The sequence below is a fragment of the Cavia porcellus genome, unplaced genomic scaffold (genome assembly GCF_034190915.1).
Source record: "Cavia porcellus strain 051 isolate PalLab524CR breed Dunkin Hartley unplaced genomic scaffold, mCavPor4.1 scaffold_30, whole genome shotgun sequence".
In the NCBI taxonomy this organism is placed as follows: Eukaryota; Metazoa; Chordata; class Mammalia; order Rodentia; family Caviidae; genus Cavia; species Cavia porcellus.
The window spans coordinates 42278316-42350404 of NW_026947513.1; the positions used below are offsets into that span (position 1 = coordinate 42278316).

General features: G+C 37.3%; 1 pseudogene; it reads left to right on the forward strand.

Annotated features, from left to right (window-relative positions):
* Positions 1 to 19010: 19010 nt before the first annotated feature.
* Positions 19011 to 32810, forward strand: LOC100719192 (polycomb complex protein BMI-1-like; annotated as a pseudogene).
* The last annotated feature ends 39279 nt before the right edge of the window (positions 32811 to 72089 follow it).

The window sequence follows — 72089 nt, forward strand, 5'->3', positions numbered from 1 at the left end:
ATTATCTTAATATAATAAAAACTGTTTATGAAAAACCTACTGGCAACATCATGTTACATACAGAAAAGCAGAAAGTGTTTCCTCTTTAGAGTACAAGGATGTCCACTATCTTTACACTAATTCAATTTAGTACTTGAAAATTTAGCCAGAGACCCAAGCCTGTCTCTCTGAACACCATTTGCAGACGCGGAGAGAAAGAACCACAACCTACAGGGAGGAGAACCACCCCCCAAAAAAATCGTAACATTTTCATTGTTTTTTCTTTTGAGTTGGGGTTTATTCTCTTTGTTTTGTTTATGTTAGCTCTGATGGCATGAGCAGCTATTTGAAAGATAGCAAGATATGTTATGGAAGCCATTATGTATTTACTACTGCTTTGTTTTGAGGTTCTTTACTGCATTTATTGTTATTTTTATTGTTTGTATTCTATCCTGTTCTGTTTGATTTTTAATATGTCCAAAGGTATCGCAGCTATTTTGAAGATAACAAAGGCATTGTGGTAACTGTTGCTGATTTCAAAAGGTTTGGAAGTCCTATATCACTTATTCTGGTTTATTTTGATTGATTTTACTCTGTTTTATTTTCCTTGGCTTTTTCACTCTTTAAAATTAAAAAAAAAGAAAAAAAATTGAGCCAGTGCAATTTAAAAAAGAAATAAAAACAAAAATAAATATAAGCAAGGTAAAATTATTATAATTGCAGATGACATGATCCTTTACATAGAAGACTCAAAAACGTTCCACCGAAAGACACCTAGAATTAATATCCAAATTCAGCAATGTAACAGGATACAAAGTCAAGAAAAAAAATAAAGTGTTTTTGTACACCAATAATGAGCCTACTAACAAATAAATTAGGAAAACAATACCATTCACAATAGTATCAAAAAATTAAATACTTAAGAATTAACCTAACTAAGGTAGTAGAAGGTCTCTAAAATAAGAATATGGAATTCTGAAAAAGGAGAACAAACATAACATTCGAAAATGGAAAGACATTTACTGTTCTGGACAGATAGAATCAACACTGCCAAAATGGCTACACTCCCAAAACTGATATTCAAATCTAATGTAATTCCAATCAAAATACCAACACTATTTCTCATAGAACTAGAAAAAACAATCCTAACCTTCATCTAAACCCAGAAGAGACAAAATTTACAAAAGCAGTATTAGGTAATAACAGCACAGCAGGAACCATCACAACCTCAGATTTCAACTCATATTACAAATCTAGTGATAAAAACAACACGGTACAGGCACAAAAACAGACATGTGGATCAATGGAACCGAATAGAGAAAAGAGAAAGAACCCAGACACACTTTACCACCTGATCACCAACAAAGGGTTGAAAAATACATGCTGGAAAAAAATAAACTCTTTAATAAATGGCGCTGGTGAAACTGGCTACAGTCTGAAGACCAAAGAAAACCACGTTCTCTCACCAAGTACTAAACTAAAATCAAAATCATTCAAAGAGCTAAAATTAAAACAGAAACCTGCTGAAGATAAAATAGGTAAAACTCCTGAAGACCTTGCCACAAGGAAGGAAAAAAAACTCAGTTGCACAAGAAATAACATGAGGAAACGGCAAATGGAATTATAACAATTAAAAAGCTTCTGGATGGGAACCAGCACCCTGTGGGGGCCACCAGCAGACTGGAACAGACAGACCCCAGCCTCTCCCTGTGAGTCAGGGACATTTGGGGACCAGGAGCAAAGAGAACAAACCCACACCAGCAAGCAAACCCCATCTGGGAACCAGTGCCATGTGCAGGCAGCCACTGGCTTGGAACAAACAGACCCCAGCCCCTTCTAGAATGCAGGCTGGCAAACAAGAAGTACCAAGCCCAGCCTCCAACCTCTCCCACACGGTAAGCGACAGGTTTATCCACAGAAACACAGGCTGTGATGATGGCTATGGAGGTGGAATGCAATTGGATGCCTGTGCTGCTTTGGTGTTTCACTAATATTGCAGGTCTATGTCCAGGGGTCTAATCATAGGTTCAGAGGATAGCAGTATGCAATGTGACATCTAGGGGGATCTCCTTCTGAGGGTTGCAGCCATTGTTCACTCCCTATGGTCTTGTTTTGAAGTCCTATATCATTTCCATTGTTTTGTTACATTGAGTTTTATTCCCTTTGGTTTTGTTTGATTATGTCAAATCCAATGGCAGGAGCAGCTATTTCAAAGATAGCCACATATATTATGGAAGCAGTTTTTATATTTACTGTAGGCTTGCTTTGAAGTCCTTTCTTGCATTCATTGTTTTGTTTTTATCATTTCTATTTTATTCTGTCCTGTTTGATTTTTACTATGTGTGAAGTTATCTGCAGCTATTTTGCAGACATCAAAAGGCATTATGGTAGCTATTGTTGATTTCATTTATGGTATTGGTAGCTATTGTTTCATTTATGGTATGGTAGCTATTGTTGATTTATGGTAGCTAATGTTTTGAAGTCCTGTATCCTTTACACTGGTTTTGATTGGTTTTATGCTGTTTTATCCTCTTTAAAAGAAAAATTTTTGTCAGATACACTTTGGACAGAACATTAATATATGGACTATATAGAGAACTCCAAAAAATTAGATGCCCTAAAACAAAAGACCACCCCTCAAAAAATGGCCAACTGAAATAAGCAAACACTTCTCAGAAGAAATACCAATGACCAATGCATACATACATGGAAAAGTTTTCGACATTGGCTATTGGAGAAATGCAAATTTAAAACATTACTGAGATTCAACTTTAGTCCATAAAGAATGAAAATTATCAAGAGATCAAATAATAACAATTGCTGATGAGACAGCAGGAAATTAGCTCTTCTACCCTGTTGGTAGAATTGTAAACAAGTACAACCACTATGGAAATCATATGAATATTCCTTGAATAATTAAAAATCACTATCCTCAGCTATTACCTTCTTAGATAGCTTCTGCAAGACTTAAAGAAGTCATATTACAGGGATTTATGCACATCTATACTCACAGCAGCACAATCCCTAAGAGTTAAATCTTGTAATCAGCCTATATGCTCATCAACAAATGAATGGATAACAAAATTGTGATACTTACACACTACACAATGGAAGGCTACTATGTTATAGAGAAAGACAAATGAGTCATTTGTAGGAAAATGGATGCATATTGAAACTATAATATTAAGCAGAAAAAATAAGACATACTACCATTAATATTGTATGAGAAACTCAAAGTGTAAATCAATTAAAGAGCAAACTAAAAGATGGATAAAATGAAATAAGATTTTTTCACCTAGGAAGAGGACCAAGAGATGGAAAGAGAGGGAGGAGGAGAAAGGGATCAAAAAAAGAATAGGATGTGTCATGTACATGTACATGTTCCCCTAATTATGTGACCATTATGTTCCACAAAGGTGAGCCAGGGGAGAAGTGGGTCTAGAGACAGAGGGAGAGAGGAGCGAAGGGAGAGGAAAAGGAATAAAAGGAATCAGGACGTGTTAAGTACATGCATCTCCTCCTTAAAATGAAATGGTATCTCCAAACATGTAGTAAAAATTGCTTAAAGTAAAGGCGTACAAAACAACAGATGTTGGAATAAGAAAGAAGACCTCAGAATGTGAATGATAAACATTTATGTTTTGTTTTGTTTTGAGCTACCATCATTAGGCAACTCTTTTAGAAATAATATTTTAAAAATAAAAGCAAAAATGCTTGAGAAGCAAACGATTTAATTTACATATCTAAGCTCAGCAGAGAATGTTCGAGGTTTGGTATGCATATTTATTTTATGAATATACTATATGTAAACAATTTCAAATGCAAACTTCAAAACATTTTACCTTTCATTAATGAAATACTTCTAAAATGTGCACTTTGCATTCACAATTTGGAAGATCACTAAAATGTAGATTTTAATCAGAGACTTGATGATCTACTTTTACGTAGCTGTAGAACCACATAAATATTGGCAGTACAAATCACACAGAAATGGTGACAGTTGAATATATTCTATTTTCAATAAGTTTATTTTCCAGTATCACTGCACTGTCTTGCTTCTTTTTCTATAAAATCTAGAATAAGCATGACAGGCTATTAGGTGTCTTAAAATGTCTCTACAAATTAATTATGTAACCCCAAAGTGATATTAAGTCTCCACAGCAGAACCTTGGTGTCCACAAGTGGATCCTTCAGGAACAAAAGGCTCAAGTTTTCATCGACACCTGAATCCTGACAATCAACCGGAAACAAATATCAAACTAAACCATTAGAAATTTACTTCATGGAACTTTGATAGAGATCACAGTCCGATGAATTTTTAAAACATTATCTGAGTAAGGTATTTGCTGAAAAAAAATGTATGACTATTCAATTTACTTAACTTCTTTGTGAAAGACAATTCCTTGAAGAAGCAAATAAGAATATGAGAGAAAATTCCTTGAGCAGGCAAGAGCTGGTGGAATTCTGTGTCTCAGCAAAGAGCTTGACCTCAGGCAACAGCAGAAAGATTTCACTGAACCCAGTAAGAGGAAATCCATGCTGGGATTCACATACAGGCAGGTTGTATGAATGTGTTGGGGGGAAGGTAGAGCTCTTCTCTTCTGAGTGAAAAGGAAGAAATGGACTTGAGGCTGGAGGAGAATGCAAGTATCAAGTAAGTACCACAATGAATGACAAAGTAAAAATATATCCTTTTATCTTATGATATAATAAGGGGATAGTTATCATGGAATTAGTTTCCATTTACAATATTGTTTATATATATAATTATCTCAAATAGTGTCATGTACTATAAAGCCCACATTTCTAGGAAATATACCCTTAGTGTTAAATAAATGAGTATATTCCTTTCTCAGAAAGTTAACACTCTTCTAATGATATTTTATTAACAAAGTCCACCAAGTCACCTATTACCTTCTATTTGGGTAAACAGTATTATATATAAAAGTCTTTTTTTATTAAAGAAATAGTAAATCTAAAAATTATAATTATCATATGTTTTGGAACAAGTCTGAATTTTTGCAAACAAGGAGTGCCCTTTCATGAGAAATAAGGTGACAATGAAAAATAACTATTTTCACTGTATTTTATAGAGCACACACTCAGCATGAATGTTAGGAAACAAAATATTCTGGGCAGATTTCTGTGAAGGTTTTAAGAAAATGATTTAGAGATACACATGAAGCATCCACTTTGTTTTTTGGGTTGCTGCTTCTTTTCCATTATTGTTGTTATACAACTTCATCAATAAATGTTCAACAAAACAAATTAAACACTGAATGTTTTGAAAGCACAGAGATCTTCTGTGATGAACATGTATCAGAATTTCATTTATATAGAATCTGTCTTACCCGTGGCTCTAATTGCTGTAAGTCATTTGCTCTATATTCTTTGTCCCCGTCTTACAATGACTATGGAATTATTTGATCTGGAAAATGGATAACAGGAGTTGCAACATTCTACGGCTGTTCATGTAGAAAATTAGATGTCTTTCTTAATTATATTACTTTTTGGAACAAAACAGTTAACATTCATAGGAGTGGATCAATTTTGCATGTTTATATCTGGTAATCTGAGTAACTTTTGAAGATAACTGTGCAAACTTAAATCAATATGAGTAACTTTTGAAGATAACTATGCAAAATAACCTTAGTTTTGTTCCTACTTCCTTGCTTTGAGGGCCTATATAATTGTTTGGGGCCCATTTGTTGTTGTTGTCTCTTTTGTTTCTAGTTTTTCTTATAATTTGTTTTGTTTGGGTTTTGGTTTTCCCTCTAATGAAAAAAGGATAGATGTACATATATGGGCTTATACATGCCTAGAACTTGTCCTGAAGAGGTTATAAGAATTGATTTTATTATGTATGATGGTATGAGCAGCTACTTTGAAGAAAACGAGACATTGCTGATTCCTTTTATCTTGTTATGAAGTCCAGTAATGCTTTTATTCTTTGTTTTGATGGGTTTCAGTCTGTTTTGTATTGTTTAATTTCAATATATGTGAAGGTAACGGACAGCTATTTTGAAGAGGATAAGAGATATTATGGTAGCTGTTGTTGATTTTCCTATTGTCTGGTTTTGAAAGCCTGTAATGCTTTCATTCTTTTGTTTTGATAAGTTTTATACTATTTTGTGTTGTTTGAATTCATTATGTGTCAAGCTATGGACAACTATTTTGAAGAAAACAAGAGACATTATGGTAGCCACTGTGGATTTTCTGTTGTCTTGTTTTGAAATCCTGTGTTCCTTGGGTTGTTTTGTTTTGCTTTGTTCTGTTTTCTTTAAAATAAAAAAAAAAGATTTAAAAAAAGAAAATTAAACATCCTTTATAAAAGCAAGAAAAAAAGATGGAAAATAGCATGTTGGTGTGGCAGAGACTTCTAAAGCTTTTCTGACAGAAATTCAGAACCATTTGTGGGATTGAGGTACTTCTGAATCATCTAGGGGCAGTTGATTCTTCCAAATGTGACAAATAAGTTGAAATAAAGTGGCAACAGGTGATCTGGGGGCTACAGCATATGCACCATAGCAGCTTTTGGTCAAAGAATGATGGGGAGCCTGGAATGTGACAGAAATCAGCAAGGACAGGTGGAAAGAGGCACAACTGACGGGCAGAACGGCAGGACCAGGCTGCCAAGGAAATGCAGGAGATGCTGAAAAGAAGGACTCAAAGCCTGGATTGCTGGGAGGAAATGTGACCACCGAGAGTAATGGGGACAGAGGAAGCCGTCCCTTTTCCTCCCCTTCTAAGTTTTGGTAAAATATATTGAGGAATTTTTTATAAAACTAATATTTAATAAATACATTATAAGCAGAAGGAAAAAATAGGTCCCAAACCTAGATTATTTGAGTAGTTATGTGTAAAATCTAAGTTAATTTGTAAACTCAATTGAGATTCTTAAAAGTAAACAGTTGCCACTACTCAGTTTCCTGGAATATCTAATACTACAGGTATTAACACCAGGAGGGTAAAGGAAGGAAGAAGATTGGTTACAGAGAGAAGCTGTGGTAACAATAAACTCCCACAAAGTCTTAGTCTGAAACCACAGAAAGTCAGTAAAGAAGATTACTTTTCATAGTTTGCCTTAGTTGGGGAGAGAGAATTAGGCTTTTGTGTCTGAACAAACACCAGATATTGGACATAAATTTCCCCTGGGAATGAGACAGAATTTTTACAAGGTAACTCTCCAGCTGAAGTCCATTCTCAGCTGCAAGCCAGAAGCAGCATTCACAGCAGCGGGAAGAAAAGTCCTTCAGCCCTGAAAGGAGAGCATGGTGCTCACCTCTAAGAGCCACATTGTAAAACCGACAAACTCTATGTACAAATGATTATCCTCAGGTTACCTTGGAAAACACAGAGTCAAAACTGTTACATCTATAGGTGCCACACACTTTGTAGGAAAAGGTGTGAGCAAATGATTTCTTCAGCCTAAATACGGCGGGTAGAGCTCGGAGGGTCCTTTAGGGTCCTGATCAACTGTTCTGAGCCAGGAACTCTAACACGTCTAGGGAAAGGGAGTCAGGCAATAGTGAGAGGGAACCTAGAGGAGATGCTAGGACTCCAGACCCCCTTCTGTTTCTCTCTCTTTCCCACCTGTCATGAGTTGTAGATCTTCATATGCCATACATTCCTGCCATATTATGTTGATTCACCACAAACCCAAAAGCAGTGGTGTCACCCAGCATGGACTGACACCTTGGAAATGGTGAGCCAAAATAAAACTTTTTAAGGGCTAAGGCTTTAGTTCAGTGGAGTAAGCACCTGCCTGACAAGCACAAGGTCATGAGTTCAATCCCTGATACCAATAAAATAAAGTAAAATAATTTTAAAATTCATTAACATAATTTGTCTCAGTGGCAGAAATCTGCCAAACATGCTACTCAATTCCTGTGAAATGTTACCATTCAGAATGTGAGATCTATGTTGCCAAATACATCAATATTTCAAGAGAAGTAAAAACTTGGAGTATTACATAAATTTGCCCATCTTTATCACTGACTTGAGGTTTTAAAATAAATAATCGATACTCTGGGAGCTATAACATGTCTAGAACAAAATTCAGTTATTTCTGAATTATAAAGACATTACCTTTGGTATAAATCTTTTCTTTATTGATTACTAGAATTACAAACATAAAGCAAGAATTCTGCAAATCTACCTCAATACACCAATGAAATGAAGGCAAAGGAAGAAAACAAAGAGGTTCGATGTTAAGTCTGGAATACATGCAGCATCACTGACAGGACCGCAGCAGATGGCTAACATTAGTCGCCAAGTAGCAGCATCATAGCTTGGGTAAAATGGACTGTCCTCCTTCAACACGGTCAGACTGGGGCAGAACGGACACTGGAGGCAGTGATCTGGAGGAGGCTGGAAGACTTTTCACCTGTCTCATTAAAGATTATTTTCCACAGAAGGAAAAAAAACTTCAAGAGTAAGCGACCCAGACACCTGAGAATTTGGCAACACTGAACACGGTCCTGGAAGTTGATAGTAAAAGTTGGAATCTGGCTTGTTGGCAATGGAGTAAAAACAATCAGACGGAGAAGATCCGGGAGAAGCTGCCACCTGGAAACTTCCCTGAGCAACCTGACGTGGGAGGAAATGCTGGGCTTTGAACTCAGATGAATACCAACAGATCGGGCTAACTTGAAAGAGAAAAGTGATTGTGTTTGAAGCTCCATAAAAGGAGTGAACACAGACTGGCACCTGACCAGAAATCAGTAAGTGATAAGAGAAGAAGTAGATGAAGGGAAGAAACATTACTCTAGCCAAGAGCAGGAGGATAAAAATGTTTCTATGATTTCATACCTTACAGCCTGAGATGGTACAGTCCTGATCATTAACACTGAAGTACTCTAAACATTGCTATGAAGGAAAACAACAAATTAACTGGCTAAAATAATAGAGTTTTTATAAAGTGGTTGCCATCTTCTACTATACAAACTGTTGGTTACTTCCAGAAAGAATGAGACAAGGTATATACGTATGTGTGTGTGTGTACACATATATATGCATATATACATATGCAAGATGTGTAAGAGGTAAGGCTTTTGTTCTAGAATTAGGAAGTGCTATACATAATCATGTCATCTATGAGGAGGACCCTAGGTATTTCAGTTTGGAAAGAGGTTAAAGAGAAAAACTAAAAGAAGTGCTACTATCACTGGCAATTTTGAATATTCCAAATCAAATGATACGTTAAATGATATACCAGGTAGATCAAAGAGTACATGAATGACCCAGAAACATTTCTTCACTTTTAAGATCCTCTACCTCTAAAGGATAAACTGAAATACAATGACATCAACCCTAAGTTTAATACGAGGACATTTGGGAATTTCCACTAGTCATTTGCTTTGAATAGGTATCATACCCACTGGATCCTCAGTGTCTGTTCTATAAAGTGGAGATAATAAGACCTTCTTGTCTTTCTCAGTTATTAATAATGGTTTAGTAAAATAATAAACTCAAATGTGCCACACAGCTATACAACGGCACCTATACAGTGTCACTTTGGTGGATTTGTTCCTACAAAATCAGCCTGTGTGAAACTTTGCTCTGAAAGCATCACTCATTCTCCATGCTTTTTAAGGACTTTCCATTGTCAAGAGAAAGTAAGTGCCTTGGACAGATGTGCACAGATTTTTGTTTCCAATTACACCCTTCAGAATTCTCCACTCCAGGGAATAGATCTTATGTGATTCTGACCTCGTGCTTTTAGTCAGTCTGTTACATTGATGCCACGGGACAGTCGACTCAGTTTCCCTGCTTGTCTGCAGGAGTTCAGCCCCTAACAGTCTCCCTTAATATTGGTGACTAACTTGGTAGTTAATAGTATTGATACATGTTTTACTATTTCCCTAAGTTATTGTACCGTTTTATTTCAGCCATAATGCGAATCTTACGCATTCCAGCCCTATTTCCTCTTCCTGGCTCTCCTGTGTCATGGACCTCTACCCATGTTAGACTGTGGCCACGCTTACATTACCAGCGTCCTGATTCCTTGGCAAGAGCCACTGGAGCCGGAAGTCTGACCTGTGTGACACACAGTGGCTAGAGTTCAAATTTTCTTGCCAGTAACTGGTTATCACAGAAGATTACTCACTACCCCCCTCTGCCGCATGAGTAGGAGAGGGCAGAACCAAGTAAGCAACTGAGATTTTTAATGTAATCTAACTGATAGAGACAAACAGTTCACAGGCAATGGGAACTTTCTTCTTCATGTCACATCTTTCTAGCTCTGCAGTATCCAACACTACAACCATGTACGAGTGACATTTGGCCTTGAAGTACACAAAGTACAGCTCGTGTGTTAAAAATCTAAACTCTTAATCTTACTCTATTTTAATCTATTTAAATTTGAATTTATAAACTGAAGTAGAGTAAAATTTAGGTAAAATTTTTGAAAAAATACAGTTTTTTAAATCAGAAGTACTATTTACTTTATTCATTTAAATTATTAACATTCACATTAAGGTATGCAGTAAATATGAAATGCATACTGAATTTTGAAGATTTAGGATGCAAAAAAAAAAAAATGACAGTGAGAACTCTACCCAGAAATAAGAAAATAGAACAAAAACTCTTTTTCTAACTCTTCCTCTTTCATGTGGACTGAAATCAGTGTTTTCCTGGAATCTAGAATGCATAGTACCAACCAAGTATCTGGTTTGCATCCCCTTCCGAGTGCATGTACTTTTAACTAGTTGTCAATTAAAATGTAAGTCACATATACAATTAGCATGCATTTTCTCACAAAAGTTATTTATATTTTGATAAGATATCCTTGTACTCTCAATAGGTCAGGACAGGTGGAAATTAATACGCTACACTATAAATTTTAGACAGACAGGTGTCAGAGGCAAAATATGAACATACAACTATTTTCTCCTCAAATGGGGCCATTTTGACTCCTCAACACTCACAGTAATAATTTTGCTTCTAAGGTATTTTTGCCCTCCTCTTCATTACAAATATTTATGGCAAAGGCAATAAGGAATGTGACATAAGGAACAGAGCAGACAAACACTTGGCTCTTTGAAGATGATGGCAGATCCAGCGAAAGCATTCTCCTCATCTCTCCACTGAGATGTTCTAACTATCACTAAAATGATGCCGGAAAATTTTGGCTCTCGTGGAAGCTACTGCTGCCTGTTTCACTCCTGCAGCTTTCTCCAGCTGCTGTCCCCTGTCTGAGATCACAGCAAGCTTGGCTGCTTTAATACCTCGGTGTCTGTTATGTTGACTGCTGCTGGAAACTGGCCCCTCCGCTCTTCTGTCAGCCCGCACCACTGTCATTACCATGCAGGCTGACCTCCGTCCCCTCCTGTCTCCTGCGGACTCCCTGCCACAGGCACACCTCAGGCAATGGACTCAGAAACTCTTCCCGACAGCTGTGGAAAGAGGTTAGACAATGCTAAGCTCAGTCATTTTATCAAAGCCTTTCATCTCAGGTTTAATCTTTGCCAAGATCCCTGACACAAACAGGTCTCTGCACATGGCAGCTGGCGCTTACCAACTTCACTCCCCTTTTTCCTTTGAGCACCCTGCTGCCCACGTTAATGCTCTCTAACACGAAAGGAAAGGGCAATGTAAAAATAGGTATTTTGTTACAGAGGACAATTTTCCTTTCACCTTATTTGCTTATCCAGACCCCATTCTTTTACAAGTTATTTCTTTGTAACCTGCCAAAGGGCATCATTAGATTATTTTCTACAGTTTCCATTCTGGCTTGTAGTAGATATGTTTTAAATGAACCACAAGATAAAATTAGTATGCGTGCTACCTATTAACTTCTTTTGATGAGCGTGCAGTATTTCAAACATATATCATGAGCAAATCAGCCATACCTCAAAAAGAAATGATCTCTAAATATCACATTTTCCTTAGGTGTCGAGTGGTTCTTGAAAAGAGCAGCACTGCTTAGGGGAATAATTGAAACAACTGTGAAGAAGAAAATTCTGAAAACCTAAAAGAAGTACAAAAACAGTCAGACACACTGGGCTAGCTGAGGAAAACAGAATCATTCAAAACCCGAGCAGACACGGGCAAGGCTTGTGAAGTGGGCTGTTGAGAAGGGAAGCCCGTGTGGAATTTAAGAGTAAGAGTGAAAATGCCAGAAGCACGGAAGGAATCATTTGAACAGGGGCGGGAGGCAGCAGTGGAGCAGATGGCTGCTTACAGGCAAAGTGTTCCAGTGATGAGAATGTTCAGGTAAAGACCAGGGTGACGGGAGAAAAAGAAAGAGCTGTGAATTTAAAGGGAAGGAAGGAGATCCAGAAATCGATGGAATGCGTAAAGAATTTGCTCTGAGTGTGAGTCTGAATGTCAAAGAAAAAGTCTTAGGAAGCTATCACACTCTGTGAGCTACTATTGAGACATTCACAGGACATGTACAAAAATAATAATAGTAACACTTTAGCCTGACTTTCCATATCAGCCAGCACATCAAAACAAAACAAACAAAAGACCAAAAGGCATTCTGGATTCAAGAACTCTGTAGTTTCAAATACATAAGAGACTATGATCAAATTATGTTCAAGACAAAATCAAACAAGCATGATCATGTTATGAGGCAAAAGATAGCAGATTAGGACATGGATCAGCCCTGCTTTTCACTTTTTATTTTGCAACAATAAATAAGCTATATAAAAGAACTACAAAGAGCTGCCTGCGCCACTGGCTAACCTGGGGTTTAACGTCAGCTCAGAAAGTTAATGACTTCCTGGGTTACTTAACATCGCCTCACCTGGTCATTAGTCTACAGCAGTGGCTACTGCTTCTCAGCCTTAATTCCTAGCCACATACTCTGCTCAAAAATCTTAATTTTGGAAGATCTTAAGCCTTAGTCCTCAGCCTTCTTCTCTGTCTACTCTCCTTCCTTAAGAAAGCCAATCTGGTTCTGTACCTTCAAACACCATGAGTAGGTAGAAAGCTCCTCAGTTTCTGTCTCTAAACTTGTCCTCCCCATTCAGTTCTAGGTTCACAAAACAGTGGCCTAATGGACATCACAACGAAGAGCCATTCGAAAAAGTCACTTAAAAATATCACTGCTCCCTATGCTTATGAGTTTACTGAAGAAAGCTGGATATGGGTTGCTGTAATATTAAGTACTCCTTAGTCTTTAAAAAGTTTAAATTATCTTGCTTCATAATGAACTATTTTTGTGATCTGCTCAAGTCTTCTGGAAAGATATTGAAAATAAAGAAAAATTTAAACAAAAAGCTTGAGCAATACTTATGCTCAGCATTTAAGTACAGCACTGAGCCAGCTTTACAATTATTTTAAAGCATGAGAGCAATTTGTCTTCATTTTATTGCAATAATTTAACTACTAATTAGCATCCACTGGTCACTTTCCACCTTTATAAAATCTCATCACAAGTGAAGATTCGGCTCCACAGTTCTCCTTAAATATCGAATTCTATAAAATAGAATAAAATGGATTTTAAAAATACAGAAACTTGCACTTTTAAATGAAGCTTAAAGTTCTCATATTCTACTTATATTCAGATCCTTAAAAACATTAAAATATTTTAAACGCATTTTATAAAACAAAGTTTCCTCTTTACTGTTTGTCACCTTGAGTAAACAATAAGCATCCTATGTCTGTGTCATATTACATATGGTAGATTATGAGATTTTTTTGTGTGTGAAAACTGGTGCTTTATGCTTTCATAGGGTCTATGTTGCCCAGTAAATTACATGACAGGCACTGAAATTGAATGAATGTATTCCCTAATACTCTTTTTGCTTATAAAAAATTAATGAGGCTACTTTAATTAACTTTATTTTATTTCATTTTCATATATGACTTTCCAGAGGCATTGATCAAACAAATCCTCTTCCTAATGTGAATTTATATTCATATTTCTAGAACTGTTGCTGTCATAAGCAAAAATGACTTCAGAAATGTCAAAAATAAACTATAAAGCAAGGCCAAACACTCAACAGTTTGTTCTAAAAAAACTTTGTCTACTTAAAATATCTAGCCTGTCAAGGAGTCCCAAAATTGATCAATTTCCCCTGTATCACTGTATCTTAGGTTAGCATCACACAAACTTCTCACATGCTCTTCAGACAAGTCCCGGCTCCTTACCAATGGACTTCTCTCTCAGAAAGTGAGCAGAGGCCACCGAATGCCCTCCTTTAGTAGTGTCAAGTGAATAAGCTAAGATACATATTAACTGGGATATATAATATGAATGCAGTTTGTAAAATAAAACATTTATTTATATGTATACAGGACAGGCTAAAGAGATAGACATATGTTAATAATAATGACCTGTATGATGGAAAGGATACCCTATTTTTTATGTTTTTCTATATTTTCCAGAAAGATGTTGATAATATGTATATTTATGTTATTTGTCAACAAACATATATGCCCCTTGTTAAATATAAAATACATGTGTAAATCATCTATAATGTGACACTTGGTTTAAGAATGAATACATATGTTTATATGTCTATAGGGAGTATATGTTTAAAGAAAATCTTCTAAAACTACTAGATTATGTTTAGACCCCTTTCTAAGCACTTTAGCATAAATATTAGCCCACATAATAGTACACATTTATCTAGGCTACCTTAGAAATTTATTGGGTCATTAATCCATTTTATAGTAGAGAACCTTGATGATCTGATCCACATATTTATGGCAAAGTCTAGCTGGCTCTTTCTCCAAATCTTTCCCTGATTTTTTCCTGCTATCTCTATTCCTTGTGTTTTAGGATGCCCACTTTGATTATGAAATAAATATCTAAAGTTAATTTCAGAAAGAAGTGTCACCTGGCACTTTTCCTCCTTCTTGTTCTAACATTTCACTCGGCTTTTCCTTTGGAGGTGATACTTCAAGGATTATGGCATTTAGGCTTTATCCCTACAGGAAAGTTGAACTATGATATGATTCACACAAAAACTAGTTATAGTGTATGAAGTCATGTAATAAGTTTAAATGCAATCTATTTTTAATTACTAATGAATTGTTTATGATCTCACTGTATGATAAAGTTTCAAAACATCCCATTTCTGGTTGTCCCTCTTCTCCTGTTTACAGCTCTAGTAAACCATTTAGTAAATATTTCTTGGTATCCATCAGACAAAGATTCTTTTTCTTACTCTGAGCTACAAGTTTATACTTCATTTTGATGTCAATAAACTACTCTTCACTGTCTTTCAAGCCCTAACTCATTAAATATCCCAGAATTTTCCTAGTAAATAACTGTATTTTGAATCTACTAGAGTCAGTAAAATACTAGAAAAATCTCAACAAATTATATCGCAGATATTGAGGAACTGATTCTAAATTTTATATAGAAGAGCAAAGGACAGACTGAAACGGAAGAAGAAATTTGGAGGAATGACAATATGTAAATTCAAGACTCATGAAAATAGTATAATATAAGATAGTGTGACCTTGGTGAAAGAATAAAGAAAAATATAAATAGGACAAAGAATACAACCCAGAAAGAACAATAGACCACAAAGAACATTAAGGCAATGAAAATACTATATGATATTCTTTGTATATACATGTCATTATGCATTTATCCAAACACATGTAGTGTACATTACCAAGAGTAAATTTTAAATTCTGGATTGGTGGTGATGACAGTTCAGTATAGGTTTATCAGTAGTAATAAATGTATGGTCTGGTACAGGATGTAGGCACTAGGAGAGGCTGTGTATTTGTAGCAGAGGGAGCTATTTGAGAAGCTGTGTAACTTCTCGTTTTTGCTCTAAACCGAAAATTACTCTGAAAAGAGTTAGTTTTTAAAACATGTATGCAATGAAAAGTCTTAAAATGTTTTATGACAATTTTACATGAATTTACAATGTAAATCTATCTATCTATATATCTACATCTGTACATACACAATAGATTAAAAATTAGTAACAGATGGAAGTATCATTTTCAGAGTGAATTCTAAAAGCTCATTTGCTGTAATTAGGGAAATGCAAAATTAAAACTACAGTGAAATACCTCTACACACCTCTGAATTGCTAAAATTCCATACCACAAGCTGTCAAGGATGTGGAGAACTACAACTCTCATACATTGCTGAGAATAATGTAAAATAGGACAGACACTACTTGGAAAAGGTTGACACTTTCTTATTAAATTACCAGAAAACTCAGTAACCCACTCTTAGATACTAAAAATGTATGTTCACTCAATGACATGGATATGAATTTTCACAGCAGCTTCATTCATAATATCTGCACCATTTTTTCCACCTGGTTATAGTAAAATCTCTGCAACTAGATACCCAAATTGACACCAAATGTCATGAGTTTAAGAGTTTGGGCTTCCACAAGATTGCCTCCTTTTAAATGCAAGCTACAAGTCCCAGGATCCACTCTCACAACGACAAGCCACGAATTAGAAGTTTTCCTCCCTGTGTATTAGTGTATGAGGATGGCTCTGCTGAGGAATACAGTTGATTAATTAGGACACAACTCAGTAGCAGCCAAACAAGAAACGCATAAGGGAAGCATGGACAAGGCCACGCCCTCTTTCCAGCATCAGCTCCTATCAGCTTCCTAATAGTAGGGGTGTGTGCAAACTAGAAAGCTATGACAAAACTTAGTGTTGATAGTTTAACTGGGGTTTCATTATGCAGACAAAGTTTGATTAAACAGTACTTGCTCTGAATGTCCAGCCCCTACCATGCTGACAGATATACTCAGACTGCTAGAAGTTTCAACCCTTGGTCTTTCTGGTGACCAGCTGACCCTGACACAATCTAGATCCCCTCACCTCCATTCCATGAGTCACAGCCTTAGTGCTAACAAAGGCGTTTAAGCATCTAGAAACTGTATCAGGAACCAAGAACCAAACCATTTATATTTTCCATCAAAACACAATACCTAAATCACAGAAACAACCAAATAATCATTCAAGGAATGGATAAATAGATTTTGTTACATCCACACAGTAAAGAACAATAAAAAAGGAACAAACTAGGAGAAATGTCAAACTCATTGTGGCAAATGGAGGTAGTAAAACATAAGACCAGGTATTCTGTGATTCCACTTACCTAGATCCACAGCTATAGCAACAGGCAGTGTGGAAGTAGGGTGGGAGAGTTCAGAATTGATTAAAGGAGGAAAAAGGACTTTTCTGGAGAAACAGCAATGTTCTTTGTCTTGATTGCAGTGGGAGTTACATGGCTGTATCACATCTGTCAAGACTCATCAACTCTATGCATGAGATGAGTGAATGTATTGGGTATAAAGTATGTCTAAAGGAAGCTGATAAAAAAGATTGAAAGTCAATTAGTTTACGTAGTGATACCTAGAATCACAAACTAGAAATGGAAGTTTTGATGCACATTTCAAAAAAGAAATATAATCCTAAATTTTAGTAACCTAAATCATTTCAATAAAGATGAGCATTAAATTGATTTTTAAATATGAATAGATTAGAAAAAGAAATAACACAGTGCTGATGGTGCACAAAATGTGCCTCTTACAATATAAATAAACATCAGATGATAACTGAGTCTTTAAACACAGCAAAGTAGCAAAGCAGAATGAGAGTTCATTTGAATGCATTTAAAACTATATTATGATAAGGCTTATCTAAAATTGAAATAGGAAGTAAATATCAGTAAAAATAAAATGCATGCCTCCCAAGATAATGAAATTTTCTATACTAGTTTTATCATTACTTCCAAATATAAAATCTGCTGGGGACAAGTGAGGAGGTGACTTTATTATCCTTGACCATTACGTCTACCAATTAAATAGGTATCTCTGAGGAACATAAAATGAAAGCTTTGGTCTACTGACATTCAAGTGTTATTAGGGTGATAATCATGGGAGATGCTAATTGGGTACAAGAAGAGCCCTGGAACACTCTCTCTCTGTTCAGTTTCTGGAACACCATTACTAGAAATCTGCAAACTCCTATGAAAAGCAGTCAGAAAGCCTGAGGGCTAAAGTGATTCATTCATATGAAAAGGTCTAAAGAACATCAAAGATGGCACATAATTAATCCTCTTTAATCCATCTGTCCTCAAGTTGCTCAAAATCTGGGCTCTGTGGAAACTGGGCATACCTGGAGGGTACAGCCTAGGCATGAATGAGTCATGTTCAGGAATTGATGGTATAATTTTTAAAGGGGGGATGGATGGTCATGTGTGTCTCGGTGGTTCATTACTCAATTTCTGCCAGTGCACTAAACCCTATATTTTTTATGCAAAAGTGATGATTAAATGACTATGAGCAAGGCAAAGCAATGGAATTGTACTTCTTTTGCAGACTGAGAACAATGAAATGTTTAAAAACAATTTCCCATACAAACATGAAACAATAGTCATACTCAATAAACACCCCCACAAATAACATGGTTCAATCAAAGCCAAACACACACTGAAAATCACTGGGGTCACTCATAAAAAGTTAACATACTTGCTCTTTTTTAAAAATTCCTGTAGAAGCTCATGATGCATTGCTTCTATTTCTGGATATTACAAAGAAGATATTCTCCATTAACTGTTGCTTTGTTTGTTTTGTTTTTGTTTTACTGTTTTCAGACAAGGTCTTGCTATGGACTTTAGGCTGGCCTTGAACTCACTATATAGCCCAGTGGCTTCGAACCCCTGGCAATGTTTCTGCCTCAGCCTTCCGAGTGCTAGAATTACAGGTCTGTGCTACCAGGCCTGGCTCGGTTAACTGTTAAAACAACCCTTCACTGTGAAATTATTATACCATGTATTAAAATAACTTTAGACAAAATGCCTTTTTCCAGCAATTAGCTGGTTCACTTAAAAATTTTAGAATTATAGTGAGAAATAGGCATTTAAAAACATATTAATTCCATCATAACAAATGAAAAATTAAGACGTTATTTCCATATTCATTATAGTTTTTCTTTACTACAACAATTAATTTTAAAAGTAAATATGTATTACTAGAGAAAAGTCAGTAGGACAGTTATTTGTCAATTGCTTGCAATGGAGCAGAATTTGGAATTAGATTATTTGTAATAAAAATATTCTATGCTGGTAAGCCACCCCCAGTATGGATATCTGCAAAGGTCAAATCAGCTGGGAGGATTTTAATACACAATGCATAGCAGCATTGACTGTTACGCACTTAAAAGAGCCTCTCAGCAGTAACACAGACACCCCTCCTACTCTCCAAAGGGATGTCATACATGAAGAGGAACCTTTAAAGGATTACCACTGAACATTGCCTACATTGATACCTGAAGGTGGAATGGTCCTCTTCATCTGAAACACAGAGTTCTACATACTTGTAAGAAAATGATCAGTCACCAGAGGGCTAGGCTGGCAAATCCTGGAGCACTGGAGAGTGACTCCCAGAGTGACAAGGCCAGCAGTGCAGCAGGAGGCATCCCTCCCACCTGTTCTGGTCTGCCCAGCCCCATTCTCCAGTGTAGTCTCCTCACCCACAGAGTCTTCACATTTCCAGCACCATGAATGGAACCAGCAACAGCCCCACTGGCAACCACTAGTCTTCCTTTGCCAATAGACCTCGAAAATCATCAATAAATGGGTTGGCAGCAGTGTCAGCTGGTCGATTCCTGAGATTGTTAAGGAAAAAATTTAAACTCCTGATTTATATAGATATCTCCCTGCCATTACAGCTTTATAGATGCTAATATACGTGACTATCACCCAATTGGCTTTCTTTTGTAGTGATATTAAACTTGGCTATAAGGGAGAGACTAGATGTGATAGTCATATAGACATTAATTGAAAAGAAAGAGCATTCCTGTAAAGAATTGGACTCTGGGAAGATAGGCAACATTTTTTACTGCATTGGCAAAGTCCTGTATGTCAGTCATTTCAGTCAGGGATGATCTGATGCCTAGAAAACCAGTTAATGTTGAGCACATTCAAAATGGATAATGTATAAAACATAATGCTAAGATCTGTGCATACAATAAGAACAACTTCCAAAGAATTAAAAGTGTTTTCTCTCTCCAGGAACATTTTCCCTAAATTAAAAGTAGTTACAGGAAAGCTAGTTGTAGAATCAAACAACTGGTTGGTAAAAATAGAGTTAAACCAAAGGAAAGACTTTGTTTCATAAAAGTAAGGATAATAACATGAACTGTAAAGACAATTGTGTTACAATTAGTTCCATCCATTAGGCATTGATTGTTGCTAGCTTCAGTGAAGGTCACTTTGTCACCTTGGCCCAAGATATTGAGATACAGAGTGTACTCACGGTTCATCTCATCACCTATTCAAGTACTATGCAGAGCAGTAATATTCCTCAAGCTGTAAAATTACTCTTATTAAAGTATAATCGCCAATGAGTTGATGGTGCATCATATTGCTTACTTCTAGGTAGTTACTTATACAGTTGAATGAGGCTTTAAAGTAGTGATTCCTCAATTTTAGAGAAAAATAACTGTCATCATGATTTAGATTTTTTTGAAATATTTCTTTTGCTTCTGCATTATGGATTAATTTATTCTTTTTTTTTTTTTTTTTTTTTTTTACTTCTAACATATATCAGCCACCATCTTGAGCCCTGGATTTTATGGTAAACCTGTAAATGCGGCCTTTGCCTTCGTAAAGGAACTTGCACCTAAGAGTGGAAAGATCTAATCTGCATTTAGTGAAACAATGCCTGGAGGAGGTTCTTCTACTTAGTGAGTTTCTGCTGTGTGTTTCTTTCAGAATACCCAAGTCTCACAGATGTGGGATCTTAGTCATTTTTCTCATTACCAGGATAAAATAACCAACATCTGCTCCAAGACAGGAAGACGTGATGGAAGGCACTGGCAGAGGAAACGTGCTCACATGGTTGCTGGCAGGAAGGAGAGCTTGGAAAGAGACAGGTACCCTCCTAGGTCTCAGCCCCAGTGACCCAGCTGCAACCAGGCCCCACCTTGTAACAGCACATCTGTAGAAGTCCCATCACCTCCTGAACATCCCACCTCTGAGTACAGCAGACTCTTGGGGGAAAAACCATAACCACCAGTAAGACTGAAAATGAGTATTATAGAATGTGACTTAATATGCGGGTGGTTAAAGAGCAATTAACTCCTCAAGGTCAATTAATTGTTCACTTGATTATTTGCTTGTTGTATTGGACAATAAATGCTGAATGCTTATTAATTGTCGGCAGCAAAAGGTTCTTTGAAGTGATTAGTCGTTCATTCCTGTGCCTTTGGACTCAAATATGTTGGTTAGAAGCAGTCTACCTTCTATGAAATTGTAACAGAAGTCAGTGGGGAAATTAAAATTATAATTATAATTAATTTCTACTTCTCTAACAAGTCAAAAACAAAAAGCACAAGATACAGTCGTAATTTTTAAGTGGTAAGAGAAAAAAAACAGCAGCAAAAATGCAAAATCTAAATAATAGAAGAGATGAGGCTAATATGAGTTCTAGTACTGGGAAAAAGATTTCAGCTCACTTTCTCCAAACTGTACTGAAATCCTCTCAGTAATGATACCGGGCTAGGTTGAAAAGAAATGCAAAAGTCATTCTCCCCAGGGTTGCACACGTTTGTAGGGGTTCATTTTCTTCTTGTTCTAATTTCTTTAATGCCAAGCACTCAAAGAGTATTTGGTTCTAAAGGAATATCTGACCCTCCCTGTACATTACTGAATTGTTAGAGAGTTAATGAGAGGTTTAAGAAGAGAAATTAAAACATTCACAGGAGTCTCCTTTGGTCAGACCCTCGAATTTTTGGGCTGTGTTTTCATGGCAGTATCTCTCTGAGTTGTTTGCAAGTTGGTGGCATCAGTAAGAATCTCTTTGATGCCACCCACCAAGTTTGTGCTTGCTAATCACTGTTAATTGCCTACAATTGAGATCAGCAGACTGTTCACTGAGTACAAAGATGGGCACTTAACTCATTGGCACTGAGGTTTCCTGTGTGCCCATTTTCACTAATGGATCATTTGCCCTGCAAATTAGAAGTCCCAGCATCAATCACATAAACCAGGCTCAGTAGGCAGAAGAGCTTGCTTTCCTCTTCACCTCCAGACAGGGGGCAGGAACATGGATTTACACTTCACCAGCCCTTGTGCAAAGTCGAAGTCCTTGGCTTTACCAATACACCTCAAGAAAAAGGCAGAACCCTTGGAAACAGAGAGGACTGTAAGAGGCAGAATCTTTCTACCACCATTTGGTTTTCAGACTCCCTGTCAAGAAATCACTACAGGAAAAGTCAAAGGACACATCTAGAGACTTCTGAGCTTCACCCCTGACTCAGAGACAGCTAGGTCTGCAGAGACCACTCGCACTGCAAACACCAGAATAAGAATCACCATTCTGAGACTGTTGCCAGCATATGGCCTTGATATAGAAGGATAAAAGAATTGGTGCATTCTGCTACCAATCACGGTGCTGTGTGTCTTCTGAAGAGATCAGAAGAGACACACCTGAACCTGTGTGTCATGCTTTCATATTTCCCTATTGTCAAGGCATATATGGCTAATACTGACACCCCAAAATAGGGCAAAGTTATAGAGTTTGTTCAGATCTCTTACACACAGCGAACAGTTTCACCTTTCACCGGAATCCCAAGCCAGCCTAACTTCACCTCCCATGATTACTATTTATCTTTGTATTTCCTTGTTTCAGGTGTTACAGTTAACTCTGGTACCATCTTGAATAAGAGTCACCTCTTAGATTAGTTTAGTGAGTTCTCTGCGTGTTTGGATGATGGGCTTATTGAAGAGGGAACACCATCCTGGATGCAACCAATGGCTTACGGTCTGGATGGAATAAAAAGGGAAAACAGAAGAAAGTCTCATTTCTGCTCCTTCAGAGGAGCTCCAGTGTTGGTCATCATTTTTGGACGTCTGTCTGGGACTTCCAGCACGACACCTCAGTCTCCCTATGTGAACCTGCATGGAGCTCTGCAATAAGCTCCAGGCCTTTGAATTTTGCCTGAAGCCTCTGGATCCTCACAGCACAGAGCCTTTGCACTGTTCTACACCTGATTCTGCAGGCAGCCTTTGGAAGACTTCCTTGTAAATCCTTTATTTAAAAAAAAAAAAGTGTGTGTGTGTGTGTGTGTGTGTGTGTGTGTGTGTGTAAAATCTGTTCCTCTAGTGAACTCTAACTGATACAAATGTTAGGAAAAAATTGTTCTGCCCTTGGTTCTAATAGTAGCAAGACTGTCCAGGGCAACTGCAATACGTGTCAACATTAATACCATAAAGGAGAGAGATTGGCCCACCTCTAAATACTGCCAAGACAACTGGGAATTACAGACAATAAGCAGGAGGTAGATGGTCATGAATGGAAATGTACTTAAAAACGATACCAAAGTAGGGACATTCTTTCCAAAATGTCTCAGTAGGATTCTTGCTAAAGCCAGGCAAAGATGCTGTGATGTCAGTGGTGGGGGATTCTTGGTAAACTGATCTTAGGACTTTTGCTAAGGTTGAGCTCAACAGGGAAAAGGCAAGACCAAAGGTCGGAACTAAAGGACAGAGTCCTTGTCAAGGGGAGGAAGTGAAGCTCATAAGTCAGCCTGAGTGTGAAGGTTATAAAGTTTAAAGCAGATTTCTTAGCAGTAACTCCCTTTTGGAAAGTTTTCAAATCAATGAGCCAGATGGAAGGAAAAGAAACTTCATTTAAATCAGCTTCAGTTTGGGTTTATAAAAATAAGTCATCTATTTTTATAGGTTGTATGTCTTTTCCATTGCTTCCCCCATGTTTCCCTGTTCACCTCGTCTGACCTACCCTGACACCTGTCCTTTCAACTCTTGCCGTGATCCCTGAATAATCCAGTCTGCTCTCTGCTCCTGCTTACAGCTTCCCTGATGTTCGGTGTCACCCAAACAACTCCATCTGCTCCTGTCCCACTCCTAATGTTCTCGTTTGATTTTCCATCAACCTTACAAAATTATTTTAATTAATTCAGTCATTGTAAGGAGGCCTGGGATGTTATTGTTCTTTTCAATGCTATATTTTGTTCTTATTCTAGCCAATGTGAAAATTTTATAAACTTTCCATCTATATATCAGTCCTGCAAGGTAAAATCTACTGTGATCATTTCTGTGATGTGATTCTTTTGTTTCCTCGGCTACAACTGCTGTAAACTTTGAAACTCTTTTGTGTGGTCATGGAAGTTATGAGGAAAAAAGGATTCCTTATAAAATGAGATTGTAATTCTTGTAGCCAGTGGGGTCTGTAAGGCTTTTCACTATCTTTTTTCAGCTTTATAAAATATCATTCTGTGGATTTTCAAAAATTGATAACTTTAATTATCATATAATATAAAATAATATAAAATATTATTACATAATAATGTTATTTTCAATTATCAGTAAATGACCCTGCTTTTTAAATTGACTTTCATTACCTTTATCTCTACAACCTCCATATTCCAGTCTATTTCGTATCCACTGTAAGCACCTAAACATGAGCATTAAATTTACTCAAAAGGTATTGTACTGTGTCTTCTCACTTTCTCTACAAAACATTCAGCACTTTAGTCGATATGGATGTCTTTGGGTACAGTTCATTCTTTCTGACTAAAATAATTATCTTTGCTTATATAAAATGTTATTTAAGTCTTGAGCATAGTACAGTGAGCACTAGGTGTCACTCAGTATGTATCACCATAGAACCTGACTTTGCAAAGCACTTATCTGAGTGTTTATATACACACTACCCCATGTATTTTCTGGGAGAGTTTCCTGGAAAATTTACTGGAAAGACTCCTGGATGCCTTTTTGGAACACAATACATATCTCAAAGGGAAATATAAGAATCACATCTCTAGCTATACAAGCTATTGAAGCAGTCAAGTCTCCATCCTCACCTAACACACAGCCTCTTTGGAGGTAAGTCATCTCCCTGGAGTTCTTTCTAGCCAATTAGTCAGAAACTAACAGTAGCCCAGGCCCTGTTGTAGTAAAAATTTTCACAAAAAAATCCTAACTGTACAGAAATCATATCTCCATAAAGAAATACTGAACGTTGTCCCTACATTGCCACAAATATTAAACATTATCAAATATTTTTTTAAAAATATTTTTCTCAGGCTGGGGATTTAGCACAATGGCATAAGCACCCGAATTGCAAGCAGGTGGTCGTGAGTTTGATCCCTGGTACCGATTAAAAAAAAAAAAAAAAAATATATATATATATATATATATATATATATATATATATTCTCCCTGTTATCTTCAAAAGTATTGCATCTATTCAGGAAGTCATATAAAAAGACTAAGTTTTCTCTATATTCTTAGAAATTCCTGTAATTCTTTTATGATTTTTTAAAATATCACTTTTATTTATAGCTACTGTCTTTCTGATTCTGGTTTTTTTTTTCCTTGATCAGTCTTTTTATATTAATTCTTGATTTATTTTATCATCTATGTTAGAGTTCTTCTCTACATAGGTGACTTCTGTCCTTTACATTTAGTTTCTTTGATTTATATTGATCTTTTTTATAATTCTTGAGGAAAATGCTTGTCCCATTTTTGTTCTTCCATACATGTTATAATAAACTCAAAATTCCGTATCGCCTGAATTTGTTCCAAAATACATTGTAGTGTAGCGCCAGGCATTTCTCAATGTCTTAAAGGATTCAGGATCAAAGCTATTTAATGTGTGAAGTGTCTTTTATTTCCTATTTATATTATTATGTGAGTCTTCAAAGACTCTCAAATACTTCGGCATTTTGCAAGATAAGAGATATATGAGAACATTTGCAAATGTGGTGTACTTTATTTTGGCATGTTAAAGTAGCTTGCACTGGCTGAGAAAGCCAGAACTAACCGTTAAATCACAATCTGGGTGATGCTCCTCTGAAAACTGAGACATTGACAGGTACCTAAACAAGTTCATTTGAAAGAGAAGGCTATCCTTCCTCTTCTCCAGAAAGCACAAGTAAGAAATAATAATCTTTTCTGCCCCCCCAAACCCTCAGATAATGACAAAATGGTCTAGTTGGCTTTTACATAGATGCTGGATACTTCTATAGCTTTTATTTGAAAAATGTTAAGGCCTCTCAGTTTGCTTCCTCAGTTGTAAAACAGGAGAGTTGACTAGGATTTGTACAATAAAAGAAGCAGTTGGTAGCATCATGCTTAGATCAATCCACCAGGAGAAAAGTATTTTGCATCCAAGAGTCTAAATAAAATAGTTCCAGTTTCATCAAGGAAATCTAGAAAAAGGAAATGCTATTATGAATAAAATGATTTTGAGTTTTCTTTTTAATTCTAACTGTAATGATATGATTGGTAGTAAGTAGTTTATAAAGCTTCCTAATTTTGAAAAACTTCTAAATATCAGGAGTTTTGTTATAATTTACATAGTCCTCATTGCATAAAGTCTGTTCTTGTTAATTTTTCAAATCTTTTAAAGTGCTTTATTTATGAGTTGCATTTTAAACAATGATTTCCTCTAAGCTTTCACATTTGAGTCATCTGTGTAGACAGAGAAGCAGAGGGAATATTCAATTAGAGCAACAAAGAGCTGCACAGAAGACATAAGGAAGAACATTAGGTCAGTTGACATGTTGTGGAATCCAGAAATCAACACTGTCCCTTTTAGATAGTTACACACAGTATTTTAAACAGTGTTTTCTGAGGCTGTATATAGGGAAAGAAAGCTTGTCCTCCAGACTTTATCTTTATGTATAAACTTCTGAGTTCTTTTTCCCTCCCTCTTAAACAATTTGAGTAGTCAGGATTTGTAATGGTTGATACACTGTGTCAACTTGAGAAGTTTAGGATCTTAATTTTGGAAACAGCCTGAGCTTGTGCAAGACAAAGGCATGGAGATGGTGTGAGTTCCACACCTGTCCTGGGGAGGGCAACCTACACCCCACACAAGGGAAGGAAACAGGCTTGCCCCCCCCCCTTTTTGTGCTTCTTTTGCTGTCTTCTGCCACTTTTAACTATTACCTCTGTGCCATGCCACCCTGCCTTGGAGCTAGCCAGTTATGGACTGATATATCCACAAACTGTGAGTCCAAATAAAAACATTTTTACTTCCTTAATTTTAGGTGTTGGGCATTTTATCTCAGCAGTAAGAGAAAATTAACTAAGTATTTTTCTTCCCAGCTCAAACCTCTCTGTTCAGATACCTAAGAAATTACAGCTTTCCACTGGAAAGAACTGGAATCAATATGTAATCATACAAATTTCCACCAAAGTATGTATGGAAAAAATAAGCTAGTTAACAGTGTATTTCAAAATTGTGGTAAGAATAAAGTGCAGGAGAATAACTCTGAGTTTACCCTCTCCCAATCAATTGAATTATCTCACAAATTTACCTGTAGTACTTTCTCAAATGGTGGAAATAATCTTATAGAAATAATGTAGAAAATAATTCTCTCTTATTTAACAGGGCTGCAATAGAAATAGATGTATAACTTCACACAACTTCGTAAATAAACTTTAATAAAGTTTTTAAAGGGACTTAGATGTTTTGATTCAGCCCAATCATCTATCCAACTCTTGAGCCAATCAGCAACACCCAATCAGGTTTTCACTGTACAATAGAAGTCTCTGTGATGATAAATCAGTTTCTAAACCAACCTTTTCCAAATTTGGAGAGTTCAGAGTATCATAATGTCAGCCAAAAGTAGTCTTGTGACAATTTATAGAAAGCATCTCAGTGATTTATCAGTGAAACCATTCCAAGCAAGTACATTTGATTTCACCCAACTGGCCTTTCAAATATTTCAAATAGATTTCCTCCCAACACACCTTTTCAAGGCCCCACACTTTCACCTCCTTAATCTTTTCCCATATGACAAATACCTTTCATTGGCCCTGTTTCGATCTTCTAAACATGTGATTTGTCTGTTCTAATCTTAAAAAGACATCCCTAGAATAGTTGAAATTTTTCACATGAAATCTCAGTGTCTAGAAAATCAAAGTTATTTCTCCATCAGCCAAGAAGCTATTCTTCACTAAATGTGTCTTATTAGTTTTATTAGTACTATTCTTCATGACACCTATGTCATACAAACAATTTGCCTTAAACTCGCATTAAAATTCCTAAAGTGAGAGGTGATTTTTCCCAAGTTTATACTTGCTTCCAATTGTTGGACCTTAAGAAAAGGATGTTCTATTGTCACTGTAAATATCTATCTTATTACAATTGAGCCTTGTTATTGCATCGCCATTTTCAATTTTGACTTTTGGTGTTTTGGGTATTAGGACTCAAACAAGGAGTCCTGTGCTGGCTAGGCAGGTGCTGTGCCGCTGAGTTGCATCCCTGGCCCTAAATTTTGATTCTTTCATCATTCATTCCTCTAGCTGCACCTATCCCCAGTATTCACTGACTTCTTCAATGAAAGTGTTCATGAGTCTCAAGGCAAACACAGTGTGTGTCACTAGCAAGAAGGCAAATTGTCCTTTAATGAATCCAGCTGGTAAGTACATTGACAAAGCAGTGCTGTTTTGTATATTTCTTCTACCATCACTTACTTTCTGTAGTCGCACTAGATTCCCGTCCATATTTCTCCACACAACAAGAAGCTCTTTTCAGAATTTTGATCCAAGTATTCTGAACCTACCATGTTTTTCTGATAATCCTTTCTACAGAAAAAGCAAGGATGGTCTAACTTGGTTCCTCTGACCATTTACCCTTCTTTGTAAAGTCTGTTTTGTCATCAGGGTGGATCAAATTTTCCCTTTAATAATTGCTTATGGGAAATTTTTAACAAAAACCAGCCTATCTTACAACTACGTAAGCTCTCTCCATGCTTCTTACAGACTTCATAAATTTTATAATTATCTAAATATGTTTTACTGAAAGCAAGAGCTATGTCTAAGGGTAGTGTTTGGCACAGAAAATACATGCTGATGAATAAATGAAATTTATTATTTTAATTTACAGTTGTATTTTAAAATTAGAACCATTGGAGGATTTTCGGTAATAGCTCTGGTATTATCTCTAAGGTTTTGCTAATGATTCCTGTCTTTTGATATTAATTATCTCCAAGCTTTTAGCTGTGAGTGGAACCTGTGGCATGCTTGTAACCAACTGAATAAAGCAAAGGTAATATTACAAATACATGTTCACATTTAATAACAGTGTTATGCCCATCTTCTGATGAAACTTTTTCTTCCTTGTTAGCTTTGAAAAAAGAAGAAGCCATGCAGAGAAGACTCACCTGAAGTAAGGGTGTTGGTTCAACAACCCTCAAAGAACAGAATGCTAACAGCCATTGAGCTTGGAAGCAAATCCTTCCCAGTGAAACCCATATAGTATCATAGCTCATTGATCTCTCAAATTAAACTTTGGGGAGATGACAAGCTAAGCCTCATCCTACCTGCAGAAACTACCTAATATGCAAAGGGCCCCACTCCAACAAAAAGCTATATCTGTCTTATATTTCTATTTTATTCATTCTTTGCCAATTAATTCTAGCCCTCTGCCTTTCATTTAACCCTGACTTCTATACTCCAGGGCTTTTGACTTTGCTGAAGCTATTCACTAAGATACCACGGCCTCTTATCATCCACAGGATAGTATGTCTGTTCTTTTTTCTAATATGGGCACACAACCCTAAGTGATAAGAAGGAAGGGACAGAGATAAAGATAATTAAGCGTATCATCTCAGCCTACCTGGTTTCAGACTGGCCAGTGCCTGCTTTGTTCCACCAAGAAATATATCCAAGGAAGACAGTCTGACATTGATGCCAGAATTTATTTAGTGTCTGACTCCACCCCTTTGGCCCACTTGTTTTCCACTGGTTACAGAAGAATATTTTTTACATTCCCAAACTTAAAAAAGAATAAGTGAAGCAGAGAGCATTAGCTGTTGGTCTTTCCAATCCTATAAAACTGTAAATACTACAAAAACAAGACTGATAGGTGATACATTTCAGATAGTGAAATATTCCTCAATTCAAAAAATAAATGAGCTGTCAAACTATGAAAAGACAAGAAGAAACCTCAAAGGCTCATTACTTAGGGTAGGCTATGAGCCTCTACTGCATGACATATGAAAAAGGTAAAACTGTGACTGTAAAAAAAAGAACCAGTAGTTGCTGTACACTGGTGAGGAACAGTTATGAACAGGTGAGAGACTGTGGATATTTTAATATGGAATGGAAATACTATCTGTGATACTCTATGAATGCACACATGATCATTATTTTAAATTTGTCCAAATCCATCGAGAGAACCATCTGGAAGTAAATCTTTAAGCAAACTATGTCCTTCCTGTGACAAAGATAAATCAATGTGGGCTCCCCAGTTGCAAGGGCCAGTAGGGGCTGTTGATCATGGAGGTGGCTGTGCATGTACAGAGGCAGTGGACACAAGAATTCTCAATTTTTCCTGTGAAGCTTAACCTGTTCAAAAAAACAAAAACAGAAAAACCAAGTCTTTGAACACAAAATAATAGCTAAACCCAAGACTGGCAGGAGAGGTTAGCAGTCATCCTCAGCAGGACAGGCACTTTCTCCCATGTGACGTGTCTCTGGGGGGTGCAGACTACAGCAGTGAGGTGGGGGAAGTTCGGAAGCGACCGGCCTTGTCCCAAAGACAATATGAAAATTCATGTTGGTGCAGTTTCTTCCTTTGCTACAAAAAGTATTAAATCTCTTAAGTGGAAACTGGTAAGAATTGTTACTTTTGCTCCTTGTAAGGCCACTCGGATTGGAGAGAAGGCAAAAATCAAATTTAATATGGTGACCTTATTCCCCAGAGCCAGGCAGAAGCTCGGGCGAGAGTGCCGTGGATGGATGGGTAAGTCACTCAGCAGGAAGAGCAGGGAGAAGGCGCACAGGACGGGTTCCTCCCCATGGAATTCTGAGGTTTCTTCTCCTTAAAGACTCAACATAGTGTTGAAGTATGCCTATCAGTATTCTGCTGACCAACACGTTTCCACATTTTTTGCTATTTTGCTCACATTTCTCTTAAGAATTTTAGACTACTTCGGCTATCAGTGACCTCTCCGTCTTGATCTAAGAGCCACCTTTTTTATCTGAGATTACAGATTTCCAGTGCATCTGGGTCATCCCTCTTATCATGTAATATCCCTGACACGCACCTGCTATTCTTGTAAAATAATCTTTTGAACCCCCTCTTAGAGCAATTTTTACATGCATCCATTTTAAAACATGCAGTTCATGCTAATCCCTTCTCCCTGCCTCAACTTACACCCCTCAGTGAGTGTTCTTTGAAAGCACCTTTCTTTCCTGAAGCAAGAGCTGCAGAAAATACGCTAAATTTCTGTTGTATCAGTGTCTACTGCCACAGGGACACATGCTTCAACTAATCTTCCTAGTATCTATTCTCTCGGTTACCCTGAAACACATAAGCTGTTCTATTAACAGCTAGGGTGGGTGGCAGCCTCCTCACTCTCCAAGCCTCATTAGACCAGCACAAATTAAATCAGGCCCCTTTTATCACAGAGCCAAATCTTGAACTTGAGGCTCCATTCCAAACCTATAATCACTCTTTCACTTTAAATCAACTCATCAGCTAGCTATGAAACTAAACTCAACCACCTCAGGCTTCTGTTTTTCATTCATTATTTCGAGTTTCAAACGTGCCCTTTGTTTTGGTGGATCCCAAGTCTGCCTGTAGGATACACCCAATGAAACGTCATTTTTTTCACATTCTGATTTTCTTCCTTCAAGCAGCCACTTAAGAAACTTATATCTCTCCTCTATATTTCTACTCTCCCTAGGATAAAAAGTTGCTTTCTTACTGATGATGATTTAAAACAATAATAATATTTCTTATTTAAAATAGTAGCCACATGCAACATATTTTAGAACAGGACACCAAATTAAATATATAAAAATAGGCTTCCAGTAAGTGAAACTAAGCAACTTTAATAAGATTTCCATTTCAAATAAGGTCATTGAACAAGCCAAAGCCTTCTAGCCCAAGATCACAAATGTGTAGAGTCCATGTCACTTGATGACAGGAAATGCTATGTGCCAACATGACAGTGATGAGCACGTGGAATACCAACCCACTCATTGACCCAGCCTCGGCTGAATACACTGTGCAGTGAGCAAAGCTGGGACCCTGGGACAGGCACCCCTGTCCCTCTCCTCCCTCAGGTGACCCCAAGAGTCACACTGCTGCCAACTTTTCCATCTAGCGAAGATTGCTTCTGCTTCATGAATGTGGAATATGTGGGGAAAGTCTGAGATCTGAACCCTAATAACAAAACAAATCCAATTATGTACCAGCAATTTTAATGGTTTTCCAAGATTGAAGCAGCGCACTAAAGCTCAGACAGCAAAGATCCAGGGAGCGTGTTTATTTATTTATACCATGCTTCTCTCCAAATAGGATTTGAGGCAACTCAGTGAGCATGTTAATAACGCTTATTCTCAAGACCCTATTTACTGTGTTGTGCTGCAGCAGATATCATTACCCTGCTTGCTCTCAGAAAATTTGACATTTTGGAGGGCTGTTGGTCTACTGGCAGAATTCTCTGAAACTGAGAAGGGTCCTTGAGATCTGCCTGCTTCTCTTCCACAGGATATATAGGTCAAAAGACGGAAACTCCCAAATAGAGCCACCCTAGCAGGTGAAGGCAAGATGACATTCAGCTTGTTCAGGGTGGAGAGGAGGTCCTGGTCTGGAAATGAGTCACTGAGAACTAATGAATAACTTGCTCCTATACAAGAGAATGATCTCTGTCTACTGGGTTCTGATTTTTTCCTGGATATTTGTGACTAGGGCACTGTGGAGTTTGGAAACTTCTACTTTCTAGAAATGGATAGTTCCCAGGTTTCAGAGAGGGAATTCAGGTCCAGAGAAGGCCTGAGCATTGCTGTGGGCTCAGTGGTTTCCAGTCTCTGCACCACATGCTCTATGAAAGATCGCATTTGTAGTTTACACATGCGCCACAGTTTGGGTCCTCCGAAAGGTTCTAGGTAACATGCCTGACCCCATGCCTCGGTGTTCAAAGATGAGGCAGCAAGAGGGCCTGGACCTTGCGGATGCTAATCCACTGACAGCCTCAGAGCTGGACAGTGGGGCTAGGGGGGGAAGTGAGGCCCATCAAGGGACCTGCCTTGGAAAGATGTGTATTAAAGTTGATACATTGTGTCAACCTGAGAAGCTTAGAAGTTTAACTCAGTGATTCCACAGGGGTCTAAGGCCCTTACTTTGTCAACATCCTGAGCCTGTGGAGGAGGAGAGCAGGGACCATAGTGTGGGCTGATAGCCTACCTACAAAATAAGGGAGGGAATGAGGTTTGCCCTCCCTACACACACTCACCTTAGCTCTTGTTGCTTTCCTGTTTTTGCCACTGTGAACAGTTGCCCCATGCCATGCCATCCTGCCTTGGAGCCAGCAGATTATGGGCTGAAAACCTCCACAAACCGAGAGCTAAATAAACCTTTCCTTCCTTAATTTTGGACATTGGCTATTTTGTCTCAGCAATGAGAGAAAAGTAACCAAGAAAGTATGTTTTATCTCACCCCCTCCCTCTCTGGCTCTTTGCTTGTCTCCCTGCTTCTAGCTGTGGTAGGATGAGCAGCTGCTTTCTGGTGAAACTTTTGGCCTCTCCACAGGCCCAGGAATGATGAATCCAGCTGACCATGGACTGAGACAATAAACCATGTATATCTTTCCTCTTCTAAATTGACCTCAGATATTTTGCCCCAAAAGCAAAGATGACTTGTAGATCCCTATAGGAAAGCTGTGACTGGCTTTACTGGTACCATTTCGTAGATGCAGGGAAGGGAGCTAATTAGCCAGAAAACAGGCAGCAGGTAGATGATAGGGCTGGAAGTGGAGCCTGGGTCTATTTCTGACCTCTGCAGTCACATAGTTTTGCTAAAGGGAAGGCTCTGACTCACCCCTTACCCTGTGTTGAACATGTGAGACACAAGACTAACACTTTGCTGCAAAACAATGACACAAAAACTTAAAAATCACCCATTCAGTAGATACTAAGTGCCTACTATGTGCCACACACTATGAATCAATCCAGGATAAATTCGGCTTTAAAATAAAGTTAGAATGTAAATCAGCTTGAATCTTTGAAAATGAAATTAGGCCAGCAGGGAAGCCATAAAATGAGCCTATTAACATACATCCCATAAGAGGAAGAGCAAGCAGGAAAAATGAGGCGATTGGACAATGAGATAATGTAATTTTAAAACTGACTCCTGAAATACTTTTAAGATCTTACTGCAGAATTACACAGTCATCAGGAATATTCATTGTTTTAAAGACTTTCCTCACTTGGGTCAGTGCATAAATAATAATACGTGTTTAAAAATGCATGGCTATTCATTAAACCATTGACCGCTTCCAGCCTATTGAGTACATAAGTATTTTAAAAATTACTTTAATACGTATTTACTCAATAGACCAGAAAAGTTCCTGTGATACACGATGTGCATTTTAAAAGCTGCCTACATCAGAAGTTATCGGATCTGAGCCAGAGTCTGCCGCCAGCTGCATAATATGCATTTTAAAGAGCAACCTAATTATGTGCTTACCCAAGAGAACAAAGCTAATATCAAGGGTCAATAATTATTACCTTCCTCTACTACCTTTTACTCTTTTCTGTCGAATAAAATGAAAGGAAAAAAGTTTATGTCTGCCCTTTTTTCTCTTTTTTCATGACAACAGTGTCCCAATGTTTTTCTTACCCATGCCTTCAAAAAAATATAAGGAAAGAAAGAAGGAAGGAAGGCAGGGAGAGAAGAGGTGCATGCTCAGATGAGAGACAGAAAAGGAAGAAGAAGAAAGGGCGGGGTGGAATGCAAGAAGGGAAAGGCAAAAACAGAAAGCTATGTGTAATTAAACTAACTGCCTGGTTTATAGGAAATAGGTGCCGTCAAAACTCCTTCTTTTAATGTATATTATTATCTCTCTGTCTACTAGCAGTTCAATCTCTTTCCTACCAAGTTCCAAATGTTTTTGTCTCCTCTGCTTATTTTCCTTTTATAGAAATATGCATGCTTTCCCCTTTCTCCTTGGTGAGGCATAGCCATGTGTGTTCCTCACCTGCATAAAAACAGAAAGGACTTACATGGTTCACACCACTGACTGTGGGTCCGCTGTGTAGAAACAGGGCTTTCTCAGGACACTCATTCCTGTTCACACCAACATAAATTTAAATCTGAATTTTCAGCAGGTGGACTCAAGAGCTTCTCCGCTTGCTGTCCTTTCTGTCCCACCATTATAGCAAGAGGAACCTGACCAAAGCGTCACTGACCGTTTCCCCACAGGTCTCTCTGTCAGGCGCCTCCCAGCCACCCGCTTTGCTCTGATGGCCTTGGAAATATCACTTAGTGCTTACCTATCAGACAGCAGCTCCTCAGGGAACTGTGGGGAAATGGTTGTGAATCCCGGGGGCTGCTGTGCCCGCGGTGTTGTCCTCTGTCACTGTGAAAGGTGAAGGGGACTTGAACCTTGGATGAGTTCTGATTGTGTCTGAGGAACTGATTTAAATGTGTTTATTTTATCAATTTACTGCAATCAGTTCACGTTTACTGATGATGGATTAATGAGAAATTAAGTTTATTTCTTTAAAAATTCACTTCAATAATTTATCTTTTACCATTTATTCTTTTGTTTTTATCCATATTTCATACTTGAATAACAGAAGGGTCTCAAAGCTGTTAGAAATGTATTAAATATAGTTGGCAATTTTAAACATGTCTTGAAAGAAACTAAATGAACTATAAATGGAATAAAATTTTATTTATTATCAGTATAATTCTTAAAATACAGTAACTATTTAAATTGCAGTTTTGATGTAAAACTTTATATCTAAACTCCCCATGACTGAATGACTCAGTTTGGGGTATTTGTGCTTCTTCCTCTCCAGTTGACAAGAATAGCAAGTATAGTTAGAAATGTTTTTGAGAACAAAATCATCATACGTGGACACAGAAAGATACACATGCAAAAACTATATGAAATTAAAAACTAAACATCGTAAATGTAAACAAGCAAGATTCTGACACCACCACTTCTTTTCACAGAACCTGGTTTGTTTTAAGCATACCACTTTCTCTAGGTAGCAAGCTCTCCTGAAGGTCAGATTCATTGTCTGCTGTACCACTGGATCCAAGGTATAGACTCAAAATTAGAACAAACTAGAAAAAAATTAAAGTCTCTATTTTTTAATGATTTGTTTTGCAGTTTGTTCGTTCTTATTTTGTTTCGTGATGATGTGGACTGAACCCAGGGCCTCTGCACTAAATTACATCCATATCCTTTTTATTTTTTATTTTGAGACAGTGTCTCACTGTGTCACTAAGTTGCCCAGGCTGTTGCTATCTGCCTTCCTCAGCAGATGTATTTATTACTATTCTAAACTTCTGAGAACACACCAGTATCAGCTGGTGTGGGGCATGTTCTCCTTTTTTAATAACTTTAAAAATAAATTTTTCACTTTTATTGAATTCATTTTGGTCACAATTAGACTCAGTTAAGCACAAGAGATGTATCAGAGGAACTTTCTGTACCCATTTGATTTGAGCTGGCATTGGCATAGTCGGTCCTCTACACCCAAGAATGTCCTCAAGATAAATCGCAATCACATTTAAAATCCTGTGTACAACACTCAGCTTCTCCCTCCTCCTGTCTGCTCAGGCCAGGCTCCTACATATGCAGTGCTAACTGAATACTAAGCATCCTGTCAATTAGATCAGACTGATTTTAAGCTTGACTCAAAGGTAAAGAAAGACCAGATGAAGATGCAAAGCTCGGTATCTGCCTGGACACACTTTTCCAAGGTAAATGACCTATTGATTAACTCATAGGTAAATTCCCATCAATCAGTTTGAATTCCATGCAACCATAAAGGACATTAAATCTATTCATTTCTGTTGTGCTTAGTATATGCAGTAGATGAAGCAGGACGGAAACCTGACTGGGTGAATGTGGTTTGGATGTAGAATCAACACTACTGTTGCAAAAAGCACTAAGTTTGAAACCTTAATGGGATGGGAATTTAAACTGCTCAGATGGTTCTGTTTGGTTGTGGATAGCTAAAGCTACTTGCTTAAAAGGGTCCATAGGCTTCCACATATACCTCAGGAAGCAAAAGCTGCTCCATGTAACACCCACCATGGCTACTCACTGTTTTCCATTTATGCGTCCACATTAAACCCTTGTTCAAAATGATAGCAAAGGAGATTTTGTGTTTTTATTGGAAGAAAGTGAATTGGAGATGACCAATTGTGAATTAATCTGAGGATTTCCGGAATTGCCACTGGTGCATTTTCTTACTGCAAACAGGACCCCCAGTGCTGGCAACTGACGCTGTATCAAGCAAGGTCACGCACTTTAACTTTGCATCCATTCTTCTAGACCTGTACCTATGGCACTGATTGATTGTCTTTTTCATAGCTCCTGGGAAAAATGTTATAGATTAGTTGCCTTTGATTTGGAGTCTCACAAAGGAATGAGAAAGGACAAAAATTAAAGAGTAATTCAGTTCAGTGCTGTTTTATGTCAAAGAATCTCTGAAAGGAAGAACATGGGATCAGCTCAGACTCCAAAATAGAAAGAAATAACAAAAATTAAAATTAAAGTGTTTGGCAACAACTTAATCTACCAATCAGACTCACTCTTGACTTGAAAGAGGCTATATGATCAAATAGTAAAATAGGTGAGATACCGAACTGTGACTTCCCACCCATCTGACTTCCTCCCTCTTAGCAAAATTTCCCGTGACTTCTCTCCACTGCAGGTCTTATCCTGGGTAAATATGTTTTCTTTTGGGGCTGTCGAATAGTCAGGTAATTAATGCAGTAAAAAAAAGTTAGTGACAATGTCTAAATGAGTGACTCACAAATACACTGATGAAGCAAAAAGGAAGTAGGGTGCATCGTCAGTGTAGAAGTAATCATCCATGTTACTCTTCATAAGATCATCCACGCCAATTTCTCTAGAGTAAGAAGTTCGGGGTAGAAATGGTTGAAACAACGCATACAGCAATGATTACTAGCACAGAATAAAAGCAGACACACTTGTGTGTAAGTCCCTGTCTTCCATTTCCTAGCCATGTGACTTTTTGCAAATTACAAACCTGTCTGATCTTGTTTTCTTACCTAGAAAAGAGTCAACAATGCTTGTGTCTCAGACTTATTTTATAGGGTATAATAAAGAGTATATCTGGCACATACTACACATATAATAACTGCTGTCATAATTATTATCACTTCTCTAGAGATAGTAGTAATGAACACAAGTATAAAAATCAAACAATATTATTTCCACTCCCAAACAGGCATTTGTAAAAGGTTTAATGTTTTATTATATGAATATATAAGATCTCTGACTACACAATAATGACATTGCCTCAGTTTCAGAGTGTCAATCTAATCACTTTGTAGGTTCATTTAAATGATTAATTGATTGAATACTGTTTTACCTTTTGAATTTATCCTTTCTATTTTAGTAGATGGACTGGAGTCCTTCCTTAATGTTGCATAAATCCCTAAATCCTTCAAAACTGTCTATCCTATTTTTAACTTCAGGAAGGTGATCTCAGTGGGGTCAGGAATCTCAGCAGCTTCCTGCCTCTGCCCCTGTTGATCTGGATTCCTCTCCATCACTTCCACAATGAAATGGGAAGGGAGGTGAGGCTGACTCAGAGTGAAGGCCCCAGCAGAGAATGAGGAGCTGGGGTCCCCTGCCAAAAGAAGTCAGAAGTGGAAGTTACACAAGCCAAACTTTACTTAGGAGGTTGAATGCCTCATAAATAAATAAGGAAATGCTGTCAAGCAACCAGACACTCTACACGGCATGGGGAAATTGCAGGAAAATTTCAAAGGATCAGAGAACCACTATTCTAATAGGGATTTCTAAAAGTAACTGTTTCACGGATTGGTGTAATCTTGGCCGATTGAAATCTTAACCTTTACTTCTAAGGTGAGGGGAAGGTCTGGATTCCAGGGATTACAGCAAGTACATGGGGTAGTTTTCCAAGGGCTTCTTCCTAAGTACACAGCACAGGATGAGTATGTAGTAAATACACAGCCATGAGTCACCCAGGTCATGTCCTACATCATATTTACCTACATCTCCCTTAACTGCCCCCAAATACTAAATGATAGTAATAAATTTCATCAAAATGGAAGCGTGGCCCTATGCTATGCACCAAACAACTACAAATGAGGAACTAATCCAGACCAAAGAGCTCTGCATCTGCACACTTCATGAGTCCTTGGGTCATGTACTTTCCTCCTACTCTGTAACGTAAGATAGTCTAAATTTACCATTTAAATCCTTCTATAATCTATTCTTTTCCATGACATTTGCCTTTAGATTTTTAAACTATGCCTTTTATTAGACACTGAGCAACAAGGCCAGTAGTCTAGGAGAGAGTTCCCTCACACAGGGACAGCTATCTGTACAGGGTATGAGGCCTCTGCCCACCTCCAACTTTCCTTCTTCACAATCCACAGAGGTGCTCAGATGCAACCCTGAGAAATGACACTTTCTCTCTTCTCTGTCTCTCCATTGCCAAGAATCCAATGTGAGCCAAAAATGTATCTCCAGGTTAGTGCAACGACACTGACAACCCAGCCGCAGCATCACGACTGTCCAGACAGATGTTGCCACATTTTTTATTATTACTGCTTATGTCTCCATCATGGGAACTCAGGATTCTGAGGTCCCTAAACTTGCATCTTATCTTTCTTAAGTAAAAACAGTGAAATTCTCAGATGACTTTCCCAAGTCATCTTTTTAGCACACTCACTTACCCACATATTTTCTGTTCTTCTCTTTCATAATTACAAATTGCCTGTGTCCTAAGACCAGCTCCACTAGCTTGCCATGAGGATGCCATCACTTGCCTGCATGAGAACATTAGTCTAACTAATCTCTCCTCTCTTGTGCATTGTCAAGGTCATTTTCCCAGTATCCTTCTTTTTCTTGTTCTGCCTCACACAAGTGAAACTCCTCTTGTTCTTAGGATTATGAACATGACTTTGTCTTTAGTGAACCAACAGCGAATTCTTAACTTTTATCCTATTTAATACATATTACATTTTATACATTTACTCCTCTTGATATGTTTTCTAAATTCCACTTTAATGTAGCTTTCTCTAATTCATCAGACATTTCTCTCTGTAGCTCCTCCTCTGCTTATCAACCTCTTAATGACAGAAAAACCTCAGGGCTCAACCCATGGACCTCAGCCTATATTCTTGCTACACCTACTTTTCTTGGGTTATTCATTGAGTTCCAAGGCTTTAAATCCTGCCAAACCTATTTTCAACAATGAAGTTACTTTCAATCCTTCTCTCTCTTTCTCTCTTTTTCTTTCTCTCTCTCTCTCTCTCTCTCTCTCTCTCCCTCCCTCCCTCTTTCTCTGTCGCACACACACACACACACAAATGCTACAAATTCTATCTTCAAAATATATTTATAGAAAGAGCTGGCAGGGGCCTGAATTCATCCTGGCCCTGAGCATGCATGGATTGAAACCCAGCACACAGGGAAGACTTGAAATGTTACTCCCAGGCAGTAAGACCATACCCTGCATCTGAAATCACAGGAGTCCCCATGGGCCTAACTGGCCCATGCCCAGCAAACTCCAAGCAGCTAGTTATTGCCTGCTATCTGCCCCAGGAATCAAAAGTGGGCCGGGTGATTCTCAGTACACAGGGGAGCCTTGAAACATTGCTCAAAACCTGGAAACATAGGAAAATGACAAAACAAAAGAGCAAAATGCAATCTCAAACTTCCAGCCCAACCCAAGCAGGTCTGGGAGACACAAACACAGAAGAAAATATAAGCCATACACCTTCACCTATTCATGAAATGACATCAACTGAAGTAAAGAAACAACTCCAGGAAGCTTTATAGCATAAAACCACACTCAGGTTCCATCTCATTGCAGAAAGAATGGCCAGGATTAAAAAAAAAAAAATAACTACCAACAACTGAAGAGGCTGTGGGGAAAAAGGAACTCTTCTGCACTGTTGGTGGGAGTGTAGACTGGTGCAACCACCATGGAGGTCAGTCTGGAGATTCCTCAAAATGCTGGGATTGGAGGTCCCATTTGACCCAACTATCCTACTTCTAGGCATATTCCCAGAAGAGTTGAAAACATCATACCACAGTGATATATGTGCACCCATATTTATAGCAGAACAATTTGTAATAGCCAGATTTTGGAAACAAACTAAGAGTCCATCAACTGAGGAATGGATAAAAAAGAGTGATTTTTTTATACATTGGAGTATCATTCTGCTATAAAGGATGATCACATTGAGATATTTATAACTAACTCGATGCAACTCGAGACCAAACTCATAAGTGAAATAAATCAAACTCACAAGTGTAAATACTGGTAGTCTCCCTAGTGTAAGAAATGGTAAGAGTACATAAAATACTAAAAAAAAAAAACCCCAATAATTACAATGAAAAGATAAGAATCTGCATAAGGAGAAAAAGTAATATTTCAGGGAAATTGAGGAAAAAGAAAAAGGAAGGAAAAAATGTCTAAAATTATATAAACACACTTAGGATAGCTAAGATGATTTCACTACTCTATAAGTTCTTGTAACAAAAGAGTTAACATTCATAGAATTGGAACAATTCTGCATATTATTGTATGGTGATCTGAGGAACTCTTGAAGATCATTATGTAAAATAACAACTCGAGATCTGCTCATACCACCTTGTTTTGAAGGCCTATATTGTCAGTGTTCTGGGCTCTTTGCTACTGTTGTTTATATATCTTTTTTGTTTTGTGTTTTTCTAGGAATTTGTTTCGTTTTTCCCTCTATGATAGGTATACATGTAGAGACTCATACATGCGTAGAACTTCTAAAACATTTATTAGAATTGATAATATAATGCATGATGAAATAAGAAGCTACTCTGAAGAAAAAGAGAGATACTAATGTACCCAGTGTTCCATAGCATCAGGATGTGAAATCCAGCAATACTATTATGCTTTTTTTTTAAATCGGTACCAGGGATCAAACTCATGACTGCCTGCTTGCAACTTATGCCACTGAGCTCAATCTCCAGCCCCAAAACTATTATTCTTTGTTCAGAATGATTTTAGTCTGTTTTGTTTTGTTTTGTTTAATTTCAACATACATGAAGATATGGACAGCTATTTTGAAGAGAATAAGAGACATTATGACAAAAAGACAAAAAAAAAGAGACATTATGGCAGTCATTGTTGAGTTCCTTATTGTTTGGTCTTGAAGACTTAAAATGTCTTCATCGTCCTGTTCTGGTCAGTTTTATAATATTTTACTTTGTATGAATTCATTGTATGTGAAGATATCGACAACTATTTAGAAGAAAACAAGAGACAATATGATAGTGAAGATCTCCAATTGTCTTGCTTAGAAATCTGTCTCTTACACTGTTATTTTATGATCTGTTTTGTTATGTTTAATTTTACCCTCTTTAAAAATAAAAAAGTAAAAAATTAAAAAAACATACATCCAGAGTTCAACCACTTTCTGCACCTCCCTTTCTTTCATTTCAGCCAAAGTTTCTACTACACATTGACTAGACTATTGCAGTGGACTCCTAGATGATTTTTTGCTTCTTTCTATGAATTCACAGCACTGCAGTCATGGGAATCCTAGGAAGTATATCCATCTTATCGTACCACTCTTCTTATGCAGTTTATGAGCCAATGTCTTTGTAATGGTCCCCAACTCTACAGGACTTGATTCTCTGTTAATTCTCTTGCCTCCTCTTTCATAAACTCATTTTCTTGAACTCTTCCTCTGCTTGACACTTTGCCAACTGTGCTTCCATTTCCATGTCTGTACTCAGTGATCCTGTGTCAGGAATACCTTCCTCCCAGGTACCCATGAGACCCACTCCTTCACCTCCTATTCATGGTCTTCATCAAGGTGTTCTCTTCCTAAAGATTTCCCCTAATCACCATACTTAAAACCCCAGGCCTGATCATCTACCTCCTTCTCTTGATTTACTTGCCTCCATCAGGCTTTGAGGACACAGCATACTATATTACTTATTTGCTTACTTTATAAACTGTCCATCGCTATTATGGTAAAAGCTTCAGAAGAGCAAGGATTTTTAATTTTGTTTCATTCTCTGATATATCAGGTGCCTACTGCAAAGCAATATTTTAAAAAGAGAGAAGGATTCATAGATGTTTTAGAGACAACACACTCAATTAAACAGTTAATTCTACAATTAACAATGGATACTGCAAAATGGATAATATTTGTATTTACATTGTATAGATGAAATAAGCCTTGGAGGTTGCTGATGAGGTTCAGGACATGCAACCCCATCATATGGCACTCTGGCCTTTAAGAAAAATACAAAAATAGTAAGATCAAACTCAGTCTCATCACTCCTCATTCCCTGAAATAGGCCATGAAATCTACAAGGCCTCCCTGCTAGACTGCATGGAAGGCGACCACCCTGAACTTGGAGGAAAAGAATACTCATCTTTGATCTCTGCAGACACAGGAAGGCAAGGAAAACTTGAAGAAATGTGCCTTGCTAGGTTCTTCTTAGTTTATTATCAACTCAGTCCTTTTTGGTCCCACAATATTTCTCCACAACTATCCACTGTTCATCAAATAGTGTAAACGTACACAGGCTTCCCATTTCTTTGATTCTTTATTTCTGAAGTTCTTGTCACATATAAGGCACATTACATAAATTGGTGCCTTTGTTATAAATACCTCAGCCATGAATCTACTGGTAAGAAAGATAGTCTCTCGCCTTTATATTAAGAAACTCTCAAGATTACAGAGTTCAGCAAAAATCAAGTTTGAGACCGGAATTTTACTTAACTTTTCTGATTTTGCCCTCTATCAAAGTTCAAGGAAGGAAGGTAACTTTTGCAAAATTGTGGCAAGAATTGTAGCTAGCACATGCAATAAGTGAGAATATTATGAACTGGACCTTTTGTGCCCCTTAGAGGACTATGTGTGAAAGACTTGGTCATTAGTCTCTGCTGCTATTGGTAAGTGGTGGGAACCTTCAAGGAAGGCTGTGATGGAAGGCAGTGATGTCTAGGGGCATGTCTGTAGAGAGGGCCTGTCCTCTGTCTCTGCTCCTGGCCACTGTGAGGTGAGCCACTGTGCTCCACAACACTGTCCCATCATGATGCCCTGCTTTGCCACAAGTGCCAAAGAAATGGGACCAAGCATCATCATCAGAAACTGTGAGCCAAAATAAATCTTTTTTCCTTTACTTTTATGTATCCCAGATATTTTGAAACAAAAACAGGGCACGGAATCACACAGTCATCAGCACAGTGTTTCGGGTATGTCCTGCGTGAAAACATACGTACACAGCAACTGCTGAACATACAGGTTAAAACTTGGTAGAAAGAATCTAAAAAACACCTTTCTAAATGAAAATGCTCTGTTACCTATTCTCTCAACTTGTGTTTTGATTGGCAGCATCATATTTTAAAGAGGCCTCCAAAATAGCACCAATGAAAATTAATCTCTCCTATCTATGAGAAAAAACTAATTGGAGTTTGTTAATGTTGTCTTAGCTTGGCAGTTATATTGTGCAGTCTCTTCCAGTGTATCCATGTCTTAACAATGCAGATTTGTTTTTCAAATCAAAGAAGGAAGACTTTATAAGCCACTCAGCATTTGTTTTATTTGTCCAAGACTCTAACTTTCTCTTTATTCAAGCTTATAGAGTGCCGGTAAGAAGAAATCTTTAAACCCCAGGCCTCCAGTCGTGAGCTCTCTTCTGGTTCTGCAGAGGCAGCAGCAATGTGGCTCCATACAGAGACTCTGAAACAAGTGGGTAGATTGATGTCCCTATTTGCATTTCTGTGCCCCAAAATACTATCACAGCATGTGTGACCGTGTGGGACTCTACTGCATTTGTACTCTGGAAAATAAACTAAAAGGTCGACATGCATGTATATTTATAATGGAATTGATATCCGTTAATTAGTGACCAAAAATTTCCCTTTTTCTGTAGCAACTTCTCTAAACTTTTCTACTGAGGACCTGAGTCCACCTTGGAAAGCGCTTACATATTATACTTCAGTGTTTTCTAAGGTATTTAAGCCAGAGCAGTGTCAAACTGATAGTTTATTGACTTTGCTATAATATTCAGATTAATATAAATTATTACCCAAAGAGTATCTTTCTCATATACACATTGAAGGATAAAAATCTTATGGTGTAAGTGGAGTATAAAGCATTAAAAAGACAATTGGTTCTGAAGCCATACTGTAATATAGATTTCTTACTCTGGCAAATATTCTGTGGTTATAAACTCTGAGTGGAGCAGGTCAGTTCACAGGTGAAAGTGATTTTGCGTTGCCTTTATGAAAGTAGAAATCACACCTTTATACAATTTTTTCTTCAAGTGCAATGGGCAGTGTTTCGGTCTCCACCACTCAGTTCTATAGACTCAAAATGTAGTCCTTGCTATCCTGGTCTAATTGATTCTGAAAACATTTCTTTGCATGAGTCATTAATAACAAAATCTTCTTTTGTGATAGAATATCAGAATTGCTCAGAAAACCTCCATTTTGTTTTTCAGGCTTGATTTTCCGGGAAAGACACTTTTCCATAAGCCACCATACTACATGACTGTTCCTGTCACCAACACGGAACTTACATCTGACAGAAGGATGGAAATGCTAGGCCACACTCTGGTTCCATCATCTCTGTTTCTGTCCACCCACTCTCACAGTCCATGAAGCCTTCACATTCAGACACTATTTTGCATGGAATATACTTCTAATTTACCAAACCCATACAACATACAATAGAATCCCTTACTATTCATTAATCATGTAATCCACATCACTCAATCACATTCAAAACATCTGATTACCTCTGTGATCTATGTCTTCTTGCAAAGGTTACCCATGGAAGGCAGAACTTTCTCCCCTGCTTGGTTATTTCTTCCTCAATTCCTACACTCAATACTCACTCTCGCCTACTTAAAAATAGTACTCAGTAAATACCAGTTGGATTAAACTGATTTTCATTCTTTTCCTTATTACTATCTTAGTTACTTTGGATTATAAGTGCACTTCTAACTTTTGGATGTTAGTGTCAGACAACTTATTGATAGGGAAAGTAATAGCATATTAACTTGGTAATGAAATCTAGGATGGGTGAATAAGAAGTAAAGATTAAAAGGTGACAGGAACAGTGATAAGTTAAGACAAAACTAATACTAGGATGAGTCTGAGAGCTTAGAACATCAAACAAGTGCAGTGAGGAAATGCTGAGCTTGCCTCTCTGTATAATACACAAACTGCTGTGGCCATGGTGATGAGACATATGAGGAGCCTGCTAAGTATGAACAAAAGACAAATCAGAAAAGGGGATTTCTGTGAAGTCACAGCTGCCATTAATATACATTATTCAGATATAATGATACTCTGTGATAAGGAAAACATAATCAGCTTAAAAACATGTTATCCCTTAAGACACTTTATTTCCAGAAAAAATGCTGTCTTGTATCAAATGATGGGTTAATACTCAAAGCATAATAGTTTAACTTTTTGTTTGATGAACTACTACTGTATATTAAAAACTTCATGTATCATTTTTCCAATTGCTGGGACAAAATACTGAGCACCAACAACAGGAGAGGTCCACGGAAAGTCTTCATTTGACTCATGGTTTTGGGGAATTCAGTCCACGATCAGCTGGCCCCAAGGCAGAAGTGCCATGAAAGAAGGGCACAGAAGAAGAAAGCTGCTCAGCCCACGGCAGTCAGGACGTAGAAAGAGAAAAGAGGACCTGAGGACAAAAATATGCCCTTCTGGATAAGCCTCTGATGGTCCAGCTCTACCAGGTCCCACCTCCTGAATGTACATTCAGCTACTGAACTCATCAAAGGTGAATCCACTGATGAGCACAGCATCCCCACAGGATCTGCTCACCTTCCAAAATTATCTGAACACGTGAGAATCTGGGGGAACACCGGATCTAAACAATAACACTTTCATCTGACAATTTTCACTGAATTGTTTTGGGGAAATGGAAAACTATTCATCCCACTTCTTGGTTTGATAAAAAATTATTTTAAAAATGAAAGCATTTCATGGGACACTTTGCAAACAGCATTTAAAATGGTTAGACAGTGATTTGTATATTGTTAACATAGTTATCCAGGGAACAGATTGATACAGTTTTTAAAGGCACAAGATTTAGATCACACTGTGTCCCAATCACTGCTCTGCTATTCATGATCTTTGGGCCTTTAGGAAATGCAATTAATAGCATGTAGAACCACAGGCCACAATCTTTATCTTCAAGGTTGCGCATAGAGAAAATTCCTTAAAGTGAAATTCAACCTGGGTCTTGGAGTACAGGCATGCAGAGTGACCATTCTATGCCACCACTGTCCACATGTCTCAGACTCTTGCTAACACACATGTCAGCATGTGAAAGCAGGAATCTAGATCCCAAGGTCTCCAGATGAGTCCTGAGAAAAGAAAAAGAAACTGTCCATCATGATCATTGGGCATAAGCTGTCCACACACTCACCATGTCCCACACATGTATGTGTACACACACATGGACACAGGTATTCTGGGATCATTCTAATCCTGATGGCCAACTTCACTGGATTGACAAATGCTTAGGAGATTAGGTGTCTCGTGGAGGTGTGGTCTGTGGTCCCTCACCTGCCCCTGTTTCACACAGTTCACCTGATCTACTCCCCAAACACCCTGAATGCCAATCTGCCCAATCCTAAAGGCCAATCTGCTCCTCTATGTCCTTTACCCATGACACTTCTGCCTTGGTATCAGCCAATTATAGACTGAAAACATGAGCTAAAGTAAATGTTCCTCCTTCAAACTTTGGGTCATGTGTCTCAAGTGATGAGAAAGCCATACACTCATGCCCATGACTTGGCCTTAGCATCTGCTCAAAAATCTCACAGCTCAATTCCTTCAGTGGGAAAAATTAGACACAGTGCCTTTGTAGGAGCTGGAAAGCAGCTTGCTGCGGTGGTAGCAAGGATGAGTGCAAGGCTGGAGACAGGGACACGAGTGGGCAGGTGTGTGGGTGAGTGCACACAGCCGATGCTGCCACTCAGGGCTCTTAGGGCTATACAATATTGAAAGAAAAGTGACTTAAAGCAGGAAATCTTTTCTAATTCAAACAAAGGCTAAACAGCTTAATAACCACCTTATTCCTGCGGCTGATCTATACAAATGACACAACAGAAAAAGGAAAGAGAACACACAACAAGAGACAAAGCAAAACCAATACCAGCTTGCAAAATGGAGTCAGCCAACAGAACAATGGAAAGCAAGTTGAAGGCAGAGGTAGGAAACTGTCAAACCAGGATATTTGGTGCTTCTGAGGAATTCTGAGTCCTAAGGCTGCTTTGCCTACCTGCGTGGGCAGCTGCACATCACACCCTGACTCTGGATGAGTCATTTAATATCAAGGGCTTCAACTTCCTTATTTTCAAAAAGGAGACTGTAACAACACATTTTTAATATAGTTTCTGTATATGTATGCATCAAATAAATTAATAGCTGGGAAGCACATATGATACTAAACATTCAAGAAAGGTCACTATTATCAGTGTTTAATCTTATGCACAAATGGCTTGTTGGCTGACTCTCAAAGCCATGTATTTATCTACACCGATGCCTGGCTCATTTTTATGACATTAGAAATTAGTAAAAGCATCAGCATGTCCCTTCCAAACCTAGGGGATCTTCAAGCTGAACCTGAAAGCAGTGAGGAAGATGACCTAAAAGACAACTGGTTTCCAAAAGAAAACTCATTGCTTTTTTCATCTGCCACATTTTCCAAGTCAGCAGGTAAAGGATATTATCCAAAACCATGAAGCCACTATCTACAAATACAGCCAGGTACACATAAGTGAGCATATGGTGTGCAACTGCATAATTATGCACAGCTTTGGAGACTTGAATACAATATGATAAAATAATTAGTATCAGAGTAAATTAAGGACATTGTCCATAATACCTAATATTTTCATTAAAATACAATTTAAAACATTGACCCTAAAGTCTGCTCGTGGAACAGAACAATTTCCAGTGGTTTCATAATTTATAATTATAAAAAAAGAAATAAAGGTCTTTGTTGAAATCAAATATGATAGCATGAATGTACACGGACTAAATCTAAATAAATTTCATACTTCTTACATAAGGATCAGCAGGTATCATAAACAGCAACACAAGAAGCTTCTAGGACTACTCCAAGGTATACCAGATCTGAAGTAGAAACACAAGACCATGAGCAATAAATGAGCTTATCGGAACAAACGTGCTGCACATCACAGCAAAAGCCCCATGACATCAAAAATAATGATGAAGCACCACATATTTGACCGTTGTTGCTGCAGCTGTCAGAGCAGCGTGGAGCAGCACCACCAGCCACAGAGAAACTGTGTTAAGGCCAGGCCCTGAGCCCACTGTGCAGGAGGAGCAGGGCAGGCACTTCGGCAAGCATCTTTAATGACTGTTCAGATGAAGGTAGGATGATTAATGATACCCTTCCTCCTTCTCGAAGTGCCAAGTACGAAGCCAACACTCCATGAATTCCTTCACCTTGCAGACAGAGTAAGAAATCCTCATTGTTGTACACTCCCGAAATCACATGGTGGAAACAGCATGGCTCTGTCTCTCCTCCTGTTTCCCTCTTTTCTCTGCTCCTGCCCCCTCAGAAAGAAGAGAGAAAGAAAGAAAAGGAGATTGTGTACCTGCCTCAGAAAGTTCTCTAAGTAAGAGTAACTGCTATCATATATACTCAACAATACATTCTTTCTTCAGAAAAAAAATGTGGTATCCATAGACAAGGAAAGACAAATAAAAGGAAAGGAAAAACCATAAAGGTATTTCCACTCACTCTGGCTAGCAGGGAATCCAGCCATGTGCCCACTTCAGATGTAGCAGAAGCACAAAGTGTATGGATGGAAAGGCTGTAGCTGTTGCCATGTGGCTCCCTGGTGTGACACTAGTCAGTGGCAGTGCTGAATCTGAATTCTATATATTCTGCCTCTTGTAGGCTTTGTGGTACTTAGGTGGAAGCTTTGGGTTACGTACCATTTTATCCTTTTTCAGAGCCTTTCACCAATTTGAGGCAGTATAAAAGCAAGACACCAAATGTCAATTCAAATTGGTTCCATTAGATAGTAATATTTGGTTGATTCAAATCTCAAAAACCAACTGAACAGTTCTGTCTGTTCAACTGATTTCCACCATTTTGACTCTTGTAACGTAAGAAACGTACAGGCTTCTGTCTCTTAGGTAGGAAACACTGCTCTATCTCAGTAGGGTGCTTTCTTAATCCTCCCTGAGCACCCCTGTCCCTGTTAATCATCATGCTATCCCAACCAGCATGTCTCTTTAACATGTGGAATGCATTGGGTGACTGATACAGATTACAAAGTAGGGTATTAAAATAGATTTAGAAAAAAATGAGTGTCACAAGTCATTTGCCTCCATTATTCTAATGGCTTTTCAGACAATGAAATTATTTTTGATCAATGCATATTGAAAGTTTGTACAGTTTAGAAGCCATTTAATTTTCACGTACTCTATATTTTAACATTTAACAATGTGACAGTCTCAGAATGGCACACTGTCAAGTTGAAAATCACTTTAGAAATTCTGAGGTACAGAACTAAGTGTAGGGTAGATCATATACAATTATCTTTAGAATTATAGGGCAGTGTTGGATCTCAAGGACTTAGATGACAATATCATGATCATATGACCCATATAACTTTCATGTTGCTTTTATAAAAGTGCAAACTTTTCACAAAATGTATTTTATTACATACAAAAGTTAGAAATTGATGCTAAATGTTTTAAATAATATTCTGTATTCTGATTCTATAATAGCCATCTTACATGATTCAAGTCTTTTTTTTTTTTTTTGTATATGTTTGCCTCTTCCTTCAAAATGAGATTTGCCAAAATGTTTGAGTCCAAGGAAGAGAACTTCCAAAAGTCTTTGAAAAGAGGACAACATATATTCTTCTGGAGGCATGGTGAAGTTTGTAGAGAAACTAAGTACCAAAAATCCAAATTAGAGAATGGTAGCCAAAAAATTAACACAGGAATAGGAATGGTAATTTGAATATTCCATGTCTATATCTTGTACTCTGAGAAACTACTTTGAATATAACAGTATGAAATGTATTAATTATCATTATTATCCTATTATCTTGTCTTGAAATTCTGTTCTATCTTTTTCCCTTTAAAATAAAAAAGAGGGGCTGGGGATTTAGCTCAGCGGCATAAGCGCCTGCCTTGCAAGCAGGCAGTCGTGAGTTCGATCCCTGGTACCAACAAAAAGGAAAAAGACAAAAATAAAATAAAAAAGAAACAAAAAATTAAATTTGAAAATAAGTCAAGATAAAAGGATGTTAATATGTGATAGAATATACATGCAGAAGTGAATCAGAAAAATACAGACCTGAGGAAATTACGAGACCAAACCATGCTGAGTGTGAGCTACATTGTGCCAGTACCACAGAGAGACTCTCTCACCCTGCACCCTGTGTGTAACATTTTCTATAGATCCGTCCATCCTCTGGAGCCCCTCACAGCAAGGCTTCAAATCGGAAAGGCCAACTGATGATCAGTTCATTCTTTTTTCCTACAATCCTGATACTCTCGAGCCAATACCTTATTATATATAAACCTCAGTTTGTAATTTCTCAGCTTCTTGCTGCTGAGAAAGTGATGCACGTGGAATGGAAACCGCACATGAATCTGGGATTCTGCTCTTTTCCCACATTAATGATAGGAAGTTCAATCCTTGTTGCACACAGTGCCACTGCAGTGCCAGTGCACTCCCATTCACCCACACCATGGAGAAGGTGAAGGAGTCACTGTGCCTGCAGTGCATTGTGTCACTAAGCAGTGGCATTTGGACGGTTAAGAGCAGTAAGTACATTTTAAAACTTACAGTGTTTTAGGGCTGGGGGTGTAGCTCAGGGGCACAGTGCCTGCCTGGCAAGCACAACGCCCTGAGTTCAATTCCAAGTACCAAAAATAAATAAAACATAATACTTTAATTTATAAACGTTTATAGTAAGTTTATAATTTATAATGGGTTTATAATAGACTTATCGGAAAGTAAGTTTATCATAAGTCCAGTTATGTCTGTATAATCTCCTCGAACCCCTCTATACTGCCATACATTCACCTCAATTCTGACAGGAACCCATCATCCACAGCAGTCACTACTTCTGTGCAGCCCCAATGCTCAACTGGACAGTGGCTTTTCTATGTCAAACTTTTGTGGTTAAACCTGAGATCTAGAGGCTGTTTGGTACTGTAATATAACCAAGTCTTTCCTGATCAAGGTTTTCCTGAGCTGTACTTCTTATTGAGCATTTTCAAGAGCATGGTGTTTGTTTATTCATTTTTCAGAATCTATTTTCAGGATCCAGCATCTCTTCTGTCCCTTCACATCCACTACTCAATCATTGTGCCGTTTGATGATTAGATCCCTGGAACATGTTTTCTTCACTATGACCTACATTCAACCTGGATGTATTTAATGTCCTTGGCCATGATCAGTTCACCATCTATCTGCCACTTACTTCACCATCTCACCACAGTAATCAACACTACTTTATCCTACATTCCATAAGCTTACACTATGCTTTCACCACCTGGATAGTTTCTTTTCTGAAACATGGAATTGACACACTTTACTTTCTGAACATAGCCTCTTGCCTCCAGCACTGTTCATTAATCATTCCCCACTGTTCAGGTTATCCAACCTCATCCAGTTCCCCTCTTCACTTTGATAGCTTTTTTAGCAGAATGGCTATTCATCTTGTAATGGTTTAGATCTGGAATGTCCCTTAAAGTCTCATGTGTTCAAAGGTGGGGATTCTGGAAATTAGTTAGATCACGGGGATGTATGCTGATCTATGTGTCCATTTCTGTATGTAATCTTAGGAGGGGATCTGGTCAGGAGAGAAGAAAGACAGCTCACTGGCAGTATGATCCGGAAGAGTATATCTCCTTCCTGGCTCCTCTTCTCTTTCTGCTTCTAGACCACTATAACAAGACTAGCTTTCCTCCATCAGATCCTTCCTCCATACCTTGGACCCAGCTGATCAGGAACTGCTACCATGAGCCTAAATAAATCTCTCTTCCATAAAGTTAAAGGACTAAGGTATTTGTCCCAGTGATAAGAAAACGACTGAGAGATCTCACTTATCCTTGGTGATTCTAAACCTAATGATTTTGTACTCCTTTGTTAGTACTTTCAGTGTCTTTTATTTATTTTTCTTTCCTTTCCTACATGCCAAGAAAAAAACTTCCTTGGATTGAACAAACATATACATATGCACTTTCTCTGCAAATTCACCTCACAAATATCCTACAAAAATGGCTGATGCAACTGTCAGTTTCTGTTCACTGATATCTCCTGGAACCTCGTGTTCTCCAGTGATCCAAATAGTTCTTAACTCATTCTTTCATTCTTCCCTGTTATCCCCAAAACCTCAGCTTGATTTGCTTTGTGTCTCATTCATAGAAATGTTCAGAAAGAAGTTTCTCTGACTTCACAACCACAAAAATTGCAAAATGATATTTCAATACATTCTTTTTGGTGTCCAGCACACTGGTGCCAGCTCAGGGAGAGTTTAAGATCATCACTCCCAGTGGTTAAGGACCTGCCCAACTTTCAACTACACTAGACTGGGCTCTGCAGGTTTCAGGCCTGCCTAGCCACTCCCCAGTGACCTTCTTTCTATCAAGGGAACTGAGCTGCCAGAGGTGAGTTCCTGCACACTGGCAGTGGAGGCCCAGGGACAGTTTAAGATCATCGCTCCCAGTGGTCAAGGACCCGCCCAATTTCCAGCCTCATGAAACTGGGCTCTGCAGGTTTTTTTGTCTGACTGAACCACATTCAGCAACCTCCATTCAGTCCAAGGAGCCTAGGGCACAAGAGACTATTTCCAACATGCCCAGGGGAAGCTTTGGAACATCATTTGAAACATGGAAATGTAGGAAAATGACAAAATGAAAAACCAAAATGCAATCTCAAACTACCAGTCCACCCCAAAAAGCCATGAACATAGAAGAAAATATATGCCTTGCACCTGAAATATCTGAAATAATCGCAACTGAAATAAAGAAGCAACTCCGGGAATCTTTAGAGGGATTCAAACTAGAAATTATCTCCCAGGTAAAAAAATAAATGATAAAAGTAGTGAACACATCTAAAGAAGACATAGTTAAAAATTAGGGGAGCAAAACAAAAAGATAGAACCCCTGGATGAAGAATATAAGAAGCAAACAGAATACATGAAGCAGATTCAGAGAGATAACCAGGAAATCAAAAATTCCATTGAAAGTTGTCAAAACTGCCTCAGTGAAAGTGAAAATAGAATTTCAGACCTCAAAAACAAGATTGCAGCTAGTGAACAGGAAAGGAAAGATTTTTAAAAATAACAAGAAATCAGGAAATAACAATTCAACAACTGCAAGATGATGCAAAGAAAAATGACATAAGATTGATAAGAATAAAGGAAAAAGAAGGGAACAAAACAAATGATATCAAGAGGCTATTTATAAAAGTAATAGCTGAAAATTTCCCAAACATGAAAATGGAAACTTACATTAGCATTAATGAAGCATACAGAACTCCAAAGAGCAATAACCAAAATAAAACTACACCAGACATATAATAATCACCATCCCAGAAATCCAACATAAGAATAGAATACTAAACGCTGTCAGAGAGAAAAGACACATCACCTATAAAGGAAAACCTGTCAGAATCACAGCAGGCTTCTCAAAACAAACAATGAAGTCAAGAAGAGCATGGAGTGAAGTATTTCAGATCCTAAAGGAAATGATCTCCAACCTAGATTGATGTCCCCTGCAAAACTTCCCTTCAAAATGGATGGAGAAATAAGACACTTCAATGACAAAGAACAGCTGAAGAACTTCATGATCACCAAACCAAATATGCAAAGAATACTGAAAGACATTCTAAATACACATAGGAAAAACCACTAAGCAAGGCAGACAATTAAACAGAATCAAAAGATAAAGATAACATGTCAACAATAAACCAACATATAACAGTTAAAACTAATAATGTGAATGGTCTCAATTCACCAATTAAATGAAACAGACTGGCAGAATGGATCAAGAAAAAATATCCAACCATACGCTGTCTGCAAGAAACCCATCTAAGCCAAAAGGATACTCACAGACTGAAAGTCAAAGGATGGGAAAAAAAAATACTTCATGCAACAGGAACTCAAAAAGAAGCAGGGGTAGCTATTCTGTTTGCAGACAATGTGAATTTCAAACCAATAATGATCCTAAGAGATAAAGAAGGTCACTACCTACTACTTAGGGGAAAATTTCAAGAGGAAGAGATAACAATCTTAAATATATATGCACCAAATTCCAGAACACCCAGTTAAGCAAAGAAAGTATTAACAGAAATGAAAAATCAAATAAACAATAACACAATTATAACAGGAGACCTTAACACACCACTGAAGCCAGGGACAGATCAACCAGACAGAAAATCACCAAGAAATAACAGAACTGAATCATACCTGTAAACAAATGGACTTGACAGACACATAAAGAGTGTTCCATCCAACAACATCACAGTATACATTCTTCTCAGCAGTACATGGAACAGTCTCTAAAATAGCCCATCTGCTAGCCTAGAGAACGTATTCAAGTAAATGCAAAAAACTGAAATTATCCCATACATGTTATCAGATCATAGTGCCATGAAACTAGAAATTAATGATAAAAGAAACTGCAAAACCCCAAAAACACATGGAAATTGAATAATACATTCTTAAGCAAGCACTGGGTCACAAGGGAAATTAAAGAAGAAATTAAACAATAACTACAAGCAAATGAAAATACAAATATATCTCACCGGGATCTCTGGGATGCAATGAAAGTGGTCCTCAGAAGAAAATTTATTGCACTGAGTTCCCACATCAGGAAAATTGAATTAATACAAATAAACAACATGATGTTACACCTAAAACATTTAGAAAAAGAAGAGCAAGTCAAACCCAAAGCCAAAAGAAGGAAAGAAATTATAAAAATGAGAGCAGAAATTAATGCAATAGAGACTAAGAAAACAATCCAAAGAATCAATGAATCAAACAGTTGGTTCATTGAAAGAATAAATAAAATTGATAAGCCCCTAGCCAACCTTATTTTAAAAATGGAAGAAAAAGCTCAAATTCATGCAATAAGGAATGAAAAAGGTAAAATCACTACAGACTCTATAGAAACACAAAAGATCATCAACCCCTGTTTCAAAAACCTCTACTCTCATAGGTTCAACAAAGAGGAAATGAACAGATTCCTAGAAACATATGAAGTACCAAAGCTGGGTCAAGAAGATGTAAAACTGCTGAATAACCCAATTTCTATTAATGAAACTGAAAATGTAATTAAGTCCTTACCTAAAAAGAAGAACCCAGATACAGACAGATTCACTGCAGAATTCTACAAGAAATACAAAGAAGACTTAATGCTGACACGCCTAAAATTTTTCAATGAAATCAAACGGGAAGCAATTCTTCCTAAGTCATCCCTGGAAATAAATATTACTCTAGTACCAAAACAAGAGAAAGACCCAACTAAAAAAGAGAACTATAGACCAACCTCCTGAATGAACACAGATACAAAAATCCTCAATAAAATATTGGCAAACAGGATGCAGCAAATATCAAGAAGATTATACACCACAACCAAGTGGGATTCATCCCAGAAATGCAGGGGTGATACAACATACATAAATCAATAAATGTAATCTACTATATCAATAAAGCCAAAAGTAAGAATCACATGATCATTTCTATAGATGCAGAAAAAGCTTTTGATAAGGTCCAGCACTCATTCATGATAAGAATCTTACAGAAATTTGGAATAGATGGTCTTTACCTCAATATGATAAAGACCATTTTTGACAAACCAACATCCAACATCATATTAAATGGCCAAAAACTGAAGGCCTTTACCTTAATATCAGGCACAAGACAAGGATATGCCTTATCACTGCTCCTATTAAACATAGTACTAGAAATACTAGCCAGAGCAATTAGACAAGAGAGAGAAATAAATGGAGTAAAGACAGGAAAAGAGGAAACTAAATTATCATTATTTGCATATGATATGATACGCTACATAGTAGACCCCGAAAACTCCATTGAAAGATTCCTAGATATAATAAATAAATTCAGCAATATAGCTGGATATAAAAATCAATACTCAAAAATCAATACCATTCCTATTATACACTAACAACAAAATCATGGAGAGAGAAATAAGAGAAGCCACATCCTTCATAACTAGCATCCAAAACAATGAAATACTTAGGAATTAATCCCACAAAAGAAGTAAAATATCTATACAGGGAAAATTATAATACCCTGAAAAAAATAGAAGAGGATCCCAAAAATGGAAAGACATCCTTCGTTCATGGATATGAAGAATAAATATTGTGAAAATGGCCATTCTCCTAAAACTGTTATACAGATTCAGTAAAATCCCAATGAAACTACCATCGACATACCGCATAGATTTAGGGGAAATCACTCCTAATATTCATCTGGAACCAGAAGAGACTTAAAATAGCAAAGGCCATTCTAAGCAGCTAAGGCAAGGCAGGAGGCAGCACAATCGCTGACTTGAAGTTATACTACACAGGTACTGTAATAAAATCAACATGGTACTAGAATAAAAACAAAGCTGAAGGTCAATGGAATATATTAGAAGATACAACAACTACAAACACACTCAACCACCTTATCTTTGATAAGGGGGCCAAACATGTTCACTGGAAAAACGACAGTCTCTTTAATAAATGGTGCCGGAAAAACTGACTCTCCATATGCCAAAAACTAAAACCACACCCATGCCTACCATGTACTAAACTAAAATCTAAATGGATCAAAGATCTGAATATTAAAACAGAAACACTAAATCTGTTGCAAGACAAAATTTGATAAAAATCTTGAAGACATAGGGGTAGGTAGAGAATTCCTGAACAGGAATCAAACCACATGGGAAGTACTTCCCAGAATCAATAACTAGAATCATGTCTTATTAAAAAGTTTCTGCATATCAAAAGAAATCTCCAGCATAGTGAAAAAAAAAACTCACAAATTGGAAAAAAAAATCTTAGTGTACTGTCCCTCAGGCAAAGAACTTCTGTCTAAAACATATAAAGAATTTTTAAAAATCAGACCCCTAAAATTAAAAGACCCAATCCAAAAATGGGCATCAGAGATGAACACAAAGTTTCAGAGGAAGAAGCACAAATGGAAAGTAAATACATGAAAACATGTTCATCATCACTAGTCATTAGAGAAATGCAAATTAAAACATCACTAAGATTCCATCTTACTCCAGAAAGAATGGCCAGGATCAAGAAAACTACCAACAACAAATGCTGGAGAGGCTGTGGGAAAAAAGGAACTCTCCTGCACTGTTGGTATACAGTGGTGAAACCATTGTGGAGATCAGTCTGGGGAGTCCTCAAAAAGCTGGGATTGGAACTCCCATTTGTTCCAGCTATTCCACTTCTAGGCATATTCCCAAAGGAACTGAAAACATCATACCACAGTGATATATGTGCACCCATGTTTCTAGCAGCACAATTTGTAATAGCCAGATCTTGGAAACAACCTAAGTGTCCATCAGCTGAGGAATGGGTTAGAAAAAGATGAGGTATTTTTATACAATGAAGTACTACTCAGCTATAAATAATGATCAAATTGAGATATTTATAAATAAATGGACGCAACTTGAGACCGTACTCATAAGCAAAATAAATCAAACTCACCTGTATAAATACTGTGTAGTCTCCCCAGTGTAAGAAACAGTAAAAGTACATAAGAGTTTATGGTAATCATGATTCCCCATTACATTGCTTTGAAGCCTTACAATGTTTTCATTCATTAGTTGAAATGGTTTTATCCTGAATTGATTTTATTATCTGTGATGTTATGAACAGCTATTTTGAAGAATACAAGATATACAGCCAGGCATGGTGACTCATGCCTGTAATCCCAGCACTCAGGAGGCTGAGGTGGGAGGATCGTTGTGAGTTCAAGACCAGCCTGGGCTACAACATGAGCTCAAAGCCAGCCTGAACTGAATAGGGATATCCCGTCTCAAAAAAAGACCAAAAAAAGAAAAAAGAAAAATACAAGATACTATAATAGCCAGAGCTGATTTAATATCATCTTGTTTTGAACAAGCATAGTCCTACTATGCTTTTTTTCTTCTGTTTCCATTGGTTCTGTCATGTTTTACCTTACTGGATTTTATTATGTGTGATATATAAACCAATTTTTATGGACAATGAGATAATATAGTAGCCATTGTTCATTTTCTATTATTTGTTTCTGAATTCCCTGTAATACTTTCATTCTCTTTAATGGTTTTATAGCTTTTCTTATGTTTGATGCTATTGTATATCAAGGTATGCTCAACTATTTCAAAGAAAGAGACATTATGGTAGCTACTGTTATATCGGGTTGTCTTGTGGTGAAATACCGTGTTGCTTAAATTGTTCTGTTCTCATCTCCTTGTTGTGTCCTCTTTTGTCTTAATCTCTTTAAAATAAAAAATAAAAACAACAAAAAGAAATAGGATCTACTATCCAGACTGGCGTCAAGCTCCTAGACTTAAGTGATTCTCCTGTCTCAGCCTCCTGAGTAGCTGGAACCACAGGTGCAGACCCCAAACCTGTCACATATGATTTGTTGTAGGAATTGGCTCATGTGATTGTTGAGTCTGAGAAGCCCTCGTAATATGACATCTACGAACGGAAGAACCAGGAGAGCCAAAGGCATAAGCCAATCTGAGTTAGAATGCCTGAGAACCAGGAAGCCATTAGAGTGACTCTCAGTCTGGTACATCTCTAAGGCCTGGGGGTATGGGAAGCCTGATGATGTAAGAGGAAGACGGATGTCCCAGCTCAAACAGAAATATTCCCTCATCTTCCACCTTTTTGTCCTATTTGGGCTCTCAATGGATTGGGCAGTGTCCATCCACCTTTGTAAGGGCAGATCTTACTGATTGAATACTAATCTCCTCCAGAAACACCCTTACTCAAACGCTTGAAAAATGATGTTTTAGCAGCTATCTGGGCATCCCTTAACCCTGTTAAGTTGACACATAAATGCAACCATATCTTTCTTGTCCTGAGTTCTAACATACTGCAGTGCATCCCACACTCTCCACACAGGATCTCCCCTATTCTCAGTGTTGGGCAGACTTGCCTGCTCCTTACAGTGAGGATGCTGTGGCAGGTGCGGTTGCCAGGCTTCAGGATGACTCTGATGTGCCTTGTCTCTGTTTGTTTATGTCCTTGGGTTGCACTCTCCTTAAAGAAGGCTGTCCTTTAGTTTCTCTTGGTTCATGGAGGCAAAGTTTTGTGTCAGTAATTTTCTGGACAGTGTTTCATGCCTATATCTTGTACTTTGAACAACTACTGTGAATATAGCAATAAGTAATGTGTTGATTATTGTTATTCTATTAGCCTGTTTTGAAACTGCTTTGCTGTGATTTCTGACTTTTTTCTCTTTAAAATTTAAAAAATAGGGGCTGGGGATTTAGCTCAGCAGCATAAGCCCCTGCCTTGCAAGCAGGCAGTCATGAGTTCGATCCCCGGTACCAATAAAAAGGAAAAAGACAAAAAAAAATTTTTTTAAATAAAAAATAAGACTGAAAAAAATACTTCTTTTCATTCTCCACTCTTCCTTGTATCTCCAAACTGTTCTTTCTCAACTTTTTTCTTAATAACACTTAATTCCAGTTGTGATTCTTTCCTACTTTATAATTACCAGCCACAAAAATTATCCCTCCAATTTATATGTACCAAAGACAATCAACCTAAATCTATTTTCCTTTTAGAAAGTGAGCCAGTTTTCTCACTTTTTCTTTTATTGTACCATCCAACCATCATACAGGGGACCATATTTTCTCTTTGGCTTCCCTTGCTCATATTTTCTTAACTTCTCTTTTCTACTCCTTGCTGGGTAATCTCAGTCGACAGGTCAGAATTTTCTTTTACTTCTAGTTTCTTAACTAATATCTTATATTTTATATAAAATACTTTATATTTTAAAATATTAGTGCACTAGCACTATTTTATTTTTTTCAAATAATGAAGGACTATCTTGCTAAAATTTCAAAATGTTAATGAAAATTTTATTTATGCATATATTACAATGTCTGGATATCAAAGTGTGAGGTAAAAATCATTGGGTGCTATAAAAATCTAAAATACTAGAGAAAAGGAATGGTGAGTTGATAAACAGACATTGTATAACATTGATGTGTATATTGGGTTGGTTGATTGGGTAGTTAAGAAAACCAGGAGACAAGAAAAACTATAAAATTCACTAAAAACCAATGATTAGGTATTTTAAAGGTGAATAACATACACAATATGTTTTGGATATAGCGGTCTAAAATTATTATGGAAAAAAGCACTTCAGCAAAATATATGACAAGTTGATGAAAGAACTTTTAGAGAAAAGTTTAATAATGGTGATAAATCCCTATAATGGTAAATGACAGCTTTTTCTGAGTATGTTTTGACAATGTCAAGATAAACTAGGGTTGCCATTAAAAAATGGAGATGTCTATCAAAAATTTGAATTTACATTCTTGGGTGCACTAAATACAACACGAAACTTATTTTTAACAAAAAAATTATTGTTTATCTGAAATTAAACTTTAACTGAGAATTCTATGTTTTTATTTGCTAAATCTGAAAATGCAGCCATAAAGTTAGATATAGAAAAGACAGATGCAAATGCAAATATTCTATTTAAAAGCCAAACAACATAATAGCTGAAGATTTTTTAATTCATTTAGGAAAAGTTAAAGCTCTAACATAAGAGATTCCCCTTAGCCTTTTCAAATAAAAATAAATGTTTTATTTTAGAAAATAAGTTTGTTTTTTAAACTAGATAAATATCTTGAGGAAACCATCCTGCTGTATTCAAAGAAACCAACTATCCTCCCTCTAGACACATCTAAACTCCTCCTCAAGAGTAATTTAGACCAGTGAGAAATCCGTTACTCTCAAGCAAATTAAACTTTAAAGCAAAGGTAGGCAAGTTATTGCCCATTGTCTTACTTTTGCAAATAAAGTTTTTTTGCAACATAGTCATGCTCATTCATTTATCTATTGTCTATGTCTGCTTTCACACTACAATGGTAATGTTGAATAGTTGTGACAAACACTTTATAGTCCACAAAGCCAAAAATGTTTACTCACTGATCCTTCACCAAATGTTATTCAAAAGTCCACCTTGACTAATAAGATGATAGAATCAGCCTGCCAGGTGCCACCTCCAGAAGATCCTTTCCTCCACTGAGCCCAGCACAGGCAGAGAGAACCAGGAGAAGAGCCACGTACAGATCCACCTCTGTCCACTGTGGGCTGCCACTAAAAGGCCATGTCCTACAGGCAGCCAGTGTAGGCAGGGAAAAGCAGCAGATTCACCTTCACCTTCAAGGAGCTACTACTGGAAGGCTTCTTTCTACAGGCAGCCAGCAGTATCAGGGACACACAGCCAGGTAAGCCCTGAGCATCTGTAGGCCACCATGGGAGGCCCTTTGTTCCCTCAGGCACTCATCATCCACTAGCAGAATCAGACAAACACACCACTGTGTGTCTGCCACCATCATGGGAGTCCTAGTGTAGACACAAAGGCTGAGAGAAGCAGCTCAACCTACATGCACCCTGACCATCGGCAAAGCCACAGTGTAGCTGCATGGTTCTGCAGAAGCCTGATCCATACCATACTACCTCCCTGTAAATCTGAAATTAGAGGAACACAGGTGCCTGTCCCATCACCCTACACTGCCTAGGGGCAGCCAACATGGGAAGTGACTGGGGCCCCCCAACAAGCTGGTTGGGAGGAACTGAGGAGAATGTCAAGATAAAGGAGCAAAAGGCAAACTCAGACCTCTTGTCCACACACAGTAAGTCTGGGAGATATGGTCATGGAAGAAAATGAAAGCCACACACCTGAAATCTCTGAGAGGAGAGCAACTCAAGTAAGGAAACAACTTCATAAAATTTTAAAAGCAGTCAAATCAGAAATAATGTCTCAGGTAAAAGAAGAAATCACAAACATACTGAAGGAATTGTTCAGCAGGTCTAAAGAAGACATAGACAAAAAAGAGGAGCACAGGAAAATGATAGAAACCTTGAATGAATGTAGAAAGGAATTACAATGCATGAAACAGATTCAAAGAGAGATGCAGGAAATTAAAAATTCAATTGAAAGCTGGAAAAACTTCTTGAAAGAGACTGAAGATAGACTTTCAAACCTTGAAGATGAGATTGCAGCTAGTGATCATGAAAGGAAAGATCTCTTAAAAATAACATGGAATCGGAAATAACAATTCAATGGCTGCAGGATGATGCAAAGAAGCATAATTTAAGAGTGATAGGTTATCAATGAAGAAGCAGGGGTCAACACAAATGAAATTAAAAAGACTTTCACAGAAGCAATAAAAGAAAACTTCCCAAACATGGAAAATGAATCTGGCATACAGAGAAGTGAGGTATATAAGGACTCCAACTAGCCATAACCAAAGTAAATCCACATCCAGACATATAATAATCAAGATCCAAGAAATTCAGCAAAAGAAAAGAGTATTAAAAGCTGTTAGAGAAAATAGACAGATCACCTATATAAAGGAAAGCCAGTCAGAATCACAGCAGACTTAGAAACACAAACCATCAAGTCAAGAAGAGTTTGGAGTGAAGTGTTTCAAATTCCAAAAGAAAACAACTTCCAACCCAGATTTCTCTACCCTGCAAAACTCTTTCAAAATTGATGGAAAAATAAGATACTTTCATGATAAAAAGCAATGGAATTCATGACTACCAAACCAACCCTACAGAGAATGCTAAAGAATATTCTAGAGAGGGATAAAGATGACCATGGTTCCAGGAACAGCAGCAGAGAAAGATCACCAAACAAGACAGGCAATTGAATGAAGGGGAAAAGTGGAGGGCCAACAACAGGATAGCAGTGCAAAGACAAACCGATGTATGCTGACTGTATTGATATAGTTAAAATTTTTAAAAATTTTAAAGATGATAAAATCAGGGAAACAATTTTAAGCCCTAAAACTAAGCCTTCTTTTTTGATCACAATATCAGTGTTAATTCAAATCAGACTGAGGAGATATCAGAGTTGAAGTGATTTTAAAAATCATTTTCAGTCTATCAGCTGAACAGAGATAAAAAGTTCAGTAATAAAAAGAAACACAGGAAGAGTGGATTAAGAAATAAGATTCAATATACTGTATACAAGAAACACATGTAACTGGAAAAGAAATTCATAGACTGAAAATCAAAGGAGAGAAAACAATTGTTTCATGTGACAGGAGACCAAAGGGGGAAAAAAACAAAAGCAAGAGTAGCTTTCCTATTAATTTCAGAATGGATAAAAAAGATATGATATTTTCAAGCAGTGGAAAGCTACCCAGCTATAAAGTAGAATAATCTAAGGCCCTACAGGTAAATAGACGCAACTGAACAGCATGCTCATGGCCAAAACAGTTTGAACTCATACACATGAACCCTAGAATAAGAAACACAAAGAGTTAATGGGATCCAAAAGCAAAATAGTTAATGTAAGAGCAAAGGGGAGGAAATGCCTGGGAGGGAAAGGTACAAACTACTGTCAATTTCTTATTGTCTTATCTTGAACTCTTGTACTGTTTACACAATTTTGTTAGGTTTGGCTTTTTCTGTCTTATTTTGTTAAGTTTTGTGCTGTCAGATGGTAGGGGCAGCTATTTTTAATATAATGGGATGTTTTATGGTTTCCTATTATAATGGTTTGAAGTCATAATGATTTCATTCATTGGTTTGATGGGTTTTATTCTGTTTTGTTTGAGTTTATTATGTGTATTGGTATGAATAGCTATTTTGAAGAAAACAACACATTATGGCAGCCATTGCTGATGTACTATCATCTTGTTTTGAAGTCCTACCATGCTTTTGTTCTTGTTTTGATTTGCTCTATCCTGTTGTGTTTTATGTGATTTTATTACATGAGATGATATACACAATTTTTTTGAGAAAAATGAAATATTATAGTAGCCATTGTTCATTTCCTGTTATTTGGTTTTGATGTCCTGTAATGCTTTCATTCTCTGAATGGTTTTATACTATTTTGTTATGTTTGATATTATTGTGGGTGAAGGTATGCTCAATTATGTTGAAGAAAAGAGACATTATGGTAGATACTATTGATGGCTGGTTGTCTTGCTGTGAAGTGCTATATTGCTTGCATTGTTCTATTCTGATTTGCTTTGTTCTGTTCTCTTTTGTTTTATTCTCTTTAAAATAAAAAAATTTTAAAGATGTGGGCTGGGAATTTAGCTCAGCGGCATAAGCACCTGCCTTGCAAGCAGGCAGTCATGAGTTCGATCCCTGGTACTGATAAAAATGAAAAAGACCAAAAAAAAAAATTGTAAAGATGATAAAATCAGGGAAACAGTTTTAAGCCCTAAAACTAAGGCTTCTTTTTTTATTGTAGTATCAGTGTTAATTTAAATCAGACTGAAGAGATATCAGAGTTGAAGTGATTTTAAAAATCATTTTCAGTCTATCAGCTGGACAGGGAGACTCCAGTAGCAGAACCTACTACCAGCCCCAAGAAAAGTCCATATGACCAGTTCTTCTCTTCTAGGTCAGTAGGACCAGGCAACCAGTGGAAATGCCAGCAACACAAGGTGTACTCCAACTAGAGAGCATATCACATGCAGGTGGGACAAGAAACTTGGAAAAATAAATATCAGTAACAATACAAGCCAATAGGTGGTAAGATGGATGAAACAATCATGCTTGGGGACAAAAACACACTGAGTAGAATCAGGTGGATGGTGGGGGGTGCTCCTCCCCACTACTTTCTAAATGCCTGGAGAACTCAAGTCACAGAAAACTAATCACTCCCTTTTATGGTTGAGAAGTGACAACTTGAGAAGTTTAGAAGTTTAACTAAAGGACTCAGCAGAATTCTTACTTTGTAAATATCGTTGTCCTGTGCAAAAGAAAAGCAGGGAAATTTTATGAGTGCTACACTGTCCTGTGGACAGAGGGGTGGCCTGTGTACAACATACGGGAGAAAAAGAGACTTGCTGTTTAACTTTTGCTCTTGTTGCTTTGCTGTGTCATGCCATCCTGATTTGGAACCAACTGAAATTTCCACAAACTGTGAGATAAATAAATCTTTCTTCCTTAATATTGAGTGGTAGGTATTTTTGTCTCAGCAAGAAGAGAAAAGTAACCAAGACACTCCCATAAACCAGAGACCAAGCTCAGATAATCTCTTCCTTGCTCCTTTATTGTTTCTCTTCTGCCCTCTATTGAAGTTTCCTGAAGCTTACATGATCATATTTTGTCCTTGAACCCTGCTTCTACTTTCATTACTTGCATTAGCTTTGTAAAATCTATTTTCCTTTATAAATTTCCTCACTGCAGAGTAAAATCACTCTACCAAGGGTACACACTTTGAGTGTAAGCTTCCAACTTATGATAGGTGCTGTTATATAACTGTAAATTTTGCTTTTATGGTTTAAGGTACAAAATTAACAGTTACCACAGTTGTTCAGTTTCTAAACTGTGCTTTATGCTATTGTTATTTCTAATTATTCTACTTTAGCTAGGATGTTGTAATCAGCTTTTCTCCCTTCCAGAATACTGGGAAGTTCTAGGATAAAATCTTACTATAGCCCAGCAACACAACTGGAAACTGAGCCAAACTGAGCCGGAGAGGCCTTGATGCTAGTGATGTAGCTATCTATTACAATAAACTCACAAGGATGAACACAGAAAAAAGAATAAAATGTTTTGAAATAGAAACTTTTATTGCCTTCTCAGTATGGGTAGGGAATGGGAGATCAGGGCTAGTGACACAGATGCTGAAACTTTAGCTGGCTGCAGGGGTATGGGTGGCAGCACAGTAATTTATTTGCATTGATGGGAATTGATCAGGATCATTTCCAAAATATCAGGCCCTGATCTCCGGTGGTCTAGAGATTATATTGCATAAGCAAACAGGAAATACAGGGGCAGCATAGCTTGTCAGTTGGGGATTGTGCTGTATAATGTGCATCACGGAAACCAGTTATGTATCACAGTAACTAGCTGTTTCTAAGAGACAGAAGCAACCGGAACTGTAACCGGAATATTACCTGGGCAACTAAGAAACTGAAGTATACTGGCTGGGGGTGGGGGGGATTTTTAGTTATAGGAACTCATCTTATTAAAAGCTTTTGCATATCAGAAGAAATCACCAACAGAGTGAAAAATAACACAAAGAGTGGGAAATAATTATTACCAGAAGTCCCTCTGACAAAGGGCTTATATCTAAAACACGTAATAACACTTCCCAAATTCAAAGACCCAATCCAAAATTGGACATCTGAGATGAATACGTATTTCTCAGATGAAAAAATAAAAATAACAAAAATGTGTTCAACATCATTAGTAATTCAAGAGATGTAAGTTAAAAAACACTGAAGTTCCATCTCATCCCACAAAGAATAGTTATCATCAAGTAGTCAACCAATTACAAAGAATGTTGGGGTGAGGTAAAAGGAATCTTTCTGCACTATTGGTGGGCATGCCTCCTGGTAAAATCACTGTGAAAATCAGTGCGGAGATTCCTTGAAATCTAGAATTAGAAGTCCTATTTAACCCAGCTGTTACCCTTCTATGCATTATCTTAGAAGAATTAAAAACATCATACCATAGCAATATATGTGCATTAATGTTTACAGCAGCACAATTTGTAATAGCTAAATCTTGGAAACAACCCATATTCTCATCAACTGATGAATGGATAAAAAGGATGTGATCTTTTCATACAGTGAAGTACTACTCAGCTATAAAGAACAACAAACTTCAGACTTTTATAGGTGGATGGATGCAATTTGAGACCTTATTCATAAGTGAAATAAATCAGCATTCATATGTGTGAACACCATATTATTTCCCTAGTCTGAGAAGCTAAAAGAATAAATGAGACCCAAAATGTGCAATAGAAATGATGAAATGGAAAGAATCTGTTCAAAAATAAATAGAAACTGGGATGGGGAAAGGAGAAAACAAGGAAGGCAAAAGGAAAAATAATTAAATATATATGATATTTTTAAGATAGTTATTCTACAAATTTCATTGGAAAGAAAGTTTTGTGCTTATCCTATTTGATCAATTTTTCATGCCTATATCTTGCAATCTGTGCAAATAATTTGAAGATAACAATAAGAAATATATTAACAATTGTTAGTCTCCCATTATCCTGTTTTGAATTTTTGTATCATCATTTTTACTATTTTTTCTCTTTAAAATAAAAAATATTAAAAATAAAAACTCATTTTCATAGTGAAGACAATTTCTTGTCATCTTTTTTGAAACACTATTTTCCCTTATTATTAATGGCCATTTTTAAGTGTTAGGTTTTTATTCAAGATCCAATTGAGTTTTGTGCACTCTCTTCCCAATTTCACTTAGCCTTGTTTAGAAAATAAACTATTTGTTTAATGTGTGATGCAGCTACTTTCACCTAACAATGGTGTTGGACACAGAACTACCAGTACATGAAATGAAAATAATTCAACACATTTCAATAACAACCATCATTTCATATTAGAACCATAATTTATTTTTTTACTCTTTAGTCAGTTGAACTTTTCTGAACATATGACTGTGGAACTGAAATTTATAAATCTACTTATAGGATAAAAATTACTCTTCAAAAAATGTTTAGAAAGTCTGTTGACTAAAATGTCATAGGTAATAAAGTTTGTTTTTACAAGTAGCACAAATGTAGATGATTTTGAAAAATTTCAATACAATCAAAATGAATCTCCTTTCTCCCCATCATTTAGCATCAGCTTACGTCCCCATTAAAACATGAAATATGATGAAAAAAGAGGGGTGGAGCAAAGATGGTGGATAGATATAAACAGGCTACAGAGGCTTCTGCGATAGTCAACTTAGAATTCAACATAATACAGCATGGGGAGCCCCAAACAGAGGAAGATGAATTCTCTCATCCCAAGAAGAAAGTAAGTTGAGAAGAACCAACCAGACATACAGTCCAGGTGCTATTATTGGAATAGCTAAAGGTTCAGTGTTCCCACCACAGTGGGCGACTTGCCAAGCCATCCAAGTTCCCGTGGCTTCGACTCACTGGAGGCGCAGTCACACTGAGGTTGGAGGCTTGCCAGCTGAACAGACAGCTAAACTGGCAGGAAGTCTGCATCAACCTGTAGAGAGTGATGGGAGTGAAGCCATTCCACAGAAAGGGGGGCTCATGACATTCTGGGACCGGGCAGGACTGGCAAGTAAAAATGGCAGTAGTGACATCAGTCAGTTGTTCCCTTCCTGAACAGGATTGTTGGAGTGAGCTAGGTCTGGGTCATATGACCTGGCTGAGACCCAATAGGTTATCCAAAATTAATTCCCTATGCAGTGGCGCACACTAACCACAGTAATGCAGTGAAGCCTCAGACATTTGACTGATCAGATGCAGAGGTGGTGCATAGTAATACAGTGCAGGCCTCAGTATCTTGACTGATCCAAAGGGGAGGGGCCAGGATACACTGTCCAAGTCTGCAACTCACTAGCACACTGCAGTGGTGCTTCAGAAGAACTGTAACCAACAAAGAAAGAAATTAGACACTCATTAATTAGAAAGGCTTTATTCTGGGCTTCTTGATATGAAAATATTTGAAGCTAGAGTATATGAAGTTTTATCCAAATATTTCAAGGAAAAAGACACTATGGTAACTACTATTAAGTCAAGTTATAAGGTGGTGAAGTACTAGGTTGTTGAAACAGTCATGCTGTGACCTCTATTGTTATATTGTTATGTCCTGTTTTATCTCAATCTCCCCCTTATTGTTTCAAAAAAAATTATTTAGTCATTTCTTATGTTTGTCTTAATTAAAGAAAAAATTCAAAAAATTAGGATATATAAATAGTAACTCTTTTCGATTTCCTATTAACTTGTTTTGAAGTCCTGTAGTACTCCCACGATCTTGTTTTGACTGATTAGACTCTGTTCCATTCTATATGATAGTATCAAGTTTGAAGACATAGGCAACTACTTTAAAGACAATAAGATTCACTAAGATACCCATTCTGGTTTGACTATTGTCTTCTTTGGAAGTCCTGTAATGTTTACAATGCCTAAGTTTTTTTGGTCTTGTTCTCTACTGTTTTGTCCAACTTTATAATATCTAATAAGATAGACAATTCTTTTTAAGGAAACAAGGGACAACGTTGATAACCATTGTTGATAAACTTGTACTCTGTTCTACACCATGTGCTATGTCTATCCTTGGTATTGACTGACAGCTTTGTTTTGCCATATTTGACTGTATTCTTCCCCCCCCCAAAGAAAGTAATAAGCACTAAGGAGTAATAAAATCCAAGATGTGTAAATTTTGTTGTAAAAAAGAGAGGGAAAAAAAAAGAAAAAGAGCTCTAACGGATATAACAGCAAGTGTGTTTGGGGGTGTTAAATAGCTGACTTTATCAATGTTTTTGGAACATTGAACACAGCTGTTTGCAGTCTCCCTGTTTGAATGTCCACCTTGTGTTCTTTGATACTGTGATTTGAGGAACTATTTTCAAGAAGATAGTGTGTAATCTACTAACAGGTGATTTCTTACTGTTATGTTTTTTTGTTTTGTTTTGTTTTGTTTTGTTTTGTTTTTTGTAGTTCTGTATTGCGTGTACCCTTACGCCGCTTTGGTTTGTTTTGTGTTTTTCTCTTTTTCCTCTTAAATAAAAAAAAAAAAAAAAAGAAAAGAAAGAAACTAGAGCCTCATGGAAGAAGCAAAAAAGATGGGAAGAGGAAGCAACAACAAAAAGTCCCCAGGTCCCAACCCTGAGAACATTGACCAAGGACAGGAAAATACAAAGGAGAATGAGAAAAGCAAACATGCAATACCAGACATGAAACCAATGGACATAAAGAGATATTTTCAGGGCCTCATAGGTGAGTTCATAAGTGAAATATTTAGGCAAATAAAACAAGATATAAGGAGATTAATAAAAGAGATGCTAAGCATCCCTCAAGCTGACACAGATGGAAGAAGGGAAGAACTCAAACAAAGGAGAAAACCATTTGCTGAAGAATATAAACAAAATATACAATACATGAAGCAGATACAAAGAGATTACCAGGAAATTAAAAACTCTATGGAAAGATGGCAAAACTGCTTGAAAGAAACTAAGGATAGATTATCCAAACTGGAGGACAGTTTTGCAAAGTGTGATTATGAAAGGAAAAACTTTTTAAAAATAATAAGGAAACAAGCAGTAACAATACAAAGGCTAGAAGATGTCAAGAGGATCTACAACTTGAGAATAAAGAATGTGAATGAAGAAGCAGGGGTACAAACAAAGGAACTACAAAGGCTATTCATAGAAATAATCAAGGGAAACTTCCCAAACATAGGAAAAGGAAATGATATTCTGATGTATGAGACATACAGAACTCCAGCCACCTACAACCAAAACAGAGCCACAACCAGGCATATAATAATCAAGGTCCCAGAAATTCAGTATAAGAACAGAATATTAAAAGCTGTTAGAGACAAGAAAAAGATAACCTATAAAGGAAGACCCATCAGAATAACAGCAGTCTTCTTGACACAAACCATCAAGTCAAGAAGAGCCTGGAGTGAAATATTTCAAGCCCTGAAAGAAAATAACCTCCAGCCCAGAATGATATGCCCTGAAAATCTATCTCTAGAAATTAATGGAGTGACAAGATGCTTCCAAGACAAAGAAGAACTTGGGAAATTCAAGACCACCAATCCAACTCTACAGAGAATACTGCAGGGCATTCTAGAGAGAGAGAGAGAAGTACTAGATTCCAGGAACAGTGGCAGAAAGGCCTCAATCAATGGAGCATAAAACAGAATGAAGAAGACAAGCAGAAACTGATGGCAAAAAAAAGAGCATACAGAAATGAGGCAGAGAAGGTTGGTTATAATCTCTAATATAGATGGCCTTGATATACTAAATTTTAAAAAAAAAGAACCACACATGGAGTACATCAGGAGGCAGGGCCCACCAAGATGCTATTTATAGGAAATATAATTAACATGAAAAAGAGTAAATGGACTGAAAACCAAATATGAGAAAACAATGCTCTGTGACAGAGAACCAGAGAGTAATAGGGGCAACTAGACCAGT